We start from the raw sequence: 72,089 nt of genomic DNA on the forward strand, positions 1-72,089 counted from the left end.
ATACAAATGGCATCATCAATAAGCTTTATATAAATGACATTCACATAGTACTACCAGAACATCTGAACACTCCTCACAAGCTCTCATGGAATACTCTCCAACATGGACACCACTCTTGGCCATGAAACATGTTTTTAGAAAAGCATAAAAATCAAATAAAAAATGTTCTTAAACATGATAATTAAACTAGTACTATGGTCAAAATGTTTGTTTCCCTCCATAATATATAGGTTGAAATTTTAATCCTTGGTGTAATAGTAATGGGAAGTGGGCCTTTGGGAGTTGCTTAGGTCATGAGGATGGAGCGCTCATGAATGAGATTAGTGCTCTTACACAAGAGACTAAAGGTGACCAACTCTTAGTACTTCTCACCATGTGAAGACACAAGAAGTTACTGTCTATGAATCAGGAAGTGGGTGCTCCCCAGCCACCATATCACAACAGCTGGCACCATCATCTTGGACTTCCCAAGCTCCAGAATTGTGAGAAGTTAATTTGGTGTTTATAAATCACTAAGCCTCTTTTATTTTGCTATAGCAGCCCAAATGGAAAAAGACAACTAGAAATCACTAACAGAAAGGTAGCTAGAAAATCTCAAATATGTGAATATTCAGCAACATACTTCTAGACAACACATAGGTAAAATCTGAGATAAACTGCAAGTATCTGAAAATAAATGAACAAAATGAACATGAAAATACAATTTACCTAAATTTATAGGATGCAACAAATAGAGTGTTGAGGAAAAATTACAGGATTCAACATATATATTTTAGAAAGAATGTATATCTGACATCAATAACTTAAATTTCTGCCACAGGAAAGTAGAGAAAGAAGAGCAATATAAACCTAAAACAAGCAGAAGAAAACAAATTAAAAATTAGAGAAGTCAGTAAAATTGAAAAAAAGGAAAATAACAGAAAATCAACAAACCCAAAAGCTAGGTCATTTGAAAAAAAAAAAAAAAAAAAAAAAAAAAACAATGAGGAGTTGGATTGCTGAATTGTTAAGCATCTGACTTCAGCTCAGGTCATGATCTTAGGTCATGAGCCTGCATCAGCCTCTCTGTTGTCAGCACAGAGCCCACCTCAGAACCTCTGTCTGCTTCCTCTCTCTGCCCCTCCCCTGCTTTCTTTCTCTAAAATAAATAAACACTTAAAAAATCTTCTTAGAAAGAAAAGAACAATGAGATTAATAATTTCTTGCCATGCTAAGAAAAGAGAGAGGACACAAATTACTAAATCATGAAATGAAACCTCACTACTGATGTCATGGATGTTAAAGAAATAAAGAAAAACTATGAACAAGTCTATGCTCCAAAATTTGATAACTTAGATGAAATGGACCAATTTCTTGAAGATGAAAAACACCAAAATGCACACAATGATAAAAGGATAATTTGAATGGACCTATGTCTATTAGCCTGAATCAATTGAATCAATAATTAATTATCTTCCCCAACAGTAAACAGCAAACCCAGATGGTTTCATGGTGAATTCTACAAAACATTTAAAGGAAATATTATAACAATTCAAGAACAATATCTTAGTTAACTTTTCATTATTCTTTCTTTTTTTTTATGGTTAAGAATTTTTTTTTTTATTTTTTTTATTTTTTTTAATATATGAAATTTACTGTCAAATTGGTTTCCATACAACACCCAGTGCTCATCCCAAAAGGTGCCCTCCTCAATACCCATCACCCACCCTCCCCTCCCTCCCACCCTGCCCTCCCTCCCACCCCCCATCAACCCTCAGTTTGTTCTCAGTTTTTAACAGTCTCTTATGCTTTGGCTCTCTCCCACTCTAACCTCTTTTTTTTTTTTTTTTTTTCCTTCCCCTCCCCCATGGGTTTCTGTTATGTTTCTCAGGATCCACATAAGAGTGAAACCATATGGTATCTGTCTTTCTCTGTATGGCTTATTTCACTTAGCATCACACTCTCCAGTTCCATCCATGATCAAGTAATTTAATTCATTATTCTTTCTTAGAATTAAATTACTTGATTAAGCAGTGTATCATTTGACATTTATTTGTTTTTGGAAAATGTGTTTTAAAGAAACCATTTACCTCCAATAATATCATTAGCAACTTAGAATAACTTTTATATTTTCCTTTTGTAACAATTAATAGCACTGGTCAAAATGGTAACAGAAGCAATATTGCATCCACTTCTCCAAATGCAGGGGTAAACAAGGTGTGCAGCTGTAATCAAATCTTTTTTTACAGAAAATATCTAAATGTTCATGACAAGTTATTTTTACATTTTCTGTTGTTAAGCTATGATGGAACTAAGTTTTGACTTACTATAAGTTTTATTGTTATGATAGCACTTAATAAATTATTCCTAAGACCTAATTAGGATCAGATTTTAACTACTAGAGTTTAAAGCTGTAATTTTATTTCCTTGAAAAATTTTATCATCACGGTAACAGATTAGGGCCCACCATCCAGTGAAAAATCAGATTTATCACTAGGGTCAAGTTTGGAGACCATACCATGGCAAGAGTGGATGGAAATGGCAGAACTCTAAGAAAAAAAAATAGAAAGAAAGAAAGAAAGAAAGAAAGAAAGAAAGAAAGAAAGAAAGAAAGAAAGATTCAATAATGTAATCTATAATGCTTCAAACCATGGACCAATATTAATAATTATAACCATAATTACATTTTACTGGAATTAAGGGCAAACTATGTTCCTTTTGAGCAAAATTGCGTGAAGGGCTAAGCATTGTTGGTGAGTCTAAAATGAGTGGCAGCTCCTGGAACTAGCAGGACAATTGCTCCTAGGAGGAGAGGCATAGTATGCTTGTGTGTGTGAAGAATTTTTGTACCATTCTACCAAATATTTTGCTCCCAATTTACAGATTCTGTATCAATACAAATGTAATTACTTACTACAAATATATCATACAGAGATTTATCAAGATGTTAAGAAGGCCTTGAAGGGGCACCTGGGTGGCCTAGTCGGTTAAGCTTCTGACTCTTGATCGTGACTCAGGTCATGGTCTCGCAGTTTGTGGGTTCTAGGCCCTACTCGAGAACCTGCTTGGGTTCTGTCTCTCCCTCTCTTGGCCCTTCCCCACCCATGCTCTCTCTTTCTCAAAATAAATAAATAGTCTTAAAAAAATAAAGAAAATCTTGGAAACATTCTACTGATGGTAATGTACAATGTAACAAAAACAATCCTCATTCAATGAAAATCTTCTAAAGGGAATTTTCCTTGGATCATTCACACATCCCAAAGGATTTAATTATTGTACATTTATTAACTCCAATCACAAATTTCCACTGTATTGTAACTGCCTGCTTTAAGAATCCTTAATATAGGCAATAAGTGCATGTGATATGTTATTTTATACTGATGAGTTTTAGTTTCATTTATTGAAATTATACTATTTTAACATTGTCATTGATTCATCATGTGAAAATCATTTTATCCTGTATCTCTCATGTTTTCCAGGTTGTAAATCCAAACTATAGTCCTTACTCTTCTATCAGAGAAGAGTATTTTCTTCTAATATAACCACCAAATAATTATGTACTTTATAGACAATGTTTATATTAATGAGTTCTTTCTCTATCAATCTTTAGCAAGCACCTTTGGAAAAAGAAGAAACATTATTTAAACATTTACATTAAAAACCTTGAGATACCTAACTATCCAGGGGCCCCTGCTGGCTAAGTCAGTTAAGCTTCTTACCTTGGCTCAGGTCGTGATCTCACCACTCAGCTAGTGAGTTGAAGCCCCATCTCGGACTCTGTGCTGACAGCTCAGAGCCTGGAGCCTGCTTGGGATTCTGTGTGTCTGTCTTTCTCTGTCTCTCCCCCACTCATGCTCGCTCGCTCTCTCTCTCTCTCTCTCTCTCTCAGAAATAATAAACATTAATTTTTTTTAATCTGTCCATTTTCAATTTATATTTTTACTAATTAGTATTTATTTTATTAAAGGAAATTTGGCAAGATGTTTTCACTTATAACAATATGAATAGTTTATCTATATTGAAGTCTTTTCAGAATGCTTACTTTTGAAAATGACAGTTACAGGAAAGAAAAAAAAAATTTGTCTTAGAAAGCAGTACCAAATTTGGTGAATAGAGGGAAAAAGAGACATAGTGGGGTCACAAAAAATTAATTTGATTAGGATAAAAATATTCATTTTTCTAATTATATATTCTTAAATCCTACATAAGAATTTCATTCCAGCCCATTTATAAACAATTGTAGCAGTAAGTAAATTTTACTTTTCTTGAAATGGTTGAGATAAACATACAAATGTGTGCAGTAAAGGACAACAGAAATCCATAAAACTGATCAAAGTGTTTTCCCAAAATATAATACCTCTAGCACAGTTATTTGCAAATAGCATGAATCAGTAATAATTATTGGGTTAATCTGGGATTTGATTTTGTCTCTAAGCATAATACTAATTCTAGTTATTTAAATGAATACTTGACCAATTTTACTTACACGGCATCATAATAACAATGCGTATCATTAAATCTTAGATTAACTTTGTAATTACATTTAATTAAGACCTTAAACTATTTAGATATGCCCCACCTTTGTCAAACTTTGGCAGAAACCACAGTGGTAGGCAGGTAGGTGTGGTCAAGATGTTGGGATAGCTCAGGAATAAAAAAAGCAGCACTGATGCTGTGAAGGCTTTGGATCGATCATTGGACACGTACATGGTTGTTTCTTTAAGACAAATATCTCCAAGTGGACTTCCTAAATGCGAAGATATCCAATTTTTAATTTTGACAGAAAATGACGAATCTCCCTCCAGTGCTTTTTTTCCCTTACATCTCCAATACCATTTGTCACCAATATTTATCAACTTGAAAGATGGGAATGCACCCCTAATTTTAAGATTTTTTTCTGCTAAAGGAATGAGCACATGCCTACATGTTTATTGCTTATGTTTCTTATCTTTTGCCAATTTTCTATGCTTTTCTAAATTTCCTATTGAGTTTTAAAACCTTATTTGCATTAAGTAGCACAATGCACTAATATGGTAATAGCATTAAACCATACTTACTGTTTTTGTGTACTGAAATGTTTTTTTCAGATTTATAGGTTTTTCAAATTTTTGGTGGAAATATGCCAAACAGATACTTTAAATAACATAATTTACAATCTTTGCTTTTATGGAATTGCTTAAGTTGTATTTCCTAAAAAATGTCTTCTCTTGCACAAATATCCATATATTAAGCATAAAAGGCAAAATCCAAATTTATCCTTTAAGTTTATATTTATATTAATATAAACCATTAAATCCAAATTTCAGAGAAAGATGTAAAGCAGGAGGATTCTGAGCTCTTACTTCCTCTCATAAACACACCAAGGCTGCAAATGCATTTATTTGCAATATATACTATTATATTATGTGTATATATATATATATATATGCATAAATATGTTATACATTATATGTACAATGCCCAAAGTACATTCAAAAATGATCTCAAGACTAGCAGAACACCTTTCACACTGCTATGGAAATAAACAAAAAGCCATACAGGACAGGAGGGGCAGGCATGCAGTTAGTAACCAAACCCCTGATGGAATGACCCACAGAAGCGAGTGATATCACAGGCATAGAGATATTCTTTGAGGAGCAACGAGATCAGGTCTTGAAGTGGGCAACTTAGCCCTAAGAATCTGCCCAGGAAGACACCCCCCATAACATCTGGCTTTAAAAATCTGCAGAGCGTAACTCCAGGGGAGACACAGGGCTACAGGAAACTGAAACCCTTCTCTTAAAGGCTCATGAATGTCAAGATGCAGCATTAAATCATAAACCCATTAACTAACTGTAATATAAACTGTACCACTGTAATAGTTTTGTAGCCACTGCCTGTTGCTATTGTGATGAGCTCATGTGTTGCTAGTATCCATTTAAAACACCAGGTGATGCTAATCATCTCCACAGTACAATTTGTCTCTCCAATAACTGTGTATCACAGTAAAAAGAGACATCTCACAGTTCTTATATATTTTTCACTGAGTTTAGTACAATGCATAAAAGTTTACTAACACCATGGGACCCACATGAAATGTAACTAGTGATGTTGGAAATGCTCCCCAAAGCAGAAAGAGGTCATGACATTACAACAAAAGGTTGAAATGCTGGATGTGAACGATATATTGAGGTCTGCAGCTGTGGTTGCCCACCATTTCAGGATAAACGAATCCAGCATAGGGACCATTGTGAAAAAAAAAAAAAAAAAAAAAAGGAAATTTGTTAGGCTCTCCCTACAGCTACCCTAGCAGGCATAAAAACGTTGCTCTTTTTGCAAAATTTGCAAAAATACTTTTTATCTCCTGTTAAAAATGTAGCTTTTATGTGAGTACAGGATTGCTATAAGAAAGGTATATACAGACTCTAACTGGTTTTGGAGAAAAAGCCAAGTCATTACATGACAACGTAAAGCAAAAGGAAGGTGAAGCATCTAAAGATGGAGAACTTAATGCCAGCAAAGGATGGTTTGATAATTTTGTAAAGAGGCTTGGCCATGACAAAATAGATACTAGACGATGTAGCCAAATGGCTGCGATTATTCACAAGCTTTTGACTTCTTTGATGACATGGAAACACACTGAGAACAAAGCAAGAGGTGGAATGATGAGTATAATGTAGAAACCTTTTTAGAGAAATAAAAAATGAAACAGACAGAAATTACAATGTATTTCTGTCAAGTTATCTAGTGTGCCTGCTGCTCTGCCTCCCCTTTCCACTGCCTCCACCATCACTTTGATAGGCCAACCATCCCTCATCCTCCTCAGCTACTCAAGGTGACAACGTGGTTGAAGACCTTTAGGATGATCCCCTTCCACTTAATAATTATGCTTTACAGTTAATAAACTTGTGTGATTGTCTTCATGTCAAATCTAGTTACTGTATAAGAACTGGAAGAGACTTTTTTGGGTCATCACCACTTCAGTTTCCATTGTGTATGACATCATGTGCAAGACTTGTATGGAAGTGGGTAGCCTATCTTAGGCGTTAAGTGAGATAGTTAATATACAATTAATGTTAGTTTTCTTACTGTTTTTAACTTTGCTTTGAGAAGAATGACATTACCGTATAGTACACCTCTCTAAAGAAACTACATACCAGTCTTTCATATGTCAATGGTGTTTTTAATTAACAATGTTTCTAACACTGTATTGTGAGTATGACAATAACACTCTGTCATAAAAATTTTATAATTTTATATTTATTCATTAGTGTATATTTATAATTTATATTTATTCTTTAGTGTATAGGCAAGGCTACTGTCAAATAATCTAATTGATTGCCTTAGGCTACCATAGAACAATCATAGTGGAATTTCTTCATTATCAGTGCATGACTCATTATACCTACACATTTCTTTTTCATATTACCTTTCATTTTTTTATATATAGTGTTAATAATCTTGATAAGTTCTTTAGCGTTTTTATCCTGTGAGACATATTGACTTAGTGACAGATAATTCATCATATCAAGAGAGGATAGATACTTACATTATGAATATAGTACTGTAAATGTGCTTTCTTTATAATTTTATTAATATTTTCTTTGTCTAGCTTTACTGTAAAAATATACTATATAGTATATATAACATACAAAATATATTTTAATCAACTGGTTTTGTTATCAGTAATGCTCTGACCACTAGTAGGCTATCAGTAGTTAAGTTGTGGATGAGTCAAATTTCTATGTGGATTTTCTACTGCATGAGAAGTTGGTGTTCCTAACCTCCGTGTTGTTCAAGCGTTAAGTGTACAGCCAAAAATACTGTAGTAACTTTGTATGTTTACAGATAATAACTATGCGTATCATGGTGAACATTTCACAATATGTATCATTGCCAAATTATTCTGTTGTATACCTGAAACTAATAAAATATTGTAAGTGAATTATACTTCAATTAAACATAAAATTTTCAAGTATTATTCATCCTTCACTATGAAACAAAATACCATCTACATAGAAGTTTTTCTTAACTTTTTTTAATGTTTATATTTTGAGACAGAGAGAGAGAAAGAAAGAGAGAGAGAAAGAAAGAGAGAGAGAAAGAAAGAGAGAGAGAAAGAAAGAGAGAGAGAAAGAAAGAGAGAGAGAAAGAAAGAGAGAGAGAAAGAAAGAGAGAGAGAAAGAAAGAGAGAGAGAAAGAAAGAGAGAGAGAAAGAAAGAGAGAGAGAGCGCGCGCTAACGTGAGCGGGAGAGGGGCAGAGAGACACAGAATCTGAAGCAGGCTCCAGGCTCTGAGCTGTCAGCATTGAGCCAGACACGGGGCTTGAACCCACGGACACAAGATCATGACCTGAGCTGAAGCTGGACATTCAGCCGACTGAGCCACCCAGGCTCCCGTAAACCTACATGTTATTTTATAACATATTCTTATTTTTATACAAAACACTTTATATATTAACATCATACATGAAGTAAAAATACATTAAGTAATGTATAATACTGAAAATTAGTATTTGGTTTGATGACATATTTAGACACATGATAATTATTTAAAATTTAAAAATGCAATAGTCTTCTATTTAGAGAAACATACTGGACCTTCAGAGTCTTCAAATTTTATTCATCCCTACTGCTGAATATATGTGAAATACAGTATTCAACTAGTCCAACACTTTCATTTAACCATGAAGAAATTGGAAGAAATTGCATCCAAGGGAGCTTATTGGACATATCGAAGACCTCACAGATAACAGTGGAAGAATGAACAAGATTTAGGATCTGCTTATATTCTTTATGTCAGCTCATCACGATGTGTATTGTCATCTCCTTATAATAGCAATTGGTATGACTAGTAGGATGTCAAGGAAATGAACAATGAATTAAATAGATTTGAATTAAATGTTTTCATATTTTCCCCCCAAATGCCTCTTTAGAATCCCTGAGCAACACCTGTGATGCTATCCTGGAAATATATATGAATTTCATTTTGAAATAAAGAGATGAAGCTTCTATTTTACTATTAAACATGTTCTCTTGAATTGATCTACATATATCTAGAGATCCAGTAAAACTCAATACAATATTTTAAGATCTTTTAGAGGTAAAGAATTATGAAAATTAAAGATGCTGGAGTTTAAAAGAACTAATTCATAAAAAAGAAGACTTAGGCTTGTGAATATAGAGAGCATCAGGCCTACCTTCTCAAAGCTTTTAAATATTACACTTAATGCTACATGACTTCATGAAAATTTTACAAGGAAACTCATTCTAAAATCTGAGATTAAATGCACCCTTTTTATATTCACAGTTATTCATAGTTCATGGTTTATCAGTGTTATTATGGAAGTTTGTCCTAATAGGCATCCTTTTTATTGAAAACTATAAAAAACGAATCAACATAGAAAGGCATTTTAAGGCACAAACGTGTTTCTGTATGAAATGATCCTTAAAAAACAAACTCTGGAAGGAGAATATTTAAATTGGATTACAAAATAAATTGATTCATGCCTTCATATGTAAGACATAAATGCATCTAAATCTACAGTAAAGTTAATTAGATATTTCTATTTCTTATATAAAGTAGTTATATACAGTTATTATATAGGTTATAATGACTGATTTAATGCCTAAGAATGATTTTAAAGAGAAATGTATGTTGTATTTAGAAAATTTCAAGCCATCGCTCATTAAATGAGTTAAACATAATTGAAATATATTTAGACTTCTGGATTATTGGATTTGTTCTATTTTTGACCCATGATGGTTGTATAGGTATTTCCTTTAGGATGGTGAATCAAGTTGTATCATCATGATTTGTGTCATTTTCCCTATTTATGTTATAATACAATAAAATAATTTTGTGGTGACTTCCAAAAAAAAAAAAAAAAAAGAAATATATTTTGATTCATGTTGTCAAACCATATTCACAGCAAAACTGTGTAAAGAAAATATTTTCTTCATTTCAAGTCCTCTTTCTTCTTCCTCTCAAAGTCTAAGATTTACCAACCACTCTTCAATTTCAGCTCATATTATGTCTATACCCATTTACAAAGTCTGACAAAAAAATAGTTTGGAAAAATCAGCGTTTCTTTGGATATAAACAGTATTTCAATTTTCTAATTAGAAGTCATTACATTTCTGTTCTATAGCCTGTCCTCTGAATATAATGTAGTGTTCTTTTTTCACTTCTGTCAGATATAGGTATAAATATTCCTGATTTATAAATATAGAGAATCTGGGGGGGGGGGTGAGTGGGGCTTGGGAAGAAGCACATACTATCATTTCTATTTCACTCCTTCATTTTCCTTTACAAGAACTTTTTACCTATATGCTTCAGTGGAGATTTACACACATTATAAGCAGATTTAATTGATAAACATTCAAATTTGCTTACAGATTTTTAATAGAAATCAGTAAAAGAATGATCATTGTGCCTATTTGATTGAAGAGGGCCCAAATTTGAGAGACAATCAAGTTTAGTGCTCATAATTAAATAGCATAAAACTATTTTTTTTGAAGTGTAATAAAGCAAAAACTCAGTATAGTAAGAAAAAATAGTCTCAGAGGATCAACTGTAGTTTGTTCCTAAAGGGTCTCCCAATGCCAAGGACAGTTTTATTGAAAGAAGCCTGTTCTTAACTTTTTAATAACATGTTTACTGTAGTCTACAGTTTAATAAAAGTTTTTGGAGTTTCAAATCCTTTAAGCATGCTTAACGGTGTCTCAAGAACAAGGTGCACTGGTGGCTAAGATAACTTTTGATACAAAAATAACACTTCATAGATCTTTTTATTTAGTTATTGACCCACTCCACACCTGCACATTTTTTTGTTGCCACAAGGTTAAAAGCCCAAGCTATTCAATATATCCAACAATTGAAATTGGCAATTTTTGTACCTGCTGAAAAATTATTTATTTTGGAAATACTATTCTTAAACAAATTTCATAGATTGTATTTTCCTTAACTGTGCCCAAATTCATACATAATTTTTGTTAATATCATACTGGCAAAGCTTTTGCAGTGAAAATTCAAGCTCTCAAATTTTGCTTGATACTTATCCTGTACTCAAGTATCTTGCTTATGAAATATTATAGATAGTAACATTAATTTTTTAAAGTTTATTTATTTATTTTGAGAGAGAGGGAGAGAGAAGAGAGTATGAGTAGGGAAGGGGCAAAGAAAGGGAGAGAGAATCCAAGCAGGCTCCATGCGGTCAGCACAGAGCCCGATGTGGAGCTTGAACTCACTATGAGATCATGACCTGAGACTAAATCAAGAGCTGGATGCTTAACCAACTAAGCCACCCAGGCGCTCTGATAGTAACATACATTTTTAATAGTAGCATTTTTTTCTCATGTTTCAGTTTTGCTGCACATTTAATTGCTCATTTTCATTGGGAGTTGGGTTCAAGCCTATGATACTACAGCAGCAATTTATTAAGAACTGGCACTTTTAAGGTTCTGTATTGAAAGATTAACAGTGAATTATAGTACCGATTGAACATTAAACTACCATCTTGTGCAACAAATGTTACAGATAATCTGCTACCTGAAATATTGGTATTTTACGGCTTTGGAGATTACATTAATTACAGTCACTTTAATAATGCAATAATTAGAATGTTTTATGGTAGTCACTAAGGTCAGTTTATACAAGTAATTATTCACCTGCTACAAAGCTTTGTGAAGGCATTAAGTAAGCAAAAATATATACATATATGCTGTTTGTGTGGGGCTCTCACAAGTTGTGATGTTTAGGAAGTGTAATACTAGTGAATGGTGTTTCTGTGACAAAAAAAGCATTTGAAATAAAAATGGGTAATCTCTGGCATCACATTTAAGAAATAAGATATAATGCCTATACATTAAAGTCTGTATTAACTAATAGTATTTTACTATGTATTAATAAACTATGCTGACAGAAAAATTTTTCATCAAAAATTTCTGGAAAATAACCCATTTTTACTAACAAAAAGGGTAAGGTACTATAATATTTATCTCAATAACTTACCCATCAATTGTATAGAAAAATACCAGTATTAATTTTGGCATAATTCATGTATATTACATTTCTAATTTTATGTTTATCAAAAAACTAACATGGGATACATGAGAGCACTATATATTTAAAAAAGAAAGATACGTTGAATGAATATAATAAGCATTATAGATGGGAAATATAACATTAAAGAAGAAATATTGCTACTGATAGGTGTTACAAACATTTAAAGCTTGAGCTACAATCACTGTTAAGAAAATGATCCAGGTGTACAGTATTATAACAGTGAACAAACCTAAATTCTCAAAATATTTTCAATTGCCATGGTTCTACTATACTTTATGTAGTCTGACTACAGCTTTTGAGCCATTATCACTAGGAGTTCAAGAGAACATTTAGGTCTTAGAACCTCATCCATCAATTAACAAATTAGTAAGCACTTATGGTATGTCAGGACCTAGACAAAGCGTTTAAAATACACACAAGAAAACCACATATTTTCCACATAAACTTTTCTGTCCCCACTTTTTATTTCCTCGCTTTCAAGAATTCGGTCCCCACTTTCTACTTCCTCCCTATGTTTAATGTTTCAACATAGTATTCCATCATTAGAATATACTCCAGGTACTGGATGTTTAAATTACCCATTCCACTCACCAACAGAAACATGTGTATTGTTCTTAACTAGGCTGAAGAATCGGAAATAGAAAACCATTATCTAAACTTAGTTTTTCCTTGTAATTTACCTTCTCTGATAGTTCTAATGTATTGTAGGAAAGAATGACGGTATCCCCAGTTCATATAATTTTTTTTCAGAAATCACATTATGTTCCTCTTCAGGCCTCTTCTGTCCATCATGAACACTGACATGTTTACTGAATAATTTTTCTGCTCCAGGATTTTTTGGTAATATGTGTATCAAATTAGTCTTTCCTCAAATTATGCTAATACCAAATGTTTGTATCTTTGAAGACAAAGATTCCATGATAAAAGACCACACTGTTTAACACATAGAACATAGTACTAAAATATTCACAGTTCTAATAGCAAGGTATGTTGACAGAAAACAAATTACATATGATTGTTGTCATTTACTTGGAAAATTCAAATGGCTCCTTCTATTCTAAATGAAGTAACCTCAAAGTAACTACAATCAGTGCAAAATTAAGCAAAAGAATTGGTAGAAATAGGAAATGGAGGCTGTTCTTACATTCAGTAAGAACATAACTGACCAAGGAGGGTAACATGAATGTTGTGCAGAAAGCAAAGAGAAAAGATAAATAAAAGAAATACCTTGTCATAAAAGGCTGCAGACATTTTCTGAGAAGGTAAAAATCACTTTTATGGAAAGATTTCTGATTAAAATATGAATTGGTTGATTTAGGCTAAAAGTTCTACATACAAGTAATTTGTAGCACTATATTTAACTATTTGGTAACAGAATTTTTATTGAATGAAGTTGTAATTATTTTTTTCTCTTCATGTAGAGATGCCTAACTATAAAAATCTTACAATGGAAAAAAGATTTTTCATATGTGTGAATACTTTGATCACTTAAATTTTTTGTTTACTGAGTCAAAAGTTGTCCCTAAACTCATTCCAGTTAGCAACCTTTCCATTATATGGTTGTTTTCAGAGATGATTGTGGAGAATTTCAGATGAAAAGAGGAAACATTTTTCTATCAACACTGTAACAGTCTGATAAGTTAAAGGAAATAGGATCTTACTTTTAAAAGAAATGCTTTAAGGACACTATAATTATCATAACAGATTATCATACATACCTCAAGTTTAAAATGTTTGAATGACTTATTACTGCAAGATCTTTCATAGACGCAATAATTAGACAGGCCCATGGATGGAGGTCTTAAGGAGCATAGTATTAACTATAGACAGCTGCATTAAAACAAATGCTCATGTGTTGTTGGATATATCACATGGCTTATATCATCCAGTTCAAGTATTTTTTTTTTGATATAAACTTAACTGGCCTTTAGTTTCATATTTAACAGCTTATCATTACAGCTGTGTACTTTATACTTAAGAATATACCAAACACCTCTAACAGGCTTTTTGGCTTTCAGTCATTTTTCTCTAATCAATTCTACAGTTTTTCGTAAGCCTTCTTCCAGAAGTACAATTAGATCACATTAATCCCTAGCTCAGAACACAATCAATAATGCCCCATTGCCTACAGAATTAAACCCTTACACCTGAGGATCAGATCCCCTTATAATCTGGTCTCAACTTCAATTTCCAAAAGCATGCCCCATCTCTCTTTTGCTCCTGCTGTGTTCTCTAGCAGCATATTTAAATAGGAAATGTTCACATCTGATAAATGATAAATTGTTCAGCTTGGTAAAGCAGGGTTTTTTTTTCTTTTTCAACATGCATTTTGAAGAAAATTAATAATACTTCTCACTAGAAGGGAGTGGGTTTTGGAGGGGAGGTGAATACTAGGAATAATGGAGAGGACACCTGACAGCGATCCACATCTCCTTTTGGTCCATGCTCGCACAGTGTTTTTCTTTTCATGTATCCCTACTTCCACCTTTGTATAGTTTTTTATATTTATTTATAACACTAACTGCCAACCTTAGGTACGTGGTTATTTGCATATAAAATGTGTCTCTTTTATAGAGGAGAGAAAATGTGTTAACTTTTGGATCTGTTTCTTGAAATCTTCAATAGTTTCTCTCTACACGTGGGTGAGAGCTAGAGATTCATCGCCTGGCTTGACCAACTTAAAAACACAAGAATCTCTCCTCTCTATCAGACTTCGGGCTAGAAACTATCTTCCCATTGCTTAAAAACAAGAGTTTCCTCCCTGCTCAGGTAAAGCTATGATTAAACAATCATCCAAATGCAATCTCAACCTGAGGCCGCACACAACATCTGCATGCAATAACCACTTATCTTATTAAAGGAGCATGAAAACCTGAAAAGTAAGAAACTAATGTAACTGAAATGGTTGATATCCAGAGAAGTGGGCAGTACAAACATGAAACTACCCAAATCACCACATGAGTATGCTTTAAAGCCCAAAACACACAGGCATGCCATAGTAAACAACACTTTAAATAAATAAGCTGGGCCTTGTTTCAGGGTTAGAAACGGGTTTGGAAGCCACCACTCAATCTCTACAACAAGCAAAACAAAACAAAACAAAAAAACTGAAAAAACCAACAGCTCTTCTTGGATCCATAAGAGGAGGGAATACACAGGACAAACCGCTGTCTCCAAATTTGGATAGTCAGGTGAATAGAGGGAGTCACCACTTACCAGAATGAACATTCCTTTGCAGAAATTAGTGCCAGGGTAGCAAAACTTGAACTGTAGTTGATGATTTACTGGAGGCTCATTGTGGACATATCTGGGAGTTAAAAACTCCACAGGGATCCAGGTAGAGAGGGGCCACCACACTATTCACACTTCTTTGAGTTTTACCTCCAGGAGGTGGACTAGGTTTTCAGAGTAAACACCAGAGAAAAAATCTCTTTATGCTCTGACAGGGGTAGAAGAAGAGGAACCATTTTAAATACTCCAGAGCACCTGGTTCTTCTTAACAAGGCCTGCCCTCAGGAGAAACTATTTAACTAGAGCCTAAACTGTTGTGGTTTAATCAAACCCATATTGGCCTTTGGGAAACAAAATATCCAACTCCAGCCACACTTAGCCTTTCACTTGGGAAAAGGGAAATGCCCAACTGCAGCTCACTTTAACCATTCTGTTAAATTCCTCCAATTCAAAGGGGGAGATGAGAGAACTGGGAGGCATGTGTGAAGTTCACAGTCCAAAGGTACAGGCTCACTAAAATACTGAGTCCTAACTATAGGCCTATGGAATTCTTCCCATTCCCCCAACCAATTTACCCCAGATCACTAAAGGCCTATTTACAACACATGTTTTTACGTAGGACATCTTATCTGGATATCCAGGAAAACTTACAAGAAATACCGAAAGGCAGCAAACACAATTAGAGGAGACGGGGCAAGCATAAGAAGCAGACATGATAAGGATGTTGGAATTACCTGACTGGCAGTTGAAAACAATCTGATGAACATGCTAAGGGCTCCAACGGATAAAGTAGATGGCATTTAAGAAAAGATGGGCCATATTTCCTTTGCTGTGCAGAAGCTTTTTATCTTGATGAGGTCCCAAAAGTTCATTTTTGCTTTTGTTTTCCTTGCCTCTGGAGACATGCTAAGTAAGAAGTTGCTGTGGCTGAGGTCAAAGAGGTTGCTGCCTGTTTTCTCCTGTAGGGTTTTGATGGTTTCCTGTCTCACATTTCACCCATTTTGAATTTATTTTGGTATATGGTTCAAGAAAGTGGTCCAGGTTCATTCTTGTGCATGTCGCTGTCCAGTTCTCCCAGCACCACTTGTTGAAGAGACTCTCTCTTCTCCATTGGATACTCTTTCCTACTTAGTCAAAGATTAGTTGGCCACATATTTGTGGGTCCATTTCTCGGTTCTCTATTCTGTTACCATGATCCAGGTGTCTGTTTTTGTCCCAGTACCATACTGTCTTGATGATTACAGCTTTGTAATACAGCTTGACGTCCAGAATTGTGATGCCTCCAGCACTGGTTCTCTTTTTCAGTGTTACTTTGGCTATTTGGGGTCTTTTCTGGTTCCATACAATTTTAGGATTGTTTGTTCTAGCTCTGTGAAGAATGCTGGTGTTATTTTTATAGGGATTGCATTGAATGTGTAGATTGCTTTGGGTAGTATAGACATTTTAACATTTGTTCTTCCAATACATGATCATAGAATGTTTTTCCAGTTCTTTCTGTCTTCTTCAATTTCTTTCATAAGCTTAGATCTCTTACCTCTTTGGTTAAGTCTATCCCCACACATCGTATGGTGTTTGATGCAATTTTGGATGGGATTGATTCCTTTGTATCTCTGCTGCTTCATTAACGGTCTATAGAAATGCAACCAATTTCTGTATGTTGATTTTATATCCTGTGACTTTGATGAATTAATGTATCAGGTCTAGAAATTTTTTTGTTGGAATCTTTCAGATTTTCCACATAGAGTATTATATCATGCAAAGAGTAAAACAACAAAACTAAAAGAATGGGAAAAGTTATTTGCAAATTATATATCGGATAAAGTGTTAGACTCCAAAATGTATAAAGAACTTATCAAACTCAACACTCAAAAAATAAAAAATCCAGTGAAGAAATAGGCAAAAGACATGAATAGACACTTTACCAAAGAAGACATCCACATGCATAACGGGCACATGACTCATCACTCATTATTAGGGAAATACAAATTAAAGTCACAATGAGATATCACCTCACACTTGTCAAAATGGTAAAATTAAGAATTCAGGAAACAACAGATGTTGGCAAGGATGTGGAGAAAGGGGAACACTTTTCACAGCTGGTGGGAATGCAAACTGGTTTAGCCACTCTGGAAAACAGTATGGAGGTTATTCAAAAAAATTAAAAATAAAATTATCCTATGATCCAGCAATTACACTACTTGGTATTTATCCAAAGGATACAAAAATGCTAATTCAAAGGGGCACATGTCCCCCATTGTTTACAGCAGTGCTATCAACAATAGCCAAAATATGGAAAGAGGCCAAATTCCTCTACTGATGAATAGATAAAGAAGATGTGGTGTATATATATTATATTATATATATAACATATATAATACTACATATATTGCAACAATGTGGATGGAACTAGAATGTATTATGCTAAGCAAAATAAGTCAGAGAAAGATAAGTATATGATTTCACTCATATGTGGAATTTAAGAAACACAACAGATGAACATAGGGGAAGGGAAGGAAAAATAATATAAAAACAGAGAGGGAGGCAAACTATAAGAGACTCTTAAATACAGAGAACAAATTGAGTGTTGCTGGAGGGGATTTAGGTGGGGAGATAGGTTAAATGGGTGTTGGCATTAAGGAGGGCACTTGATGGGAGGAGCACTCAGTGTTATATGTAAGTGATGAATCACTGGGCTCTACTCCAGAAACCAATACTACACCGTATGTTAACTAAATTGCAGTAAATTAGATAAAGTAAAAAAAAGAAAAAGTTGGCCAATGTAAGCAGAAATAAGGAAATCTTTTGAAATAACCAAAAAGAAATCCCAGAGATCAAAAACTGTAACAGAAATGAAGAATGCCTACGACAAAGTTATTAGTGGACTAGATTTGGCTGGGGAAGTAATCTCTGAGCTAGGGGACATGTCAATCAATAGAAACCTCCACTATGGAAAAGCAAAAAGAACAAGACTGAAAGAAAAAAAAAAAGGCAGAACAGAACAGAATATCCAAGGACTGTGGGACAACTACAAAAGCTGTAACATACACATAATAAGAAAACTAAAAGGAAAAGAGAAGGGAACAGAAGAAATATTTTAAAAAATATTGACTGAGAATTTATCCAAATTAATGTCAGAGACCAAATCATAGATCCAAGAAGCTCAGAGAATACCAAATGGAATATATGCAAACAAAACAAAACAAAACAAAAACCCCACTATGTTGGCATATCATTATCAAATACAGAAATAAAAAAATAAACAAAAATTCCTGAGGAAGCCAGAGAGCAGAAAACATCTTACCTGTAGAGAAGCAGAAATAAGAATTGCATCTGACCTTTTTTTTTTTTTTCCAGAAACTGTTTATTTTCCATCTGTTTGCCTCTGTAGAAGAGCAGCTTAAGACCACTTAGTGGTTGTTCCTACCCAATCAGTGGCCTAAGTAGAGCGAGCTGCAGACGAGTCTTCAGTGGCAGGCTGAGTGCTCCAATATTCAGTAGGGAACTGCTGAAAGGCACAGAGGGCACCTGCACACCTTCAGACCAGTCTGCGACTTCAGGTTGAGTAGCGATTAGCTCAGGAGCTGGAGCAGTCCATTCACCCTGAAATTCCTCCTTGGTCACGGCCTTTTCAGCAGCAGTCTGCTCTTCCTTTTCAATCCCTTCAGGATCTCTGTAGAGAGATTAGGCATGACTTCCCCTGGGTGTTCACAGGAAATGGTGCCACATATGCGCAGAACTTCCCAGGCCAGCATCCACCACATTAGACCCACTGCGTGAGCAACTGTGTTGTTGAAAGGATGGCAATGTCCACACAGTGCAGAGGAGAGTCTGTATTACACAGAGCAATGGTAGGCAGGTTTATATAAGACACCAGGCTGGTGGTCAGCCCTGAGATCAGTAACCACCAGAAGCCTTGGCTCCCAGAAGGATACCTGGATCTGGTTAGTGAAGATGCCAGGAGTGAAGTGGTCAGCAATAGTGGTGGCTCCAGTAGCAGGAGCAAACTTGGGCACGGCTCGCTGGCCAGTATTCCTGGATGATAAGACATTGACATCAGCTGAGTTTTCTTTTTTTTTTTTTAATTTTTTTTTCTTATAAGGATTTTATTTACAACCATTTTGTTCCTTCTTGTTCAAGATCATCCTGAAACAGTATTTTCTTTTTTTTTTTAATATATGAAATTTATTGTCAAATTGGTTTCCATACAACACCCAGTGCTCATCCCAAAAGGTGCCCTCCTCAATACCCATCACCCACCCTCCCCTCCCTCCCACCACCCATCAACCCTCAGTTTGTTCTCAGTTTTTAACAGTCTCTTATGCTTTGGCTCTCTCCCACTCTAACCTCTTTTTTTTTTTTTCTTCCCCTCCCCCATGGGTTTCTGTTAAGTTTCTCAGGATCCACATAAGAGTGAAACCATATGGTATCTGTCTTTCTCTGTCAGCTGAGTTTTCAATGGCAACAATGGCACGAGCTACCAACTGAAGCTTCTCCCAGCTTCTCTTCAGATTTCTGATAGAGATACCATCACTTTTCCTTCTGTAGATGTACTGTTTTATTTAGAGGTCAAGTGGGTTCCTGCTACAAGAAATTTGAGGACATCCTCCTCCTTCATTTGCTGGACATCAAGGGCTTCAGACACTGTGAAAATTTCCCTTTAAGTTACGATGAAAATGCAAAACAACTGTATGGACCCCCCGACTGGAAAAGCAAGAACTGCATATGACTTCTTAAACCCTGTACAGGCCAGAAGAGAATGGGGTGAAAATATTTAAAGAGTAGACATAAAAAAACCAACAAGCTGGAATTCTGTACCCTGAATAATTATCCTTCAAAAATGAAGGAGAAATAGACTTTTTCAAACAAAAACTGAGGGAATCTCCTGCCAGTAGATAGTGTTGGGAGACATGTTAGAAATTTTTTAGAGAGAAGATAAATAATATAGGTCAGAAACTCAGATTAAGAGGAAGACTACTGAAGAAAGAATACCGAAGGTAAAATAAAAACTTTTTTTTAAATTTTTAATTGCTCTAACAGATAAGCTTGTTCAAAACAATAATAGCAACAATGTATTCAATTATGTAATCTTTTGTATATATCTTATGTGTATATATATATATATATATATATATATATATGCTTATGTATGGTTACTTGTAAGTGAGATAACTGAGCAAGTGGGAAGGTTAAATCAGGATTATTTGCTTGGTATAAGGTACTCACACTACCTATGAAGGTATTTTGTTTAGCTAAAGAAAAACAAACAAAAAGATCATGACCAGAGTTTGAAAACTTCATGAGTTGGTAATCCCCTTTGAGAGAGAGTTTAGAAGATGGGATGAAGTGGAGAATTTATACTCCACTAGTTAAAAATAACATTATAGGGGTGCCTGTGTGGCTCAGTTGGTTAAGCATATAGGGCACTGGCAAATATCTGAGATTAAAGTAAGAACACAGATATGGTTGGAGTAGGACCCTGAGATCTGGGATAAGAAGAATATCTGCATTGACATTTGGTACAATTTTCTGGCCTATAGTATTGAACACAGAAAAAATGGATGAATAAAAAAAATGTATCTGGAATTATAGAACCTTTAAGCCCATGGAGCTGAATCTAATATTCTTAAAGTGTATTGTAGAAAAATTAGATCAAATGCACGTCGATGTCATACCTGGAATCACACTACCATAATTATAAAATAGAGATTAGTGATCGATTTAGATTTTATTGATTCTGTGTTTTAAAATAGTCTTCCACTCAAGATGCTGAAAGTTAATCTTCATAGGGTTTATTGAAATTATTACTACAATGTCCTTGTAAGAGCCCTGCTCTGTGTAGAAACTCTAGAGTGATACATATTGAGAGACATTTGTTTTGACTATTAAAACTCTGTGTGACACATGCAGGAGTACTCACATGCACGAGTACACTAAATGACCTGGGATTTGAATGGAGTACAGGGCATGGAGCAGTTATGCTCCCCAGAGCCAATCACCTCTCTTGACTCTGAACTTTGCCAGATGACCTCTACTTTGGAAATGACGCAAAGTGCTCACTGAGACTGTATGCCAAAATCACTGCCATTGGTCAATGAATGGCTGCTCTCTCCAGGATACATAATGTTAGTCATGTTGCTTCTATGGGATCATTCAGGAAGGCATTCATATTGTGGAGAAATTCAAACTTGTAAGTTCACTTAAATTAGTTCTATTATATCAGGCCTCATGTACTTAAAATTTAAGAAAAATGACTTTATAACCTACATTAAGAGAAAATTACATCGTGAGGAGAAAGTGGATTTTGTTTAGCTTTTTACAATTTAGAATTGCAGACTATCTTATCATAATTTGCAGTATATTTCCTCTCACTTCTTCACTTTCCTTATGTAGCTACAGCTTAAACAATGGATTTTATTTTGAGGAATAAAAGTAATAAAATTGGAAATATTGGTTCACCTGGGTAACCTTATAACTGCTATAGGCCAAAGTATTGTGGTTGTCAATTTTAAATAATACCATGATTTTTTAAAAATGTTTGTTTATTTTTGCAAGTGTGAGCTTGAGCGGGGGAGGGGCAGGGAGCAGGACGGATGAGGATCCAAAACAGACTCCCGGCTGATGTGGGGCTTAAGCTCACGAAATGTGAAACTCTTGAACCATGAACTCACTAGCCATGTGATTATGACCTGAGCCAAAGTCAGATGCTCAACTGACTGGGCCACCTAGGTGCCCCAACTGATGCTATGATTTAACCCCTTAGGATAGGCAGTGTTAGAAAGAGTATCAGTCATCTGGGTTTGCTTTCTACCTCCACCACTTAAAATATCTGTGACTTTAAATAACTGCTTTGTAATCTCTGATTAGCAAGTATTTTTCTTTAAAACATCTATAAGAATGTCTACTTCCCATAAATTCTGTCAGCGTTTATTAAGATAATTATGTAAAAATACTCCTTTGCTTATAGTGGTGCTAAATGAATATGGCATATATACACAAATATTTTCTGCCTCGCTTTTCATGTAATGGGGCAGAGATCTATATAACTGGACATTCTAAGTTTATTGATTCTTAAATGAAACTATATGTAACCATAAAGGACAATCTATAAATAATATACAATTTATATGTATGATTTATCAGTGTGTTTTATATATGTATATACATGTAATGCATATAATACATAATATATGTGTGTGTTGTATATATAGGCATGTGTGTACATTTTGCAAGATGAATCATTAGAAGAAGGATTGTTTTGTTCCATGAATGATTTGGGGATCATTGAATATCTATATACAAAAAAAAGTATTTTATATACACTTCACAGCATATACAAAAATAAACTCAAAATGTTTTGTAATTCCAAACATTTTACAAAATGTTTTGTAAAATTTCTAGAAGAAAACATAGGAGAAGACCTTTGTAATCTATTAACTGACATCAATTTCTGCAACACCAAAAGCACAGTCCATAAAAAAAGAAGTTGACAAATTTGTTTTCATCAAAATTAAAATGTATGTTGTTCAAAAACAAAACAAAACAACAACAACAACAACAACAACAAAACCACCAAGGGAATGGAAAGACAAAACAGGGATTGGGAGAAAATATTTGTAAATTGTGTATATCCAAAATATCTCAAGTCTACTCAAAACTTAATAAGAAAACAACAACAAAAAATTAAAATTGGAAAAATACTTTAACATTTTATCAAATAACATATATAGATAGGAAATAAGCATGTGAAAAGATGCTACAGATCCTCAGTCATTTGGGAAGTACAAATTAAAACAATGAGAGAATACTATATATCTATTAGAATGGATACATTTAAACCATATCAAGTGCTGGAAAAGATATGAAGCAAGTCTTTTACATTTCTGGAAGGAATTCACAGTGGTAGACCACTTAGAAAAAATGTCAACTGCCTTAAAAAAATGAACTGTACACCTACCATGAACTATTTAGTCAAGAAAACTGAATGCATATAGAAATATTCATATAAATACTTCAAAGAACAAATACAACCTAACACCCAAAAAACTAAACCAATTTAAAAATGGGCAGAAGACCTGAACAGACATTTCTCCAAAGAAGACTTACAGATATCCAAAAGACACATGAAAAGATGCTCAAATAAATAAATAAATACTACAAATAAATACAAATACTACAAATACAAATACTACAAATACAAAATACTACAAATAAAAACACAAATAAAAACTACAATGATAATAGCACCTTGCACCTGTCAGTATGGCTAAAATCCACAACACAAGACATTAGACATCTTAGTGAAGATACAGTAAAAAAGAAACCTCTCTCTTGCATTGTTGGTGGAAATGCAAACTGGTGCAGCCACTGTGGAAAACAGTATGAAAAACATTCTTCAAATAGTTAAAAACAGAACCACCTTATGATCCAACAATTGCACTACTAGATATTTACCCAAAAAATACAAAATTCAAAGGGATACACACACCCCTATGTTTATAGCAGCATTATTTACAATAGCCAAGATATGGAAGCAGCCCAAGTGTCTACTGACAAATGAGTAAAGAAGACACACACACACGTGCACACACACACACACACACACACACATAATGGGGTATTATTCAGCCATAAAAAATGATTTCTTGTCATTTGCAACAACATGGATGGAGCTAGAGAGTATAATGCTAAGCAAAATAAGTCAACTAGAGAAAAACAAATACCATATGATCTCATTCATATGTAGAATTTTAGAAACAAAACAAACAAGCAAAGAGAGACAGAGAGAGAGAGAAAGAGAGAGAGAAACCCAAAAAACAGACGATTAGCTCTAGAACAAACTGATGGTTACCAGAAGAGGGGGTGGGTCAGAAGGTGAGTTAAATAGGTGATGGGGACTAAAGAGTACCATTATCATGTAGGAAAAAAATAATAAAATAAAAACAAGTAAATAAAGTATAAACTGACTATAAAAAAAGAAAATAAAATATTACCTAGAAATCAGGAAATAAACCTCGGTATATTCTGTTAGTTATTACTAGTTATATTGCAATGGATAATGCTTTGGTGTAACCAAATATTGCTTCATTAAGAGTGCATTTCTACTCTACAAACATTTGAATTCTCTTGTTTCTTCAAGCTTTATACCTCTCAAAACACCTCAACTATACAAATCTATGAGTGGTTGCTTTGGTACAACATCTTAATGTTGTGTTTAGCTATGAAGAGTTCAAATATAGATTTAAAATGAGTTATAAATATGACTTGGTTCATTTCATTGTTGTGTTAATAATTTGGGTGTTCTTAACAGTATATATGTATATTAAAGATTATAAAAGTCCAAATATTTCTTTTTAAAAAAAAATTTTTTTAACATTTATTTATTTTTTTGAGACAGAGAGAGACAAAGCATGAAGGGGGGAGGGTCAGAGAGAGGGAGATACAGAATCTGAAACAGGCTCCAGGCTCTGAGCTGTCAGCACAGAGCCCGACGCGGGGCTCGAACTCACGGACCGCGAGATCATGACCTGAGCCGAAGTCAGCGGCTTAACCGACTGAGCCAGCCAGGCGCCCCCAAATATTTCATAATATCATTGGAGAATGTAAATTTCTCCGTTACCTAACAAGATGGGTTATATAATACAACTTACTTTTGGGATAAATGCATGTTTTTAACCTCACCAGAAAAACACAAATCTGTATGTGGCTTTTATGAGTTACATGGAATGTACAGAAAACGTATCCCCCCCTTTTTTATGCTTCCTTTATAAAGTGACATAATGACTTAATTTGAGGATTTGAAAGGTACCTCCACCCCTCTCTTTAAGAAAATGAGTGAGTGATGGAATTAGAAGCTAACTGGAAAGGCTGTGCAGAAGTCGGAACCTGGTCTTTGTATTTCTGAGGTATGCATTCCAAAGAGGTAGCTTATCCCTCAACTAAGAAAGTGAACAGTCTCGACCACTGCAGGTCAGAAGTTTAAAGTGAAAGAAAAATGTCTGGAACTGGACTCATGCATATAACAAAATCTGAACCCAAAAGAAAGCCAATTGCATAGTTTGACAGTGACCCTGGAGGAGGCAAATCCAATTAATTGGGAAAAGGATTAGTTTGAAGAGACCCCCTCAAGTGGAGCTTGCCAGAAAGGATCTATCTCAGTAGCACATTTGAAGAACAGCCATCAAGTCAGGTGGATTATCAGTGCCCCTGTGCTAATCCCCAGTCAGAACATGAGACAGTTCATCTGCATTTTTTAGAAGCTGACTTCCAATTAAAAGCTGATTTGTAAAAACAATGCCTTGTGTACTCTTAAGCCCAAAATACCCTGAGAAACCAATAGTAAAAAAAAAAAAAAAAAAACGCAAAACAAAATACAAAGAATATTAGCTACAAGTTACTTTCACCAGCAGAAGGAGCTTATGTACCAATACTATGGGGATGGTCTAAAGCAAATTAATGCAGGCTCAGCTATAAAAAGAGCAGACGGAGCCCTCTGTTAAATAAAATTTAAATTCCAAAGATAACATTTCATAAGAAGGAGAAAGCAATGAAAGCATTCTTAAGCTAAAAATAAGATTTTTCATTTGTTTGAAGAAGAAAAAGAAATTCACAGTGGTTTAGTTTACCAAGAAATAGAATTATTAACCTTAGTCTTCTGCTTTTGAGATTGTCATTAATGCAATGAAGACATTACATTACCTTCCTTCGAAGGTACATAAATGGAAATCACATTTTGAATCCATCAAAAAGATATAAGGTTAATTGTTTGTACTTTGGGCTTCGCTTTTCACTTATAATATTTATTTAACAATTAAATGTACCAGACATTGTGTTAGATTTCATGAATTCACGAGTTAATAAGAGCTAGCCGTTCTCAATAAACTTATCTTAGAGGTTTAGGTGGGTGAAGGAAAGAACACTAACAAAATAATTAGCAGTAGGTACTGAAGAGATGTATCTGTAACTGTTAATATCATTTTAACTTTTTAGAATGAGAAGTTTTAAAATCATAGAATATGTGTTGCTTATGATATGGGTAATAAAATTTTATAATCCAATTTTTTTAAGTCATCTGTGTAATTTCCTTCTGATTCTTGATCCTATCAACTATACTCATCTTTTGTGAATAGCCTTTTGTGAAATACTAGGACCAGTCATGTCACTAGTCAAGGTCAGTGTAAGGAATATTAGATATATGACTGTATGACAAACCTTAATACAAGCACTAGTGATTTTTAAAGGTATTAATTTCTCAAATAATTATTTAGTATTATGAATTGAACAGCATTATTATTATAGAGATATAATAGTGAGAGAGTTGTTAAGTCCTTCCAATGGAAACTGATACTTTCCTGAAGAAGACACATAATAAATAAATGAATATACAAACAGGTAAACGGATACTATTATATGATACAGTAACAAATTATGTGAGGCAAAGTTAAGCTTTTGCTTAAAAGTCAAAATTAAAAGTAAGAAGTAAAGACTGATGGGAAGGAGGGGTATTGTGGATAGGTGGCAAAAAAACAAAAAACAAAAAACCAATCTGAGAAGTCTTCATTAAACAGAGAATTGGAGTGAGGAAGATACTGAGTGGAAGAATATCAAAAGCATCTAATTTGAACTGTCAGCCCAGAGCCTGACTCGGGGGCTTGAAATCATGAACCACAAGATAATAAATGACCTGAGCTGAAGTTGGATGCCTGACGGACTGAGCCACCCAGGCGCCCTGATAATTTGACTTTAAATTCACAAAAACAATTATGGTTCACTACATTTAAACTTGACTCATTAGACTCTAGGAATTACCTAAGTGCTTGAGAGAGTTCATTTGGTTATTCAGACAATTTAAGGACTTAAAAAGAACATGAATTATTAAAATTATAAATGCCGGTATCATTTAAACATGTTAAGTGACAAAATTATAAGTCTTTTCAATAGTGATAATTAAATTGTACTAGTTTATGAGATATCATATATGCTCAATCTGTTCTTTTTCCATATATTAAGTCAACAAATTAAATTAGCAATTTAAAAAATCAAATTGCTCCAAATGAGGTGGTTTTTTTGGTTTACAAAGATCACCACAAGTATACCATAGAACTTTGAGAATACATATTACTTTCTCAAGAAATATTTATTAAATAATCAATGAATAATTGGCTTTTCAGTACTTTTAGGATCATTTCCTTTATTAACCACTTTTTAGAATCATCTATGATATTTGTTAAACAATAAAGACTTGCAGAGTCTCCCCCACTTATAACTACTGATTGAGTAGGTATTGGTGTAGTCTAGAAATCTGTTTTTCACTAATGTCTCTTTTGACTCTCAGCAATAGGCAAAGTTGTACTACACTGCCCTAAAGCACATTTCTAATTTGCTTCCTATCCAGTCTAGGCAGTTTTTTGACTAAGTCCCATGTCTGATGCCATCAACCTTTCTGATACAAACTTTCTCTGCGTGGATGTGTATCAGTGCAACTTATGGCTCCTCTTTACTAGCTGGGATGCCTACCTGCCTCCAGATCACATCTATCCTGGGCTAAGAATCCTGGATAATGTGTTCTGATCCATCAGCAAGCTGCTTACTAATCTCATTTCATAATAATTCTTTTCACTTTATGACAGCCTGTTCATGTCAGAAATAGGCATGAAAATAGCAAATTTGGATGGCAACTCACAGTAGAGCTTGACTACTTTTATGTTCCTTTCAGAAAAGCAACTCAGTTATTATGAATGTTTATTTGAATATGTTAAGATTACACTAAGGTTCTTGAGTGACACTTTTCTTTCTTCCTTTCTTTTTTGACATTATCCTAAAAATGACTCCGTTTTTGCTATTTGTAATAAAATCAAATATGTTATTCAATTGCAAATGCAGAAAATAACCTTCCAGTTTGATCTATTCCTAGGATGTACTATTTGAACATTAATAATTCCTTTTATAATTCATGGATCCTTAGCTTGCTAAGAAATGATACTCTTTCCTGTGTAAAATCACGGTAAACATGCTCATTCAATAACTACCAACCATAGAGTTTACTCAGACAATGGAAGATTGGTTCTTAAAGTTATTGAAATCTATGCCATTTTCTACTGTCACTTTATATTCAAAATACTTCATCTGAATAAGAACTGCGATTATTGAGGACTGTCTCTTACATCCTATTGTCTGCCAGCAGAATTACTTGGGCTGAGTTGAATTTTTTCAGTCTACTGCATTTTTTCTAAAAAAAATAATGCATAAACCTATCATCTAAGTAAGGTACATGCGTTATCTAGTTCCCATTGGATAAAAAAGAAAAAAAACAAAAACAAAAACATTGCTACCCATGCAATCTTACAATGACAAAAACGTGGCAGCATACTATGTTACAAATCACCCTAAATTAAATTCACTCATATTTATCCTTATTTTCACTTTCTTTTTTTGTAAATTGAAAGCACAATTCAGTCTTTCTCATACTAAAAATAAGAATACCTTTTGTTAGTCATGTCATTTCTTAATTGCAGACAGAGAGATCAAGAAAGTGGTGTTTTGCAGGATCACTGTAGCTGCAAATTTGTAGCACAGTAATTGCCCAGCATGTGCTAACAAACTGTTCAGCTCATCCAGGCACACTCAGTCAAAGAGTGCAAGCAGGTAAAGAGAAGAAAGATAATCGATGGTAATCATTTCTGTATTTTTTCACTTTCCTTCAAATGCCATTGTCATCTCATTTATGTGAGAAAAACAAAAAGCAATTTAGAAAGTTACCAAAATTAAAAGGAGAAAAGTGCAATTTAGAGACAGGAAATATCCATGTGAATTGAAAGAAGGCTGGGTTCCTTCAACATTGAATGAGTACACTTTTGCAACAAAAAAAGGATAATAGTACGTTGTTGTTCTAGTGATAATAGCCATCATGAGGAAAATCCAGAAGTATTGCATGATGAACTGAATTATGCTGTGCATATCAACAGGAGATAAGTAGATAAATGAATTACTGATTATAGTGACATACAGTGTGGTCCACAGTATTTTAGATTTTGAACATAATCAATGAAAAATGAGTACCCCAGTACTCTAAATGTATAGTTAACTGTCAATAGTTCCTATACAAACATGGCTGATCATGATATTCATTAACTACCTGGTATACTTTTCTAGTGTGCAGATTTGTAGTGACCATTGTTATGGCAAGAAAAAAACGAGCTCTTAGTCTTTATCATTCCATATCTTTCCATATTCATTTGCATATATGTATATTTTCAGGCCTAGCCTCAATCTGAATAAAGACATGCATTTAAAGTGATTTAAAATTGACATTTCAATCAAAATGCCTGAAACATGTTCAGATTACAAAATTTGATTTTGTGATATATCACCTAGGCATAATAAGAAACTCAAATAGATGCACTAATATACTTCGATTTCAATACTTGGATGTCTTTCCTTGTTTGGGGTTAAATAAGTTTTAAGTAAGTGTCTGATTTAAAATATTTGCAGAAAGTATGATTATTCAGATTTTTCTTTCTTTGGTCCAGGGTTTTCTTGCTCATAATTCATGATGAATATCAAATCTTATATTTACATTTGGTGGGAGATTATCAAGTCACGTTTTACACCTACTAATGTTTACTTTATGGTGATAAGCTTAGAATCACTCTGCTGTTATGATAGTTCTTATTCCTAATTTCGGGTTTAATGGCAGGAGGAATGGGGGTAAAGAGCAACACATCTAAAGAAAATGACCCAATTTTTTCCCATTTTTTAAAAATATTTTTAAATTTAAATCCAAGTTAGTTAACAAACACTGTAATAATGACTTCAGGAATAGAATTTAATGATTCATCACTTACATTTAACACCCAGTGCTCATCCCAACAAGAGTCCTCTTCAATGCCCCTCTCCCATTTAGCCCATCCCCCAACTCAACACCCTGCCAGCAACCCTCAGTTTGTTCTATATATTTAAGAGTCTTTAATGGTTTGTCTCCCTCTCTGTTTTTTATCTTATTTTTCCTTCCCTTCCCTTCCCTTCATCTGTTCTGTTTCTTAAATTCCCCATTATGAGTGAAATCATATGACATTTGTCTTTCTCTGATTTATTTCGCTTAGCATAATACACTCTAGTTCCATGCACATTGTTGCAAATGGCAAGATTTCATTCTTTTTGATCACCAAGTAATATTCCAGTGTGTGTGTGTGTGTGTGTGTGTGTGTACACATCTTTTTTATAAATTCATCTGTCTATGGACATTTGGGCTCTTTCAATACTTTGGCTATTTTCAATAGTGCTGCTATAAACATTGGGGTGCATGTGCCCCTTTGAATCAGCACTCCTGTATTCTTTAGATAAATACCTACTAGTGCAATTGCTGGGTTGTAGGGTAGTTCTATTTTTAATTTTCTGAGGAATCTCCATACTGTTTTCCAGAGTTGCTGTACCACTTTGCATTCCCATCGACGGTATAAAAGGGTTCCTCTTTCTCCACATCTTTCCCAAAATCTGTTGTTTCCTGAGTTGTAGTTTTAGCAATTCTAACAGATGTGAGGTGGTACCTCATTGTGGTTTTGGTATGGATTTCCCTGATGATGAGTGATGTTAAGCATTTTTTCATGTGTCTGCTAGGCATCTGGATGTCTTCTTTGGAAAAGTGGTTATTCATGTTTTTTGCCCATTTCTTTACTGGGTTATTTGTGTTTTGGTTGTTGAGTTTGATAAATTCGTTATAGCTTTTTGATACTAACCTTTTATCCGATAAGTCATTTACAAATATCTTCTCCATTCTGTTGGATGCCTCTTAGTTTTGCTGATTGTTTCCTTCACTGTGCAGAAGCTGTTTATCTTGATGAGGTCTGAATAGTTCATTTTTTGCTTTTGTTTCCCTTGTCTCCAGAGACATATCAAATAAGAAGTTGCTGTGGCTGAGGTCAAAGAGGTTGTTGCCTGTTTTCTCCTCTAGGATTTTGATGGCTTCCTGTCTTATGTTTAAGTCTTTCATCCTTTTTGAGTTTATTTTTGTGTATGGTGTAAGAAAGTCTGACCCTGTTTTCAACTAACCTTAGGATTTACATCTCACTTGCTGCCTTTTATTTAATTTACAAAGTTATTTGCCTTCTCATACAAGCCCCATATTTAAGCCTATCAATCTGGAAAACGTCTACAAAAAGTTTTCAGATGTCCTGCTCACATATACAGTTATCACCAGGATTACTGGGTAACTAGTTTTCTAAAGGTAAAACTACTTTTTAGCAAACTTTTTCGTGATTGATTACAACTCATGAGTAATCATAATTCAGCATGTTTACCACTTAGATAATATAACCCACCATGAATCTGCAGCAAATTATGAGTCAATCAGGCAGGAATCTATTTTATATTGCTGAAATTATCACATGTGGTCTATTCTCTGTCCTTTTAGGTCAATTCTGCAGATGAGAGTTACAACTTATTTCCTTAAAGCTGTAAGAGTGCCTGTGTATCAGGCTGTCTTTAATTTTGTCCAAAACACTTGTATCATTTCTGTATATGCCCCCCTCCTATTGAAGTGAAATATAAGTCTTTACCTTTATAACTATCTCTTTCTGTTTCTAGCATCTTGCACTTTTAAGCTCTGGATTCTGTGGTGACAAGACTTATTTTTATTTTTAATAAAAGCTTTATTCCAGAATAGTTTTAGATTTACAGAAAAGTTAAAATAGTAGCATGCCCCACATGTACCCACAAGTGCCATATCCATCAAGCCCAGATTTTCCTATTATTAACATCTTACATTACTACGATATGTTTGTCACAATTAATAAATGTTGAAACATTATCAACAAAAGTTCATAATATTTCCAGATTTCCTTACTTTATACCTAATGTTCTTTTTTCTGTTCCAGAATCCCACCCAGGGAACATTACATTAATCTTCACGTAATCTTCATTAGGTTTCTCCTTCTGTAAAAGTTTATTAGACTTCCTTTGTTTTCAATAATCTTGAAAATTTTTTTCAGAGAGGTAAGAATAGATATTTATTCCATGAAAGAAAATATATTAAAATAGGAACAGAGAACTAGAAACCCTCTGAGAAAATAGAAATACGGTATCAAACCTTTTTTAATTTTTAAATTTTATTTAAATCCAAGTTAGTTAACATATAGTACAATAATAATTTCAGGGATGGAATTTAGTGATCATCACTTACCTATAACACCAGTGCTCATCGCAACAAGTGCCCCCCTTAGTACCCATTACCCATTTAGCCCAGGCCCATATATAACACCCCTCTAGCAACCCTCAATACTAGTCAGATAATTTATAGAACAGCCCTTAATTGGAATTTATCTAATATTCTTCTTTTGATAAGGTTGTGGTTATGGGCTTTTTGGGGGAAGAACACAGAGGAGGGCATTTTCACACATCCATATCTAGGGTATATAATATCAACATTACTCATCACTGTTGCTATTAATTTTGCTCATTTGGCTAAGGTAGTATTTGTCAGGATTCTTCACTGTAAAGTCAATCTTGTTTTGCTTTTCTCATACTGTACTCTTTGGAGGGAAGTGACTATGCAGAGCTCACTTACAGTGTAAGGACTTACGCTCCATCCCCTTGAAGAATATTTGGACATAAAACATTACACTCCTAAATAATACATGAGCCAAAGGATAAACTCAAAAGAAATTAAGAAATATTTTGAACTAAATTAAAGTGGAAACACAATTTACCAAAATTTCGGGGATAAAGCAAAAGCAGTGTGTAGAGAGAGGTTTATAGTATTGAACACATATTAGAAAAAAAAATCTAAAATTAATAATCTAAGTTTTTAGATCTAAAAATATTTTTCTAAAGGACTGGAAAAAGAAGAGCAAACTAAATCCCAGAAAACGGAAGAAAAAAATAAGAATTAGAATAGAAAATAAACTAGAAAACAGGAAAAATATGCAGAAATTAATGAAACCAAAAGCTGTTTAAAAAAAATCAATAAAAGCAATAAGCCTTAGCCAGGAAACTAAGAAAAAAAAAAAGAGAGAAAGAAAGGACACAAACTACTAACATTAGAAATGAAAGAGGAGACATCACTACAAATCCAATGAACATTAAAAGTATAATACAGGCATGTTATGAACAATTCTATATCCACAAATTTGAGAACCTAGATGAAATGAATTATCAACTCCTTGAAAGACAAAAGCTGCCACAACTCATAGGAGAAGAAATAGACAATCCTAATAGGCTTATGTAGATTAAAGAAACTGGAAGAGTTTGGGTATCATGATGATATTTTAGATACCAAAGATGCAACCCATGAAAAAAAAATAATTGATAAGCTGGACTTAATTAAAATTACAAACTTCTGGGGCATCTGGGTGACTCAGTCGGTTGAGCGTCAGACTCTTGGTTGTAGCTCAAGTCATGATCCCAGGGTCTTGGGATAGAGCCCTGTGTTGGGCTCTGTGCTGAGCCTGGAGCCTGCTTAAGATTCTCTCTCCCTCTTCCTCTGCCCCTCTCCCCATTACTTACTCTCTCACTCTTTCTCTCTCTCTCTCTCTGTTTCTCTCTCTCTCTCTCTCTCTCTCCCTCTCTCTCTCTCAAATAAACAAAACAAAATAAAACAAGAAAACCCACTTTTGCTCTGCAAAAGACCCTGACAGAGAATGAAAAGATAAGCTACAGACTGGGAGAAAATATTTGCAAAAGACATATACAATAAAAAAAAAAAAAGAAAATCCTGCCATCCAAAATATACAAAGAATAAGAAAACAAACAAACCAATTTAAAAATATTTCCAAAAGCTGGGGTGCCTGGGTGGCTCAGTCGGTTAAGCATCCGACTTCGGCTCAGGTCATGATCTCACGGTCAGTGAGTTCGAGCCCCGAGTCGGGCTCTGTGCTGACAGCTCAGAGCCTGGAGCCCGTTTCGGATTCTGTGTCTCCCTCTCTCTCTGCCCCTCCCCTGTTCATGCTCTGTCTCTCTCTGTCTTAAAAATAAATAAACGTTAAAAAAATTTAAAAAATATGTATTTCCAAAAGCCAGAACACTGGGTGCCTGGGTGGCTCTGTCGGTTAAGTGTCCAACTATTGGTTTCAGGTCAGGTCATGATCTCACAGTTTGTGAGTTCAAGCCCACATCAGGCTCTGTGCTGACAGTGCAGGGCTTGCTTGGGATTCTCTCTCTTCCTCTCTCTCTCTCCCCTTACCCCACTCACTGTCTCTGCCTTTCTCTCAAAAATAAAGAAATAAACTAAAAAAAAATTTTTATAAATGCCCAAAAGCCAGAACAGACACATTACCAAAGAGGACATATAGATGGCAAATTAACATATTAAAAGATGCTCAATATCATTTTGTCAATAGGCAAATGCAAATTAAAACAACATTGAAATGCTACTTATTAGAATGGGCAAAATCCAGAACACTCACAACTCCAAATGGTAACAAGAATGTGGTAAAGATGTAGAGTAATAGGAACTCTCCTTCATTATCAGTGGGAATGGAAATGGCATAGATATGGCACTTTGGCACTTTGGAAGATGGCTTGGTGGTTTCTTACAAAACTAGCCATACTCTTACCATATGATCCAGCAATTATATTCCTTGGTGTTTATCAAAGGAGTTCAAAGCTAATGTCCATCCAAAACCTGCACTAAGATATATAGCAGTGTTATATATAATGCCAAAACTTGGAATCACTGAAGATGTCCTTCAGTAGGTGAATGGATACATAAACTGTGGTACCTCCAGACAATGGAATATTATTCAATGCTAAAAAGAGATGAGCTATCAAGACAGGAAAAGACATAAGAGAAACTTAAATGCATATTACAAAGTGAAACAAGCCAATCTGAAAGGACTACATATTGTGGTGATTTTAACAATATGGCACGCTAGAAAAGGCAAAATTGGAAATCAGAAACTATTAGTGGGGTGGCAATCAATAGGTGTAACAATTTTTAGGGCATCAAAAATACCTTGTATGATACTATGATGATGGATACATGACATTATACATTTTTGCAAATCTACAGAAGAGAAAACCCCAAGAGTGGACCCTAATGTAAACTTTGGATGATTATGATGTGTTAATGTAGGTTTATCAGTTATAACAAATGTACCACTCTAGCGGAAGATGTTGACAATGAAGGAGGCAATGCACGTGTTGGGGCCAGGGTATGTAGGAAATCTCTGTATTTTCCTCTCAATTTTTCTGTAAAACTAAAACTGCTTTAAAAAATAGTCTAAAAAATTTTCCATTAGGGTCTTCAAAGCTTTTGCTGAGACTTTTCAATCATTTGTTTGTTTCAAATGTTTTGTAATTGCTTCTTGAAGCATTTTATCATTATGAGTTAAAATCCTTGTCAGATAATTCTATAATCTGTGCCATTTCAATTTTGGCATATGCCGCCTTTTTTTTATTCACCTTGAGCTTTTCCTGATTTTTTGCAACAGAGAAAAGGAGGCGACACCAATTATTTACTTCCAAATGGGATTGTAAGTCTAGCTTTCCCACTCAGCTTCTGTTGATACCTAGTGGGGAGGTTTTCCTGCTTTCTCAGGGCATGAGTGGGAGTAATGGCTACCCAATAAGGTCTTCATTTACAGCACATTGGCTGAGAAGGTGATTCCTACTTGGGTCTGTGGGAGTGCTTTCCTTATAATAGGAAATGATCAAAGTCCTGACTCTCCCCTAGGTCCCTCTGATGCCATCTCAACATAGATGGAAAGGGAGCTTCATCTCTGGGTAGGAGTGGAAATTCAGGCTTTCTGTATGGTCACTGATAGGGGTGGGTAGGTTGTGGCTCAGTACCGCAGGACAGTGATGAAGGTACCTACTCAATATCGTGTCTTGTTTGACACCTCATCAGCAGGGGTTGGTGTGGAATTAGGTCTCCTGATTACAAGCTGGTGCAACTGAAGTCTAGACAGCTGTCAGTGGTAGAGATTTGACAGCATTTTTTCTGTGGTTTTTCTTTCCTGTGGAGTAGTATGGTCATTGTTTAAAAGATTGCTGTCTTGCCAGCTGTCCCTTTTCTGGTCTGTTGTCTTAAGGGAGTAAGTTTTTTAAGGCCTTTTTTGGTCTGTATCTGTTGGTGTTTCCAGGTTGCCAGCCTCTCCAGGCTTTGTCTGTATATATAAAGCAAAAAGAAAACCGGGGAAATTCACCTTTCATTGAGCCCTGAGGGCCCAAGCTTGTTTGCATTCTTGCTACCTTTCAGAGTATTATTTTTGTAACATTTATGTTTAGATGATCAATTTCCCACTGGGAGGGTGGAACAGGAAGAAGTACATATATTCTACCTCTTTGGAGTTCTAGGCTTATTGAAGCTTTTTATATATGAAAATGGTATGATTAGGCTTACACTTTAAAGAGAAGAATCTTCTGTGGGGACATAGTTACAAGGTACAGAAACACAAGGCAAGAAATGATGTAAAGAAGAACGGAGACACTGGCTGTACCATTAGAAGAGGGAACACAAATACAAAAATAAAGAAACGAAGAGGCTAAGATTGTAGTTGTTTGTGATGAGTTGTTTGATAGAAAACATCACCCAGTAAACGTTTAAAATGTATAATATTCATGATACCTCTAGAAACTTATTCCCCATACATTAAACACTCTATGGTTCTGAAGACTTTTTTTTCATTTACAGAACTCTAATTGATATTTTAATATATAAAGAAAGAACGACATTCTGAAACATGGGGAATTATAAGGAAAAATATGCTTTAATCAAGGGCAAGAAAGTGCATGGTAGAGCAGAATAACATATTTATAGTAGCTACATTCCTTACTACATACAATGACTTACTGGAGAGTAAGGTTATATAATAAGAAACATCAGAAATTTTATAATCCTATGTTTGAATACTAGAAAACACTAAAAACAAGATTCTAGTGAAAATGATTCTTCAAATTAACACTTTAAATGGTAAAAATAACTCCTTCTATTAAGAATAAAATATATCAAAAAGAAAAGAATCAGATTAAAAATTAAATTTTTAAAGCAAATCATTAAAGACTGGTAGTAAATATGTTAAGCTTATATATGCATATATTGGGAATATGTATGTGCATACACTCACACATATATGCACACACATACACATGTATACATACAAACACACAAATGCAAACTAGTTTTAAAATATCAGAACCCTTCATCTTTATTTTTTAAATATGTTTGTAATACAGGTTTTGATTTTTAAAAGGATAGCAATGGTTTCACATCTGGAAAAAAATAAATTCATTAGGAAATCTGAAGTTAAAATGACTTCAATGAATACAAAATCTCAAAACTATGTGTTCAATATTGCTGATGAAACTTCACAACCTGACTTTTATTATATATTTAGCACTTTGACAAGTTTTTTCAGGTCCTAAATATCCTTATAAATTTTACGAACAAAATTTAATACAGCAGTCATGTAAAGCCAAGCGATTGTGTATCTATCTTTCTTCTCAGAAACACTATCATTTTGACTTTATAAGATGCTCATCATGATAATATAATGATATAAATAGCTAATATTTACTGACACTTAACCCTGAAGCAGGCATTATAATAAATGCTTTATGTGCAATCTCATTATAGTTAATAGATTCATCTGGGTAGTTGTTCAAAATTATACCAAGTAAGGAGCAAGAGCAATATTCAAACTCAAAACTCCTCTATAGGATGTGTACTTAATCCCCATTACATTATCCTGAATTTGTATGTAATTACATTTTCTTTTACAATGAAAGCTGGTGCAGCCACTCTGGAAAACAGTATGGAGGTTCCTCAAAAAACTAAAAATAGAACTACCCTATGACCCAGCAATTGCACTACTAGGCATTTATCCATGGGATACAGGTGTGCTGTTTCGAAGGGACACATGCACCCCCATGTTTATAGCAGCACTACCAACAATAGCCAAAGTATGGGAATACCCCAAATGTCCACTGATGGATGAATGGATAAAGAAGATGTGGTATATATATATATATATATATATATATATATATATATATACACAATGGAGTATTAATCAGCAGTCAAAAAGAATGAAATCTTACCATTTGCAACTACATGGATGGAACTGGAGGGTATTATGCTAAGTGAAATTAGTCAGTCAGAGAAAGACAAAAATCATATGACTTCACTCATATGAGGACTTTAAGAGACAAAACAGATGAACATAAGGGAAGGGAAACAAAAATAATATAAAAACAGGGAGGGGGACAAAACAGAAAAGACTCATATATATGGAGAACAAACTGAGGGTTACTGGAGGGGTTGTGGGAGGGGGATGGGCTAAATGGGTAAGGGGCATTAAGGAATCTACTCCTGAAATCATTGTTTCACTATATGCTAACTAATTTGGATGTAATTTTTTTTTTAAATAAAAAAATTAAATTAAAATCTTTGTGGGTAAGGGGAGAGTAAACAAAATATGTTACCCCAAATAATTGTACCAATGTGAAATTTTTGACATCTAAAAAAGATAAAATTACCATAAGCGTAAGGAAAAAATCCTTTAGCTTGCAATTGAAAAAAATAATACTTTAGCTAATAGTTGGACAAAAAGTAATCTGTTGTTCCAGATATAAACAACATACCATTTATCTTTAGAAGGCCAAGGAAAATTTACAAATACCTCAACCATAATATATTTACTAAGATCTATTAGTATCTTTATAGATTTTGCTGAGCCTGTGGAGGACATCAGTTACTACCCTATTTTTACCACCCCTTTAAGCCACTCACAGAGATTACATTCTAAAAAGATTAAGGGGCACATGGGTGGTCCAGTGGGTTAAGTGTCTAACTCTTGATTTCAGCTCAGGTTATGATCTCATGGTTGTGAGATCCAGCCCCACATCAGGCTCTGCACTGAGGAGGGAGCCTGCTTGGGATTTTCTCTCTCCTTCTCTCTCTGCCCCTCCCTACTCACACTCTCTCAAAATAAATAAACATTAAAAAAAAACCCAGAAAATAAAAAAAATAAAAATATTGAAAGACTCTCTAATACAACATAACAATTCTTATTTTTAAAACTAGTAGTTAGCATATAGTAGGTTTTTCAGTCCTCAATTTTGATTACTTGAATAGCACACCGTCAGGCTCAGCCTCATGTGTAGCACCTGCAGGTTTGCTCAGTTGACTTTGAACTGTGGATCCCGGAACATACAACTGAGATTTATCATAGATAAAGGATGTTTACCAATAGAGAATGAAATGATCAAGCTTTTTCCACAAGGAAGGATAAAACAAGTTGTACTTTTAACAGTTTTCATATATAACCTCAAATCCTGTTTATCCTTTTACCTGTAGCTGATTTCACAATCAATTTTAATTCTAAAGGTCAAATGAAGAATAAAAAGGAGAATATATTTTATATTTTGAACATCAATTCTGAAAAGCAACTCTGCACCAGCTTTCAAAACTTTGCTTAAGAATTAGTTGAGTAGAGGGGCGCCTGGGTGGCACAGTCGGTTAAGCGTCCGACTCAGCCAGGTCACGATCTCGCGGTCCGTGAGTTCGAGCCCCGCGTCAGGCTCTGGGCTGATGGCTCAGAGCCTGGAGCCTGATTCCGATTCTGTGTCTCCCTCTCTCTCTGCCCCTCCCCCGTTCATGCTCTGTCTCTCTCTGTCCCAAAAATAAATAAAAACCATTGAAAAAAAAAATTAAAAAAAAAAAAAAAAAAAAAAAAAAGAATTAGTTGAGTAGCATTCTGACAGCTACCAAGCCACTCTCATGGACAGTGGTCTCTGCAGCCCATCAGGCTGGTAAGAGTCACCAGGTGCTAGGTCGGGCAGGCACACAGGGATCATGCATGCAGGTGTGCATAGGGCTCATGGACATATCAGCTGCTGCATCAACTGCAACATAAAAGGCCCCACATGGAGGGCTATGTAATCACCCTGATGGAATCTGAGCAAGTGGCTTGGAGGCTGTGCTGAGCCTACAGCATCCTAGATGTCTGAGTTGATGACCACTTGGTCCATATGCATGATTTGCAACTATTAAAAAAGTGTATATACTGTATTTCAAAAATAAAAAAAAATTATTTGAGTAAAATAAACACCTATATTCTGAAATAATATTTCCCAGAATGGGCAGTACACTTTTAAGCATTATTTCATGTGTATTGACTTCCTATTTGGCAGTCAATAAATTGACAAAGAGAAAGATGTTAAATACAACTTACTCAAGTAGTCCCAAATATGTGTATTGAGCAAAAGTACTTAAAACTGTATAAATTCCAGTTCTTTGCAAAGTCATTCAACACACACACACACACACACACACACACACACACACACCCCTAGACTGCTACACTTGAAGCAGTACCTGACTAACACTGAAAACAAATAATTTTCTACATAGTACACTTTTGTGGATTTTGACAGCAGACAAGGAAAATAAATGTTTCATCCCCAAACCCTCCGGCTTTAAGTCAATGTTGTACCTTCTTGTTTTCCCCCACCTTTAATGCTTTCTAACATCCCAGAGGTGAAAGATGAAGGGTTATCTGTAACCTCAGGTCCTATCACTTTGAAGTGGAGTGATTGCAAACTCTCAAAATCAGGAAAATTGAACATTTTAAATGTGAGCTTTCAGCTTCATTCCTGAGTTTTTGATCCTATACAGTTAACTTTGTATGATATTGGGGATAAGTAAGCTACTAATGTCACTGGAGGTGTAATGATGTTAAGCAGACATCACATCACAGTCACAGATGTCAGGATAAAATTAGCTTATTCTATCAGAAGACATTAAACCTCAATTTTCATAAATAGAATACATGGATGACACTGATTAAAGCAAAACAATAATTACAGTTAAAGGAAAGAAAACTATAGCTTCACAGAGTCACAGCCAATGTTTTTCTAAGAATTTTAGATGGAATCAAAGCCAATCCTAAAAATAATTGACTAAGCCTGCATAAAGATTGTTCTTTAGGCAAATTAATAAACAATGACTAAATCTTAGTAATGATAGTCCTGAAGCAAAATGCACATATATATGTATAATTTCCCATTATAGAGTATAGAATATATTAAAGGGAGACAAAAAGAACCATGATTGTCCATGAATGTATTTAGATAGTTGGATTCAAAGAATTCTTTTTAATCATTACCTAGTAGATTATATTTGGAAAGAAAAAGTTAGTCTCACTTAAAGATATATTCCTCAATTAGATTCTGTGGTAAGGAGAATGCTAGATGACCCTGAAGGTTCAAATGCACCAGTATACATGTCTCTACAAACTCTCCCTCTGACTATTGGAAGAACTCCTGAATATGATGTGATATAAAGCTAGGTATTTTACATGACAAAATATTTTCAGATGTAATTAAATCCCTTAATCAGTTGTGTTTGACTTAATTAAAGGGGAGGTTACCATAAGAGGACTTGATCTAATCAGGTAAAAGAAAGACTAGAGCCTTCATGGAGGTCAGATATGTTCTCCCGCTGGCTGCTTTGAAAACATGAACCAAAAAGTCAAAGTGTCAAGGCAGAGCAAAGGGCAAAGAACTGAACCTAGTGTTAGTCTCCAACAGCTAGCAAGAAAAGGGGACCTAAGGGGGACTTGGGTGGCTCAGTCAGTTGAGTGTCTGACTTTGGTTCAGGTCTTCATCTCACAGCTTGTGAGTTCAAGTTCCCTCTGTACTTACATCTCAGAGCCTGGAGCCTGTTTCGGATTCTGTGTCTCCATCTCTCTCTGCCCCTCTCCTGCTGGCACTCTGTCTTTCTTTCTCTCAAAAATAAATAAACATTAAAAAAGAAAAAAAAAGAAGGAAAATGGGACCTTAATCATATGGCCGCAAGGAACTGAACTCTACTAAAAACCATAGGCTTTGGAAGAGGGCCTCAAGCAGCAGAAAGGAACACAACATGGAAACCATTTTGATTTCTTCCTTGTGAGAGACCCTGAGAGGAGAATCCAATGAAGACATGCCCAGATCCCTGACACATGGAAACTGTGAGACCATACATGTATGTTGTTTTACGTGGTTTAGTTTTTGGTAACTTGTTACATAGTCATAGAAAGTGACTCTTAACCTCAGAGTAAATTCTAGTTCCTACCAAGAGAACCAACATAAGCTTTATCTATTTTTATTATAATCACATATTGCTTAATTCAAGTCAAATCACATTTTTCCAAAAAAAAAATTATATATTTTTTGTCAAGAATATATTTCACACACAAATACCCCATATATTCCTCAGGGACTATATTTTCTTCATTTAGACATAGGTATAATTTGAAAGAATTAAGTTCTAGTTTTTACTCTCAAGCAGGCCCAAACTATTCATATTTCACTGATTAAAGTATGTTTAATTGTGGAACCTTAAATTAACACTCAGAATTAAAACCATAAATGCCTTATGATGCATGTGGCTGCAAAACTTATAGAGCATATTGATCCAATACATAGAGTTGCAGAAATATGTAATCATGTACAAGTATAGCTATTTGAGGAAGAAATTAATTGCTGAGGTAAGTTTTAGTTTGCTGTGTTTTGTAATGACACACAAAATAAGTAGTATTTTTAGTAAAAAGCAAAATATATTGTTATCTTTAATATTCATCACATTTGCTTGTAAAGGTTATTTGGCCAACAGTCATGAATGTACCAACTATTCACAAAGCATTCTCCAATGTGCTCCCAGGGATGCCTAGATTGCTATCTGCTCACAGAGGACTTAGACTTAAGACTCTTAGTTGATGCTAATGTTTTCCCTTCTCAGAAATAGTTAACTCCTGATTCAAAATGTTTATCAGTAAGGATAGATAATTAGAATAATTCTATAACATGGATTTTTATCTGTTTTTACATTGTGGGAAATCATAACACTTCAAGCAAAGTAACCATTCTTCATATGCTGTCACTCTGTATGACTAGAAAAGGGTATGATGGACTATTCCCGACCCCCTGCTAATAAATCTTCCCAAATAACTTTAACAACTTATTAAATGATTGCAATGGGTAAGCCTGCTGTGCAGTATCTTGCATTTCTTATAGAACACCTAAAAGATTTTAACCCTAAATGCAAAGGCTAAAGCTTAGCAACTTACTCTGAGGTCACAGCCAATGGAAGCCAAGCAGAGATGCTAACCATCTATCTCATTCCGGAGCCACTTTTCTTTCCCAATTCAAATGACTCTCCATCTTGTCTATATCTATCCTATCACTAGCCACCAAATAAATTGGTTTCCCCTCCTTGACTTCCTCAAAGAGCATCCTAAGCTTCATTGCTCTGAATCACCCAATTCTGAAGCCACAGTAAACAAGGAGAAAAAACAAGATGGAGAATATTAAAAAGGATCATGTTCTTCCTTTTATAGGCTTCCATTCTGAGGCTGGTAAAATGACTGAATACAGAGGCAACTTAGAGTTTGTATTCGTCTATGGGACTAAACAATCTTATTTCTGAATCACTGAAATTAAAGGGGATTTTTGGACGGTTGATATAATATGCAGTAAAATCACCATCCTGCTAGAATTTTCATCTGGGTCAGGGAAATTTACACTGAATGAATAAAATTTAAGGGGGGAGTGGAAGATAAGTTGTGCTTGCTCCCAGCTAAAGTTGGAGCATTTTCTTACCCCTATTTGCTTTAATACTGCTCTCATTCAAATAGATTTAGCTTTTATAATTAACTATTTTGGTGACAGAAAAATCAATGCAAACTGGCTTACAACAATGGAATATACTGACTCATAAGCACAAACCCCAGTGATGGCACTGGCTTGTGCTATCTTTCTACATTCTTCAATGGGTTAACTTCATTCTGTGGCCGTGCATATTGGCAAGATATGTGGATACAATAGACAGCTCCTTGTTAAAGTCCAGTGGAAAGGAGATCTTTTCTGAAGTGATCTGAAAAGCCTGGAGAGTCAGTCTGATCAGAGTAGCTTGGATTATGTGCTCACCCTAATTGAATTATGTGGCCAGGAATTGTTACCCAAGGATGGGTGTAGGCTTGGTTCATAGGCCCCTTACTTATTGCTAGAGTGAAGCCTGTTTCAGGCCACATAGACTGGGATTAGGGGAAGGATAGAACTGCAAATAAGAGCCAGGGCTGTCACAAGAAGAAAGAGTGGATATTGGGCAAGCAAGTAACCATCTACTGAGAATATTCTTTGTAAAAGTTCTATTCCAGGAGGATTTATTTATTTCTGAATATTCCAAGCATTGTACCAGATTTTAAGAACCAGATCCATTTAATTTAAGCCTTTTTTTCCACAAACTGCAGTCTTCATACTTTTATACATTAGCTTTTTACATCTCTGACTTTTATCCCCATCTGCAGGTGTTCAGCCCTGAGTTAAAATAAGAATCGTTCAGAGCCTGTGTTCCAGAAGCTTGATAACAGTCTTTCTCTCTTGTCCCATTGTCAAAGATGGGTTCAAGTGCTGCTCAAAATGTTTAAGAAGAAGATGAAATGTCTAAATCAGCCAAATGAATAGCCAAGTGTGATTTTCAGTCTGTAGCTTTTACTTGATGCTAAGTTATTGAAATTTTCTCAGAAAGACTCCAGAACTACAATTTTTCTAGAATTTCTTTGTCAGAACCCTTGTTGAGTTTGAAAAGCTGCACTGCAATGATGAAGCCATATAATGGACTTCAATTCCATAGCCATTTGCTCCCACTTGCACATTTAAATGTGTAGCAGAAATCCAAATGTTTAGCTTAATTGCCCTACTATGAAATACAGAGATTTATGAAAAGATGCTAACAGCCTGTCCCTGTGCCATCATTGAAAAGGCTCACTGGGTATTCAATAATAGGAAAGAAAAAAAGCATAAGTATAAAGAGGCAAAAATTACATTTAAATCAACATGGCAAAAGGTTTCCATGGTACAAAGAAAAATTAAATCAAACAGTGGGGTTCTTTTCAATTGAGGCCTTTAAGGAAACGGGCAAGATGTAATGTTCTTTATTTGTCAGACAAGTGACACAGTTAATCAGTGCTAATTGCCCAGGATTGGACTCTCAGTTATGTCAGTTAATTAAAGTACATTCTCATATGTACTGACCAAACCCCTGTATGTGGTGGGTAGACAGAGAAATGAAAGGCATAGATAGTGGGTCCCTCTGTCACTTGGAAAAAGAAATCAATACTGATTGAGTTGTAGCAGAATTGAGCTATTTTGTCTGCAGTCTTTTTATCTGCAAGGCCCCCTGGCCATCAGTGTGGGAAAACATTCATGGAACGAATGCATTTAGCAGGAGTAATCATCATCATCGTGAAGTGCTTATCAGAAATGAAGACAAAATGCAATTAGGCTAGATTTACAGTTGGACCAATAATTACCACTCAGATGTTTCAGCTGAATGGAAAATACATGATTCCAAACCATGACATTTGTGTTCGATGGCTTTCTCCTCCTTTCTCTTGTGATCTCTAACCCTCCTCCATTTTCTTTTCTTCTTTATTTTTTCACTTATAAAATATGTCAGTCATGATGTAGCACAGCTGAATAATTGTCATAGAGTCAAATGCTTGCAGGTGGTTAATGGAAACAGAAAATTAAATGAACAGCAGTAAAGAAACTCATACAAAATTAAAGAACTCTATTGCAAATTTAAAGGGTCATTTGGTTTCATCAAAAATCAAATAATATGAATATGTTATCCTCTGCATGAAAGAGACTATGTTAAATTGTTTTGAGAGCTGAAAAATGAGCAATCAATGGTGTGCTAATGAAATTTGTGAAAAAATCATGCACTATTGAAATATGCTGTAAATTGTCATTTAGTCCCTGCAGATGAAGGCCTACTTTGAGGGATCAATTTTTTTTTCTTGAACTTATTGTTTACCTAAATTATTGAATTGAAGATATGACTTAAAAGAAGACTGTTACTAAAAAGAAATGAGAGTAGGATTAAACTAAGCAGACCTTTATATCTTTCTTAGATGCACAAAAACAAAACAAAACAAAACAAAAAATAAAATAAATCCACCAAACTAGTTACTCCTTCAAAAATGTCTTGTCTGAGACCTTTTCTCCTTATGTGACAGAAACCCAGCAATTCATAACACATTCACGATATGTCCAAAGAACTGAATCAATGGCCCCATTGACCTGCAAGGACTTAAGATGGTTTAGATCAACTAAACTCTCATCTGCCTGGCAGTTTTGAAATATATAATTGATAAAACTTTTGTGAAAAGAAAAGCTGTCTTTCTGGTGAAGAATTAGATATGATGTTGTATGGTGTCATTTAGAAGTGGATTTCAGTTACAGATTCTTCAAGAATAGATTTCAAGATTACAAAGCATTACATTCTTTATTCACTCCTTTTTATTTTTCATTATGCTCTTCATTCTCTGGGAAACCCAGAAGTCAATATGAAATGTCTTTTGTCCATCATAGAAATGATTTTCTTCTTTGCTGGTTGCTCATATCAAAGGGAAAGAAAAATGAAGACATATAATTGAGACTTCATTGAAAATAACTCAGACATTTGTGACATTGCCTTGAATGGCTATCTCGTAGCTGAATATTTTTAACGACTAACAAAATCTTAGAGGGTGTTTGAAAGTGAATCAGTTTTTCACATAAAAAAAACAAGACTTAAAAATAAATATTCTTAAAAGAACAGCTTTAGAAAGGTTGAAATAAAGCATGTTTTTTAAACAATATAAATCCTTTAAGATGATTCATAGCCTTTTCAAATGCAAAACAAAATGTATCTTATCTTGTGCTAATAAGAAATAATATAAACACACAGTTATTTTCTTTTTCAATTATCCTTGTTGATTTAAACCATTAAAAGTATCTTTGATAGTTTTTTTCCCCTCTGTCAAACTTATGAGTTGTCAGTGGATTATATATATAAAAGTGATGCACAGGTGAAAATATTGATTCAACCTTTGTTCTGAATGAGTATCAAATACTTTTATTTTAATAATACCTAGCAAAGGTAAAGTTTAGTTGCTTGTTATTTCATGTAAAGTAAGATAAAAACCAAAATACCTCAACGAATCTGACTAGTTTGCATGAAAAATATAATGAAATGCCCAATTTTTTGAGTTAAAGCATTTTTTCTTTATATTTTTCAAACATTACTTCAATTTTAAAATTGTTCTGCCCTTTTTCTTTTTTTTAAATGTTTTATTTATTTATTTATTTATTTATTTATTTATTTTGAGACAGAGACAGAGTGCAAGTGGAGGAGGGGCAGAGAGAGAGAGAGGGAGACACAGAATCAGAAGCAGGCTCCAGGCTCTGAGCTGTCAGCGCAGAGTTCGATATGGAGCTCCTAGCCATGAACCAAACCGTGAGATTATGACCTGAGCTGAAGTCAGATGCTTAACTTGACTGAGCCACCCAGGCACCCCTGAAAGTTTTCTGCCCTTTTTCTAACTGAAGCCCTTTAAAGCCCCCATGTTTATATAACAGTAATATTGTTGTCATTTAAATCCAGCCATCTAAATACTAAATGTAGAAACATTACAATTTTCAAAATGGTACTCTTTGAAGACTCACTACTACGAAAAAATGATAGATGAAATTCATAGCAGGGACATTGCCATTATTCCCACTTAACATCATCACTTTTCTGCTGTCACAGACTAGAAGTCTGGAGTTCTCTCTTGTCCAGCAAGAGACCAGACACAGAATTGAATACAAGAGAGGCTATGTCCAGGTGGAGACAAGAGCTCCGAACAGGGGTTTCTTCTCTGTATTTATTGAGCTCACAAGATATTACCCACATGATGAATGTGAAGAAAATAAGATCTTACACAGATGAACATGGAGAAAACAATCAGACTGTAATCATTAACTTGTGTGTGTAGGAAGCAAATGGTCTGAGGGGCATGTGGTGTTTGTGATCAAGGTACGTTGGCACCAGACAGAAAGTAATTTCCTGTAGGTGATATAACCAGTTACTCGTGATCCCATTAAAATATCTGGCTAGCTAACCTCAGGCGCTTTGCTTCCTGGTGGCAGCTTTCGGCCCTAAGCTTTTTTCTAATCCATTTATGTAAGTGGAACCATTTTCCCACATTCTGCCTTTCTTTTAAATTAAAATTTTAACTTTTTTTTTTACCTTTCAAATAAAATGTAGGAAATTTTTATGCCAGAGGCAAACATCTTTATTTTCATGTATTACATTGAAATTTTTATATATATCCCAGCCCCACTAAAGACCTGTATTCAAGATTTCTGTTCAGTACAAAGTACATTTCATACAGATAGAATACAGTGTATAGATGAGTCTGAAACATTATATATCTTGATAAATACATTCCCTTTTGATAATTCTATTCCGTTAAATTAATACGTATCAAGGCTAGAAGTTTGAGTGGAAAATATAAAACATCTATACTAGTATTAAGAGTGCCTGAGTTCAGGATGTCACTAGAGGCTAGGAAAGATGTTTTCTCAGCAGTCTGAGGTTCTGTGGATGAGACTAGTCTAACAAATATGAAATAAATACAAAAATAAGTTTAAGTTCATTGTAATTTTCTAGAGCTGTCAAGGTAAAAAAAAATTAAGGAAAACCAGAGTGGAAAGTGTTAACCCTGCTCAGGTCTACCTTCAGAAATAGGGCGCTCATTATCCCAGCAACCAAGAATGTTTGCCACTGACAGCCCAGAGCTGAGTTCCTCTCCTGGAACTACACCTCACCTACTGCTACTGCCTTGAAAACTTGCTTGCCTTCACTTCATTCTGCATCTGGTGATTTATGTCAGTACAAAGGTTGCACCCTTGCCTCAATTCCACACATGTCTAAAAGGCCACTCTTTTCAACGCTCCCCATGGGATCAGATAAAACCATTGTTATTACCTCCTTAATTTGTGCAGTACTGCTTCCCTTATATCATCGTCATTGTGGGTTTCTTCAGAGCAAGCCTCAAGAAACTTTTGCACACAGATCTTCATCTCGGAATTGGGTTTCCAGTAACACAAAGAGAGAGAGAGACCTTCATTTGTCCTTGAGTGACAGGAAGTATTTGGCTAATTAGAGAGATGAAGGGAAAGCATCATAGCCTGGTGTGGTATGGAACACACAAACTGTGGTGAAAAGTGCAAATGACTCACTATGATCCTAAGATGGTGAAGAGCCCCTGGTCTGACGATCTGAGAGATTTTCAGGGAATTACTTAAAATGAGAAGGGAGAAGATAGGTGTTGGTAGAATGTGAAAGATATTAAACGTCATGTAAAGGATTTGGATTTTATTGAGTAGATGTTTGCAAGTCACTCTAAGACTAGAGTTAAAGTGCAATGCTTAAGGAAGCTTGGTTAAGGCAGGATATGCAGGATGGAATAGAATCAGGAATGGCAGCACAAGTCCATGTTTTAGAGAGTAAAAGCCTGCAGAGGGACAACAGAAAGAATAAACAAATTTCTCTTTCCACTTTCTGTCTCTGTCTCTGTCTCTGTCTCTGTCTCTCTCTCTCTCTCTCTGTGTGTGTGTGTGTGTGTGTGTGTTGTGTTGAAAAAGAGAAAAAAAAAATCTGACATATACTTTCTAAGGAAACCCTGGAAGGAATGAATAGGTCTTTTGATGAATCCTTTTACGAACTGTTACTTCCAAATCTACCATCAGAGAGAAATAACCTGGTATATTTTTCCTTCCATTATGTATTTCCTATTTCTATTTTGTAGAGATACTCATGAAAACTAAAACAAACATGTGAAGAAAGCCAGAAGAAGAAGGGGGATAATCAAAGGATCTGGATAATGGTACATAAACTAAATAATTGCCTTCTGGCATAACTGAAAATTGTTTTTCTTTAACTCAGCCTGCACTCTGTGTTCAAATCATCTCCCTAGGATACAAGGTGAATGATAAAAGACCTGAAGGAAATAGTCAAATTTCCTAAAATTTAATTACATTTTTGTCAACCTTGGATAAGGCACTAGGTGCTCATCACACACCTTATTGTCCAGGACCGTTTTCGATATTGTTCTTTCCCTTTCAGAGCACTTTGAATTTGTCTTTGAACATGACAACATCTATCATCCTTCAGTGAATTAGCAAGTGTATCAGTAGGTTATCATTAATATCCAAGTAAAGATCCTAAATGCAAATTCCTGGCAGTCTTATCATTACTCTCAAGTACTCATGCTATTTCTATTATTTATTTCTAATTTTTTCACAATTAGGAAGATGTCCAAATTAGATTATCTTGCAATATCCTCTCATACACAGATGAAGAAACAATTAAGAAGGTAAATATTATTTCAGATAACAACTATTACACTTGTTCCTTAGAAAAAACTGAGGCTACCCTAACAGATTCATAGAGCATTTTGCTGACTCTAGCCTAGGAGCCCTTGGAATAAAAAAAAATACTATATTGCTATGGGCTCCTCTAAATTTCTGTCTTCCTAAGAAAGGAGTTATCCAAATTTATTGGTTTAAAGACTTCAGTATAATAGCATTTGAATCTAAATGGTTCCCCTTCATTTTGATTTTACATTCTTAAATAATCAAATATAGGCCCAACATCTAAATTCCTCCAAGTAATAGTGAGGAAAAGGAGGCTAGAATAGTATACCTACTTTAAACTTCAACCACACATTAAATTTCCATCAAATTAACTTACTAGTTCTAAATGTGAATCAAAGTCTCCTATTTTCTAGAAATTCCTCCTTGCCTGATTATGGAAAGTTGAGTTCTGACAAAAATCCTTTATTTAAAAAATTCAAAAGGACATGATTTTTTTTCACAGGTCATTGACTCTTATAAACATTGCCAAATAGCAGTGATGTTTTGCCATGTCTAGCAAAACATAGGCATTTAATACTGAACAATAATGTACTTTGTTGTTCTTTCTGCCTAGTTTTTTAAGAGTGTGCTTTGACTTGATTTTGTAATGAAGCAGAGGGAATTGTATCTATGTTTTTCTCTTCTGTTTCTATTTTGTCATAATTGTCCAAATTATTGTGAATAAAATGACAATAGGACATCTTATAACATCTTGAAATTATTCATATGATTCTGGTATTGCTCTGGCCACACTAAAGCTGAAACTGCATTTTGGCATACATTGCTAATTGAAGATTCAAGTTTGACTATCAGAATGCAAGGTGGGCAACCAGTGCCTGAAAATCTCTGGAATCCTACAGAACTCTCTCAATACCAGTCCCTGCATCACCACTATTGATGTAGACAGAGGTTATACAGGAAGGGCGAAGGGAATTAGCAAACTTTTTAAAGTGCCAACTTTTTAAACTTGCCAACAAAGTGAGGGGAAAGAGTTCTTGGAATCTAAGTCAAAGGAAACGAGGTTTATCAAATGGAATAGGTGACAGTGATTTTCTTCAATCTACATCATTTTGATTGTGCTACTGAATGTCACAGATAGCTTAGCAAGAAAACAGTAGTAACATTTCCAGAAGTATTTTTGTTTCACGTAATTAAGGACTTGTATACTCAAAAAGTAATTAAATAATGGAACAAAATTATATGGAGCTGTGGACATTTAATAATATAATGAAGGGTTAGGGACCCAAACTGTTTGCTTACTTAGGTGATTACAGCAGATGATTTACATTGAGAATCAATCAGTGTTTTTCAGGTGTTTCAAAATTATTCCAATCAAAGTGTCATCTGCTTAATTTTGCAAACAAACTTTTTATCTTATTTTTTTCTACTTGTGATTGGACTAAAATGTTCAAGCCTACTGAAAGTTAAGTGAATAACTTCATAATTGGCTAATTTTTACTTGGGAATTAAAATGCAGACAAAATACAGGTCCAACAATTGTTTGGGGGCATTTTAGGCTATGGCAATTTAATGATGGGAATAAATAATAACAGCAATGAAAATTATCATTCACAGGGAAATTTCTATGTTCAAGGCACAGTTTGAATCATATTTTTACATTGTATCAACTCATTCACTCATTTAATATAATCTCAAGTAGCCCTACATGTCTTGGATCTTTTTAGCCATGCCTCAATTTCCCTTCTTACAGACATTTTCTTGAGTTATGCAATAAAGTTATGGAAATATTCTATAAATTTCTTATTTAATTCTAACCATGACTTTGTGGAAGAGATTCTGTACTTGACATTTATAGCAAACAGAAAGTTCTATCTTTGGCTGTTCATGATTCAGCGGATACTTGCCAAATGGAGTTATGGCAAATTACAGATTTTGAGTATGATAGCAAGTTTAGCATTAAGGTAGTTTGTAGTTTAGAAGTTTTATGTTCTAAATCTTGGAACATACGACCTTCGATCACTAATAATAGCTCTGGGAAGATGTAATTCAAGACAAGTGAGTTTCCCTGAACTTTTAGGGAAAGGATTTCAAAAGATAGCAGAGACTCTGGGTGGTGAGTGATGCCTCAATGTCAGAAAACACATCCCATTAGCTTGCAAATGAAAGCAAAGGACAATTCTGTAGGAAAGAGTGCCAGAGAAAAATATCTAACACTTCTGCCAACGTCATGTATGGACAGGTTGGTAGGCACCTGAAACCAGAGCAACACGACTTTCAAGTTGTCTTTCCGTAGGGAGCCCCTGGTCACTAACTGTAGCCTTGCTGCCATCTCAACAGCACTAGTTCTACTTCCCTGCCATCTCAATTCAAACAAGTAATAAATGGCTCTCCAGATACAGAAAGTATTTCTAGGGCAACCCCATCTTAAGGCAGCTGCAATTATTAGCAGCCATCAAAATATGTCACAGTTTGGATTTAGAAATCTAAAATATTAGTGACGGAACATAATTACCATGAATCTCAAAAACCAGTATTTGCTTGATCTCCTAAGAGAGAAAAATGTTGTCCATAAACACGAACCTGTGGATATATTTAATTTAACTTACAAACTCTTAAAACCTATCTCTTTATGGCTAAGGCAACCTATTGTGTACCACAAAATTTCCTTCACAAAAATACAGCTGCCAAAGTGTCAGGGCTTAAAGTCATCGTGTGGTGTGGTGGTTTCCCCAATTCAAGTTGGGAGATATCTTTAGTTAAAATTGTTTCTTGAAATAAGTCCTCAACACAAAGGATTGTTCATATCAATTCTTTTTGAAGATTTCTTTGACTAGTGTTATTTGTTTCATCATACTGGCAAATTGTAGGCAGATCTATGAGTTTTCCAATACCAAGTCTACTGAAACTTCAGATTTAAATTTCTTTACACACTAGTATTGCAATATGTTTAAAAATAAGCCCTAAAAATGCCTTAAGGGTACCTAAATATTATTTACTCAGAATATAGTAGATGATAGAAATAATTTTAGGCTACATTCCAGGGAAATCTTCTTCACTATCTGTCATTAAGGAGCTTGAATCCATTGAAGAAGAGTCTAATAGTTCTTTAGAAGGGCTATCCACTGAAGATGCAATAGAGAATATGTTTTAAAGGGACAAAAAAATTTCTGTAGTGTTGGATGTTTTTACAGACCTAGTGTAAAGTTTTACAAGCCTTTATGTTTTTCATAGTTTTTTATGAATAAGAAACTGACCAGCATTTGAGACAGAGGGGAAAACAACTTTTCATCTTAAATTAACTGCTTGTTAAAGTGAAAACTAGTATAATATATTTACTATGTAAGCTCAAGGAGTACAAAAATGTCTTGAATTATTTTATTATAAACAAAGACATATTATCAACATTCTTGTCCTACATACTAGAAGAAATGCTACACTGAAAAGATTTATCTTACCACTTTCAACTGACATCTGACTGCCTGAAATTGGTCATGCATGTGTCATTTTTACGGAATCCAAGGAACTTGCAAATTGTAAAGAAATATAAAATGAACTTTAAAAAATCCCATATTGTAGCATGAATCTACATCCATGCAAAATTCTATTGACTGATAACTATACAAAATATAACCTAAATCTATGAATTTGTTTATCTAAGGAATAGAAAACATAATTATTAAATAGTCCTATAACTAATTACTGTGAAATAATACAGTGGGTATCTATTGTTTTCTACTGCTCAGCCAATTATTATCTTCCACACTAGCATCCAGATTTCCGGTTATAGAACCACCCCTTCTTCTCGATCAGTAATTCTCTGTATGTGAGGTTGACCCTAACTTGTCCTTCTATGAGTGGGCATGAGTATCATATCACCCTGGCCATAAAGACTGCCTCGGGGATGGGCAGATTACTTAAATTCAGTTTACCAAATGAAAAGAGCAATTGGCTCTATACATTTTACTATAAATTTCAGAATGAAAAAAATCTCCTTTTGCACTGGGATCATCAAGCTGGAGCTCTGGCAACTATTTGACTATCAATTTCGAGAAAACTACCTGAGAATAAAAACAAACAGAGGGAAGTGCAGCTAAGATAAAAAAGGAATGGATTTCTGATGATTTTGACTTAGTATCTTTTTGCCGGAGCCAGTTTCTACTGGGTTTCTGTAATGTAAAATTACAGAGTCCTGACCCACATAATTACACTCATAATTAGAGAGATAAAATAATCTTAATGTATTAATAAAAAAAATCAGCAAACTCTTCAGATATGTGAATCTGTGGTCTTAAGGCATGATACACATGGCTGACTGACTCACTCTATCCTTTCCAACCCATTTGCAGATGAGTCACTTTCTCAATCTCAATCTGCTTACGAATTCTAATGGGAATCTTGTTAAAATGCAGATGGTGAGTCAATAGGTTTGGGATAAGACTTGAGACTCTGCATTTCCAATTAGTTCCCAGATGATTAGAGACCACTGTAGTGGAAGGAACTTGAAGAAATAAAAAGTCACTGCATGCTAGAAGTTGGAAATCCAAAGAATACACTCCTCAGCTTTCTTTAGCTTGGATTTGGATTGTGGCTCCATTCCTACTAAGCAGACATACAGCAGGAGATTTAGAGGAAATTTATGGGGTGGAGAATGTTCCTATTCTTCAGCTGATGCTCGTGTTGGGAAGGTCTACCATGGCATGAGATATTCTTTTTGCTGATAAAGATTATGGCTAAAGTAGTGTGGGCCTGGATGTAATAGTTTTGGAAGTAGCTTTCTGGTCCTCAGGTAACAACCAGGGCCATGTGGTTCACAAGCTAGCAGTTACAGCAGCAAGTTCCTGGTTCTTTAGGTTTCTAACCATAGTGCGGCTCCCTCAGGAGCAAGTTCTGGTTGTGTTTTTTCTAGGAGGCAGAGACTAGAGTCTTCTCAAGTCCTTACCTAACCTGGAAACCAGTAATTCACCATGTTCAATCCCTTTCACTAAAAACTAACAAAAATATTTTTTATATGCTGAAGTTAAAAAGTATAAATTAGGGGCACCTGGGTGGCTCAGTCTGGTTAAGCCTCTGACTTTGGCTAAGGTCTTGATCTCATGATTCCTGAGTTCAAACACTGCATCAGCCTCTGTGCTGACAGCTCAGAGCCTGGAGCCTGCTGCAGATTCTGTGTCTCCCTGTCTCTCTGCCCCTCTCCCACTCCCACTCTGTCTCTCTCTCTCTCTCAAAAATAAATAACAATAAAAAATGTAATATTTTTTAAAGTACAAATTAAATACCTTCTTAGGGTATAAAAAAAAGGGGAAAAATGTATGATGAAATGGAAGGATAAAAGGAATACGTCTAATAGCAAAGCAGTGACATGACCTCCTGAGGAAACTGAGCATTCTCCTTCTTGTGAGCTTTCTATATCTTACCAAAGAGTTTGTCTGGGCCACATCACATGAGGCAACATGATGGCAGCATGGCTAGAGTGGTTATATGGTGTTCAAAAATCTGGATGCTTTTACGGGTTTAACAGTGACAAATGTCTGTGAGGAGTAGGAAGGTGGCACAAGTGATGGAAACATATTGGGTACATTTTAAATAGGTAGAGACCATGTAATCTTTTGCAAGTATGGATATCAATCCAGGCAGATCGAACAATTAGTGTTCAAAATATTACAAACTAACAGTATCCTGATTTTTAAATATATATAATTACTGTTTTATCAAATGCTATGTTGGCTAAATAGCATATATTTCCTAGGATATATTCACAATCATTTAGAAACTTCATTGCTATTCCTTTCAATTATTATTTCACGAACTTGAGGCTTAGTATATTTCTGTATATGTCATGTAAATAAAGATTGGTGTACAGTAAGAAATCAATAAAGCATTTCTGTTACTATTCTTAGCTGTCTTTGTACTTCATAGAAATATGGAAAACCATGAAAATAAGAAGCACATGACTTACAATTAGTTAGGTTATATAAATGTGCAGCATTAGTTTAGACAAAAATTCTGTTTTATAAGAAAATTAACTGTCAATAACACTTAAAGCAGGTTACAGAACTACACAAAATAGGTGTGTATTAACTTTGATATATGGAGCAAAGACTCAAAACTCTCCTCTGATGAGTAGAAAGTAAGTTCTATATTTTTAATTGATTTATTTTCACTCTCACATGATCAACAGCAAGTCATAAATAATATACCCCCATATAAACTATGGGTCTATACTGTATACTCAGTAGAGGATACACATTTCAGGAATTAAAAGCTCATCTATCTGCAGGCTTCTGGTTATGGAATGAATAAGTCACAGGAATAAAAGGCACAGCATAAGGAATATAGTAAATGATACTGTACCAGGACACATGGTAGCTGCACTTACAGGGAGCATAGCATAAAATATGAATTTGTTGAATCACTATATTGTACACCTGAAACTAATGTAACATTGTATATCAACCATACTCAGATTATTAAAAAATTAATTAATTAACTAATTAATTAAAAATTTATCTATGAATGATGCACCTACTTGACTCATTATAGATTAATTACTGATAAAAAGTTAGTTCATCACGTGCTTCCTTTAATTAGATTATAAAATTCATGGCAAAGATGAGACTAATCTAAGCCCCCAAAAATGGAATATGCATTAATCAGTGAGATTAAGGATTGGGAGACTGGATTTAAAATATTTTTTCAAAATGAGTCATTTAAGTTTTATTTCAATAACATCAATCATATAAATTTTAAAAACTAAAATAGAGACAGCATATATGGATTTGAATGCCCATCTCCAATCTTAAAATAAAAATCAACTTGGATTTTAATGAATTTTTTGACAAAAACAGGGATTTTGTTTTATTTTCCTCTTATGTTTACTTCAGCTTCTCCCTAATAAATGATGTAGAATTCAACTAGCTCATCATTCCTTAACAAATATGATATTTTTAAATTTGATGCCTTTTAAATCCTTTTTAATAATTTGACTATTACTTTTTGAGATGTATTATACCAAAGTTTGGGTATTTATTTTGTAATGAATTATATATATGTACTTACATACTTGCATATATACACTCTATGAACATGTACATTCTATATATCACATATATAACACTTTTGAGCCTTAAAATGTTAGCTGCCACAGTAAACTTCTTTTATTTATGTATTTATTAATTAAGAAATACAACTTATTTTCCAAAAAGATCTGAAATTTGTATATATATGCTTTTGTTGTTTCAATCTACAGGCACTACAGTGTTTGAACAGAGAATAGAAAATTATTTACCATAGAAATAACTATACCAAGGATCTGGAATACATTGTACAGCACAGTGGAATGTGAAGTGAAATTTGCTTTGAAGGATGATTACTGTTCTGTTTCAAACGGGGGGGCGGGGGGGAAGACACAGAGAAAACTACTTCTTCTACAGTACAGAAGCAATAAACAGTACAGAAGCAAAGAGCAGGGATTTACGCAGCAAATTAAGAAAACCTAGGTGTTTGATGGAACTGGAACACAAGTTATACAAGAGTGTGTGAGGGGTTTTAGAGATGGTACAAAAGTCAGACCTCAAAATTCAAGGAGTATATGAGAGATGAGGAAAACAGAGCAAAACCTTGGTACTGGGAGTATGAGTGTGTGAATGTGGGGAATAGATGCCTGGGTGGGAAGTGTCCAGGGTTAAGGATAGTATTTGGTTTGTTTATTTTAATGTCACTGTCTGCATGTGTATTTGTCTGCTGATAAGAATGCACTATTAAGTGAGACTGGAAAGTGGAGAAAGAAGACACTATGACAAGACTTCATGGCAATAAAATAAGAGGACCTACCCATAAGTGGTTAAGAAATGCATGCAATACAGTGTTATATGCTTTTCATATGCACCTCTGAAGGCTAAAATCTGTATAGAATGTAAATAGGAATGCACTGTATATAGAAGAGAGAATATGTGCAATATAAACCATTGCTATATGTCTGTTACACAAATGAAAGAATATATTTAAACATGAAGAAAACGTATATTAATATGATCAATTCACATACATAGGGCATGTGAGTCTCTTGTGAATCTCTGCTCAGCTAATAGTGATGTTATAGATTGATTACTCTGTGGAGGTATGGACATCATGGTATATATAGGCCTTGGGAAATAGAACTCTCTTTCTGTGAAAAACTGCCATTAGATCAAGGGTATCAGTGGGAATTCTGTGCATTTTTGGAAGTACAGAATTTCATGGTTGCAATCTGTCATATTCTATGAAAGAAGATAAGTGCCCTTTAAAAGATTTTGACAAATCATCAAGTGTTATTAAAACAATAAATCACCAACCCATAGTCTTTGAACATTTCTTTTAACTCTATACTCTGGCTATTCCCTTTCTCGTAACTTTCTTGGCTATTTATCTTCATGGTGCACCAAAGACCCATATCAGAATCATGTACGCATTGCCATGTGATGACTGTATCCACCAAATACTTCACTGTCACTGCAATATTCTCAATGGAAATTCAAGTTTGGCCTTTCTGTTGACTAAAAGAATACTTTTACTGTAGCAAATATATTCAGAGGTGATTAGAAAAACCTTTTAAAGCAATGTACACTATTTTGAAAGAGAATAATGCCCATAATTCATTAAAGCACATTTAAATGTTTATAGAACACAATTGGAACATAAAGTAGGTATTCTAACACAAAACTGTGACTTGCTTAGACTATGAATTTCTTTCAAAATTCCTAAAATAAAGTGCTTTGTAGCCCTAAACCATGATTTTAGTCAAAATAATTGCTGGTTCTAGCTTCTGGAAAATTTAATTTAATGTATAAGGTCTTGTTCTATTTTTCTCTTCATAACTTCATTTGATGAAGTATAGTGTTTTGTTTTTTTGTTTTTGGTTTGTTTGTTTGTTTGTTTGTTTTTGCTTTGAGCCCCTTTTGCTCTCCTGTCAATTTTAAGTTCATTTTCCCTAAGCTTCCTCTTCTTCAAGAACTATATTGTGCACAATTACTCTTCAAAATAGACAGGGTCAACTATTGTTTCACTTGTTATCATGCGTTATGAATGCTGATAACTGACTTCTCTCACTGTTGCCACCAAACTATATGCCTAAGGAAATCTCACTCCTACAATGGATTGTGAAAGACTTGTAGCTCAAAACTCATAGCTACACTTGCTTTAGAAGTGAATGTTTTTATAGGAATGAATTAACTCTTATATTCTTAAAACCAATAGCAGATATACACAAAAAGATATACGTGGCTTAGATGTAACAAGGCAATATTAAACAATTGTTGACATGGTTGCCAAGAGATAGATAGATAGATGATAGATAGAGAGTAGAATAAGGTGAATAATAACAACACTATGCTTGAAACTATTTGGAACAATCCACTCTAGTCCTGGACACCTTGATTTATAAGGATTTAAGAGAGCATTGACAAACATTGGTTTACTTTTTAAAAATAATTAGAATGGTGATTTGGAGCCATATCATGTGAGATACGTTTCAAAGGAATTAGGATATTTAGCTTGCATTGAACTAGATGCAAGAAGAACGAATCTTTAAGTATTTGAAACGATGTTATTAGAAAAAACGATTGAAGATACCTTGTATATTGCCAAGGATTAGATTTAGAAATGAAAGAGTAGAAGAGTTACAAAGATATTTTAAACTCCATTTAAGGAAGTATATTCTAACCATCAGAATTTTACCTAGATATAATTTCACATATATGATCTTATCTATCTGTACATCTATCCATCTATATAATTATCAGCTAATAAATGACAGGTACTCTTCTAGACCCTAAAAGTAAATCAATAAATAAAACAAAATGTCCTTCTTTTCTTAGAGTGCATAGAAAAATTCAGAAATTCAGTGGTAATAGTATGAAATTACGAGTTCTAAGAAAGAACAAATATATCCAAAAATGGAAAATCATCATTCCATATATTCAAACAGACTAAAAAAGCCCTCTGGATATTATTTTCTATATGCACTGAATTGCTGGTTATTAACCCAGCTTCATCACTGCCAACTTTTAAGGACTCTTTTCAGTTACAGATGTGTTGGGATCTGTATCCACCGTGATTTTCTTCCTTTTATGGTCCTAGCTTAAAGTCTTTCAGGAAGAAGCCATTATTTTCCAGAGATAATGACGGCCACACTTGTGGGACAACCAAAGGCATTCGCTTGCTTCTTCGGGTTAAGCCCTCGTGAATAACTTGCTTTGCCGCTGCGGACTGATACTTTTTGTCAAAGATTCTCAGCTTTGAGATTTCACTAACAAGCTGATATTCTCATTGATAATATTTTCATAACCTCACTCCTCCAGCAATAACCTCACTCCTCTTTCAATAACTGCATAAACATGTATTCAAAAATATTAAAATCTTCAGCATTTTTAATTAATACAAAATTTTCTCTATTCCTAAATTAACACTGACTGATATATATGTGGCTACCAGAAATTATTTCAGGGGGAAAAATATTCAAAAATGACAATCTAAAATTGGCTCTCTATTCTGATTTATCTGAAGTCAATAAAGTCCTCTTTAACACTGGAATGAGATATTCATGAACCCATATTCAGTTCCCAGATATAAGCCAATTCCAGACCCAGATCTTCATGAGAGAGGCAAGGACCACTTCAGCAAGGAGCTTGAAATGCTGCCACAATTACATAATATAACACTTCTCCCAGTCTTTCTCAAGGGAACCTGAACCCATTTACCAGAGTGAATTTGGAGGGGAGTGGGTGGGGAATGGGGAGAGAGGAAAAATCAAAAACTTTTCATGGACTACTTGGCACTATCTCTGAACTGAAGTTAATTCCTTGGGACCAGAAACACTCCTCTGGCTTACCAGTAAAAACAAGGGCTATTAGTAGTGAGATGATAGAGATTTTGTCGTGGTCCATTGCACAATGTACCTGGTGGGTCACATAACTTACTCTGTGGGTTTTTTTTTTTTTTTTTGCCAGTTCTCAGATATACAATATGAACAGATAAATTCCACACTGTCAGAATTCCCACATTAGTCCCATGATAAATGAAGTGTGGACTATCAGGATGGAAAAGGTTAAGCACAAGTCCCTGGGACTCCTTCTTCTTACCAAAAGAATAAACCAAAAGTTATATACCACATCCTGGAAGACTGCAGAGATTAATATCATAATCATATACCTGAAAGATGCAGTGGTGGATATTACATTTACATTCCCAAACTCCTGTTTGGCCTGTGCAAAAGAAAAACTCATCTTGGAGAATTAAAGTGGGTTTCCAGAAACTTCCTACAATTGCAGCTGAATTCCAGATGTGGTTACTTAATAGGAGCAAATTAATACCTCTAGTAATGTTTTATATGTTTCTATTAATCTTGAGAGTGCTGTTTTTTTTTTATCTTAGAGCAGAAGTACCTTTGCTCCCTACCTCTATCATCACCTAGTCCTTACAGACCTTGATTATCTTTCCATTACTCAAGATCTCATTCTGATCCTATATGGTATGACCTCATCTGTATTGATGACCTCATGCTCATTGGATTTGGTGATCAAGAAAAATAAAATACCTTAGAAACCCCATTAATATTTATGTTTGCCAGAGAATGGTCAATATAGTCTAGTCTCCCAAGGTTTAAGGGACTATCATCACCTCAGTGAAGTTTATAAGTCTAGTGGTTTGCACCATGTTGAGATATATATGACAGTGAAAGACAATTATGTTGCAATTTGTACCCTCTAACATTAAAAACGGGAAGTGAGTCTTTTCAGATCCTAAAATCAACTTGTCCCACACATACTACATTTGAGTATGTCACTTTATTCATTAACTGATCAACCTATATAGAGAAATAAGTGTCATGAACGAAAGTCCATATTGCCACAGAAGGTCCTTTATTCATTGGTCATATAATTGTGCATACCCAATAGTGTTTAAAATGTTTATGTCTAATAGAGATGATGTACAAGATTTCTACATTCTCCATTCTCCATTCTCCACTGTATTTCTACATTCTCCAAACTGTATGCTCCTTAAGAGATCTGGAAAATAGCCATGCTCTCTTTACAATACAGCTCCTCCTCCTCACCTTCCTTCTTCTTTCTTCTTTCTTCTTCTTCTTCTTCTTCTTCTTCTTCTTCTTCTTCTTCTTCTCCTTCAACTTCAACTTCAACTTCAACTTCATCTTCTTCTTTTAACTTTTATTTATTTATTTATTTATTTATTTTTGATAACAGCCTATAAAAGACAATGAATCCTTTACTAACTTACATCAAGATATGATGCATCCTAAGATATTCTTTACCTTGTCTAACCTACGAAACCATAAAGTTGGACATACAAAAAAGTACTTATGTGCAAATAATCAACATGGCTTTAGAACAGATTCTATAGTCACAAGTAATTTGCATGAGACATAGCTCAAATTTCACTCATACCACTCCTACTTCCACACCCCTACCCATAGCCACATGGGCAATTGCCTATGTCCAATAGACTTGGAAAAACAATACTTGGAGCTGTTTTCAGACAATTCCACATGACATTTTGACACCATTCAAGAGATGATGGCTCAGGAAGTGTAACTTCTCAGTAGGAAAGGAATATATTCCCAGTGAAAATGATTTAAAATAGTGCATCTGGTTATTCACTTTGCTTGGAGGAGGAATGATCAGGGATATGGATCTATCCTAATTCAAGAGCAGTTAATAATGGTTTGATTGATTTTTCAGGGACTTGAAGGAGCATAATTGGAAAAGTGGAGATCTGGGTTAAAAATATGTGTAGGTTCCCTTAGAAGATATAGTATAATTATATCCACATCTCATGTAAACATTCACCAAAGAAAATCCACCATAGAGGAAACTTTCAATAATCACATGGACAAAAATTACATTTTATGTGGATGTCATTCAGTCTCTCCCTCTAACATCCAGTTATTGAATAATGAGCTTATGGATTGCAGCAAAGGTGAATGTTATATGCAATCATACCGGTATGCTTTTATTCTCACCACATATATTTCAGCTGCAACTATTATTCAGTTTAAAAAACAAACACACAAACAAACAAACTGCCAACAGTAGAAATCAGTGCTAAACTTTTTATATGGCAAAATTTTCCAAGGAACAGTAGTCAGCCTCCTTGGGGAATGGAGCCATAGAAAGAGTTTAGCCAGTAATCATATGGCTAGACTATAGGGACTACAGTTTTCTTTTAATTTGAATTTGATAAAAAAGTACTAAAAGACACCCCAGAATGTGCCCTATGCACACACAGATAGAACCAATATTTTGGGTACATGATTGAAGATCCAATAGAGGCAGATCTTACTGATTCGGACCCTTCTGGGTACCCCACTAGGTAAATAATGTTGATGCTGAGGGGTGCCTGGGTGGCTCAGTCTGTTGAGCATTGACTCTTGTTTTTAGGTCAGGTTATGCTTCCAGGGTCGTGGGATCCAGCCCTGCATTGGGCTCTGTGCTGAGCATGGAGCCTGCTTAAGATCCTTTCTCTGTCTCAATCTCAATCTCTCTCTCTCTCTCTCTCTCTCTCTCTCTCTCTCTCTCTCTCTCCTTCTGCCCCTCTCACCTGCTTGTGTGCTCTTTCCCTTCCTCCCTCTCTCTCTAAGAACAAAACAAAAACAAAAAAATGCAGATGTTGGAACCAATGAGATGATTGAACAAATGGTGATAAAAGGAAAATATAAGTCCAAACACAATCACACATTGCAGAATCTAATCAGTAATAGCCATGACTATTTTCTTACTTCTTTGACAAGAATGTATTTGTATATAATCAACTGATATTTCCCTTCCCCATTGCCCTCCTACCTAATATCAAAGTGGATTAATAGTGGCTACATTATAATCCAGTTTACATTAAAATGTTAAGGGAGACTGTGATTAAACTAGAAAAATGATTTAGAACTCAGAAATCATAAAGGTGCATTTTGGGGCAAAGAAGATTGGTCTATGGTTGTACTAAGGATAGTTACAGAAAATTAGGAATAACACTGCTTAGTCTTAAAAGATTAGATAGAATTTAAAGGGAAGATATATGGATGCTAAATTGGCAAAGGGTGGACTATGCTGGTTTGTATGGCTTAAGTAACATCTCTTCTGTATCACAAGAGGAGGAGACAGAACAATATATTCCAGAATCCCCTTCTATTTGTGGTTTCCAGGTTCAAGCTGGTAATAAGAAGCACTCTCATAGGTGCCTGGACTAATATATTTGATAAATAAACACTTGAATAGGTTTGCAAGCCTTTTAATAATTCATGCATATCATAAAATACACACTGTTTATGGTGTTTTAGATTTCCATAAAAGCTATTTTTGTAAGCTCTCTGATGTAGTCCCTTATCTCCAACTATTTTTACATCTATCTTGTTGAGGTATGTATATCTAGTTTGTTGCTTCTTACTGCTACATAGTAATCTATAGTATATATCTACCATATATTGCTTTCCTTTTCCTCTATAGATGAGACTTAGATACATTCCAACTCACTGTTATCACAAAGAATTCCATAATAAATATCCTTACACAACTTACCTGGAGAAAAATATAAATATATTTCTTTAGGACATTTACAAAAAATACTGTGTCGTATGGCATTGCTCAAAGTCCATTTCACCTTCCTTGTCTTAAACTTCACCATAGAGTCTAGAAGCCACAGACTACGTGTCCCAGAATCCCATGCAGTTAGAGTTTTAAATATGTATTAAGTTCTGACAGTTGCAATCACTCATTTGTATGGTATGACAAAGTCAGAAGGTAACTTCCTGCCTCTTTTGTCTGTTTTCTACTGATACACTGTACAAGTCATTTCAGTTTGTGCTTCTACTTTATTAATGAAGGAAAGTAGTAAGCTACACATTATCATGCATTCTTCTCTTCTAAATTTTTCCCCTTCTTGTAATGTAAAAGTGGATCATTTTTTTTTACAGTGTGAAAAGATTTTGTATAGTAAGTTTGGAATCCATGTGGACATTTCTAAGAGTCCTGTAGTGTAACACTACCTTGAAAAAAACAGGATCTGTCAGATTATAGATTTAAAAATTTCATTATTTTCATTTGTGTAATAGTGGATTAATCACTTGGAGAAAGATTTACATTAAACAAGCTCTCTGAAACTAATACATTAAAATCAGAATGCCAATGCATTAAAGTAGGGAATATAATAGGATACTTGGGTTCATAATCACTCCCTGTAGGCAAAATTGTATGAGAAGTCAAACTAAAATCAGAATATTGCTTCCTACTAGATAATCATAACAAGGGTTGGAGGTAGATTGTAAAATCTTTATGATTAATGTCCTCAAGCAATGAACATTGGATGCATTCATCTCCTTTATAATGACAGATCTGCTCTACAGCCTAGAGACATTTTCGTTAGTCTGGTCACAGTCTATCCTGGTTAGGGATGGATACATAACGGCCAATTTGGTCTGATTAGATTGCTTGACTTTTATAAATCATGTGCAAATCATCTACCTTAAATAACACATTCTATCTTCTGAAAGAATAGCTTTCATATGTATACAAATATATAAAAATTTTTTAAAGTCATGATTCAAACAAAACCCTTATGACTCTAAAGATTCTAACAGATACACTTTCCTAATGGATATTGGATGTTCATTCCTATTATATGCTTGTAGGTGTGCCAGCAAATTCTCCATGTTTAAATAAGATTTGTTTAATGACTGAACTTACAGTTCCTTTTTTTTAACCAGATTACTGACTTTATCACTAACATATTGATATAGGCCAGTTCCATTCTTTAAGAGTAATTTTAACTTTAGATGTCTGGATAATTTCTAGCAGCTCCATGTCCCATATCAAAATGAGATTTTACTTTGGTAATATACAAAGCAATAATATTAAAATAAATGGTGTGCAGCATTATTAAAAATAAAATTTACTAGCACTTTATGGTTTTAAGACTAATTATGCATGTATAAAATGACTTGAAGTTACTTATATTTACATAGTAAAATTAGCTCAGGTAATATAATATTATATTATTTTAATGTATCTCTTCTAACATTTAATATCATTTATATAAATTATTTTTCAAAAATTCCAAAATAGATGCTTAACTCATAACTTTGAATGGAACACAACTGTAGATAAAGTTAGACCTTAAAAGTCCTTAAGAATTAAAGAGGTAATGATGTTCCATTTTCCTCCCCCATCTATTACTAATTACAAAACTTTATTACATGTATGCTGAAATTAAGATCACACTTCCTTGTATATTTATATTTGGAACAATGTAGATAATTTCTCAAAGTTGAATTTCTTTTTTGCATTCCTATGCTTTATTGATGTCATAAATATGAATTTAATATCTTAAAAGGTAATCTTATGAGAGGGATTATTTGATTGAGTGCTTCTTAATTTATGGGGAAAAAGTTGACTATATTAAATATTTCCACATGTTTGGATTCTGTGATAACTTTCTTATGAAAAATTGTTATATGCTCTCTTTCTTTCCATGTCCCTTTGTGGTTGCAGATTTTGTGTGTGTGTGTGTGTGTGTGTGTGTGTGTGTGTGTGTGCATGTGTGTGTGTGTGTGTGTTAGTTTCTTCCTCCTTTATTTATTAAGAAGTTTCAATTTGCCTCTGTTTTATAATCTCATTCTTGAGTACTCTCCGTAAAGTATGTATCAAAGACTTTTAAATATCTCATTTTCCTGATATAAGTTTTGTTAGGCTTTCTGGAAGCAGCATTTTTAGTCCAATATCTTTTAAAATATTTGATCTTTCACAGATAATGTATATCATCTACTGGATATTGTAGACCAACTGATCAATTAAAATTAAATGATAGCATACTAGACAGAGAAGCACAGATTCCATCTTTAGAATTTGCATGCTACTAGTATTAGGTGGGGAAAAATTCTTATATATTATCTAACACTAGAATATTACCTACATTCACATAATTCAGTCAGGATAATCATTTACATGTTTTTACATGTCTTGCATAAATTTATTCTAGGAAGAAGTCTAACATTTCTTAAGAAGTTGATGGTGAGTTCCATTTGTCTGCAGAAAAAGAAGAAAGTTTACTTGCCAAAAAACAAGATAAAAAATTACCTTGGCCTTAGAAATTCACAGTAGCAAAAATATCAAGTGAAATGAATCAAGTGATAGGTTATACTTCTGACTTCATTACCTATTATTCCTCCCCTTCTGTAACCAATTACCAAAACTAGACCCCTCAGAATGAATTTATTAGCATTAGCAACAATAGTCCTAGTGCTTATATTGAGTTACAATGAAATGATATGGCCTCTAGGAAAATAATGTTTTTAGGTATTTAATGATTCATTATTTAATGTTATTATATAATTGAACATTTTTTCTTCAATAAGTAATCATGTTTTAGTTCATTTGCTCACCATGGAAAATGCCCTTTTTAATTAATAAATTTTAAAAGTGGTTTTCAGAGTCTCTTATCTTTCTCATTCTGTCTTCCATCTATGCATTTATTGAAAAGAGGTAAGATATGTATAATGCAAATTAATTTCACACCACACTAGAGCTGTTAAGCCAGGTATTCAAATTCTTTTCCAATTCAAATGCATTCTAAAGCTTAACGTTATTACTGGTCATGAGTAATTTAATTTACTTAATTTAATCAAACTATATTTAATTCAGTTACACGAAGACTTTCTAGGAGACTTTGAAAATGCTTATGACGATAATATCCTTGGATTTAAGAAAAATATTGTGTTGCAAATATGCTTCATTATATTGTAGAATCACTGAAGGATAATAGTTCTTGAATCCTGAATAAAATTCTCTAAAAGATGATGATTAAAAACAAATGAGACAACAAACAATGAAGGGTAAAATTAACATATAAAATATGATTTTAGATTGAACAAGAAAACCTGGATGACACTTAAAGCTCACTGCAAAACAATATCAATAGAGCACAAGACACGCATTTTTTTTCCCTCAAAGGAATAAATTAAAAGTCAAGAAAAAAATCTAAAACAAAAACTTAAGGAAGTCAATGTCTGCCTGCTTTCTTCTAATTTCTTCTCTATGAATTATGCATGGTGGAAACAATACCATGTGAAAGTTTCTATTAGGTTCCACCATGTAGTGTGTTTTTTTTTTACCACACATTATTATCAAAGCTTATCCATATGCATGGAGACAAAAATTTATAATGGCTTTTCATTCTTAACTAAAGCTTACACATTGAATTTCTCAGAGGCAGGGAACACTGGGGCCACTTATGAATAGCACGTTGTGCGGTGGCTATGGGGGCCAAAGCATAGAGTGCAGGCAGCCCATTCCCCAGACACTGAGCTGCTTGGTTCCACTCCATCTACTAAAGGCATTTTATACCCAAAAGCTTTGGGGGCTCCCTCTTGATGAGCTCACAGAGTGAACAATCAAAGCCTTCACTATGTGTTTTAAAAGCAGAATCTCCTTTCCCAAACTTTCCCATGTCCCCATTCACTTCCTGTTCTTGTTGATTTGGTGATTTTTTTCCCACCCCTTGCACAATTATTTAGTGTCTGCCTTGCTTTTTCCTGTATTAACTTTTGTCCTTCATAGACCACACCAGGCATTCTTCTTCTGTTTTCTGTTTCTCAAGCATCCTACTCTCACCAAGTTGTATTTTTCACCTTATTTCTTTTGCTTTCCTTACTCTATGTCTTCTCATTCCTTTTTATCCTTTTAATAAAGTTCTTTTATTTTCAAAATATATTCAACAAAATATACTTTGTGCTCACCGTGTCTTTAAAAAAAATGCTAAAAATTATTTTCCTCAAAACCACAGAGATCCCTGTCTTTCTCAGGTCTTGGACACAGAGGGGTGGATTTAGAAACCTCATGAACTAGAGAAGTGAAATAGCAGAGAAAAAAAGTGCTTAGCAGAAAAAAGAATAGATGCTAGGTGAAAATAGGACAATTCTGGGCAATATTCCAGAGGTAATGATAGGTAGGTGCTGTGACTGTGAGGAAACTGGTACAAAAAAAGAAACTGTGAGAAAACTGGTACTGTTTCAGGGAAACAAAGAACAAATTTATTTAGATATTTTCACACGAAGACTGAAATTATTAAACTAAAGATATGTCTAAGGAATGAGAAGTTAATACATAAGAAAGAAGAAAATGTTAGCATCCAAAATTCTCCAGTAATAAAAAATTAGGGTAAGAGGAAAATAACTTAATTATGGAAATACATCTCTGAACAGTTTCAAAGGAGCAATCGACTATAGAATCTATTCTACTATACTACCTAAAATCACTCTCTAATCATAAAAAAGGCTTTGGATTATTCAAACCTTTGTAACTCACAGGCAAAGAGAAAACAGAGATTGATTCTCCCGTCTTGAAAAGGATACTGTGATTCTCTGACACTTAAAGGAAGCAAGATCATTGACACCATCACAGAATATATAGGTTATTGACACCTCTGTACAAAAGCAGAGTAACCACTCAGAAACACCTTTTATTCTACAGATACAATTCATTTATTGGAGAAAAACAAATAAAAATTTCTTGAGCTACTCATAAAGGCCCATAATCAGGGAGATGCAATGGTCACCACAGAAAACTAAAATTTTCATAGCCTCAAATGTGAAAGTTTCTTTGTGGTCTGTCAATTCTACCCATTTGACCTACTGTCTATCCTTATGCCAGTACTACAAAGTCTTCATTACTATCTCTTTGTAGTAAGTTTTGAAATTGAGAAGTGTTAGCTGACCAAATGGTTCCTTTGTCTTCAGGACTAGGTTTTAGCTATTCTGGGCCCCTACCATTTTATGTAAATTTTAGGATAATTTTTTTAATTTCAAAAAACAAACAAAAATACAAACAGGCAGCTGAAAGTTTTCCAATTAAGTAGGATACTCACTATAGGTTTTTAACAGAGGACATTTTTCAGTTTGAGGAAGTTCCCTTATATTCCTAGTCTGTTACTTTTTCTTTTTATCATAAATGGATGCTGTTGTTCTCCAAATGCTTTTTCTCCATCTAAAGACATGATCATGAATTTTTTTCTCCTTTATTTTGTTAATATGGTCTATCATACTGATTGATTTATAGATGCAAAGCTTGCATGCCTGGGATAGATTCTTCTTGTTTATGGTGCATATTTATTATGTATTTCTAGACTTGATCTTTTGGTATGATTTAAAATAGTTTGCACCTATATTCCAAAGTGATATTGGTCTGAAGTTTTCTTTCCTTGTAATGTCTTTGGCTTTTATAGCAGGATAATATTTGCCTAGTAGAATGATTTAAGATGTGTTTCTTCATCTTCTATTTTTTGGAAGAGTTTCTGAAAGGTTGGTATTGATTATCATGCAAACAGCAAATGGAATTTAACACTGAACTTATTTGGACTTGGACTCTTTGTGGAAAGGTTTTTGATTACTAATTCAATCTTTCTACTTGATATAGATCTATTCAGATTTTCTATATCTTCTCAAAACAGGTACAGTTTGTTTCTGTAAATTTATCAATTTCATCTAAGTTATTTAATTCATTGTTCTTATTATTGATGTATAGTCTTTTTATCTTAATATGAGCTTGAAACTAATGTCTCCTCTTACATTCCTGATTTGAGTAATTTGATTATTCTTTTCTTTTTCTGTTTTTTTATTGGGTAGTGTAGCTAAAGGTTTGTCCACTAATCAATTATATTAAAGAACCAATTTTTGCTTTTGTTAATTTTCTCTATTGCTTTATTACTCCCTATTTCATTAATTTCTGCTCTGTTCTTTATTATTTCTAAAAGAACTGAACCCAATTTGATATTGTGGAACCAATTCCAAATTTGGGGGGGAGGGGTTTCACCATACCAAGAAGCAACTCAATTCTGACACTATTCACCTGGAGACAGCATCAGATTCCACAGGTTAAGAGTTGAGTCCTAAAGCCTGCCCACTCTCCACTTCAGATGCCAGTTTATCATCTATACTTTGATCAAGTGGCTATAGATGGGAGGTTCCAGGGAACCCCTTCTTGAGTTGGACTCAGAGAAACAATTTAATTATTAGGTCACTGGTTTATTATAAAAGGATATAACTCAGGAATAGCCAGATGGAAGAGATGCATAGAGCAAGGTAAAAGGGCACAAAGCTTCTGTGTTCCTCTGAGCATGTCACTCTCCCCAAATTCTCATTCTCTGCCATTTCATCCTTTCTCTTCCCAAACTATATGTTTCCATGAGCCAGGGCTGATCTAGCAAATACCACTTCCCTGACACCAACTAAAAAGGTATTCTGAGACCCAATTCTCAATGTGGTGGTGGTTGGGCTCCCCACACCAACAAACAATACTCCAAAAGCCAGTTGAGTGTCATACACACAATTCAACTCAATTCTAATACTATCTACCCAGAGATAGCATCAGATACCACAGATTATGGGTTCAATTCTGCAAAACTTCCAACACACCTCCCAATTCAGATGTCAACTGCAAGTCCAGGTTATTATCCTTATTTCTGACTGACTATAAATCAGAGGTTCCAACAACCTCCTTCTTGTGTTCAATTAATTTGCTAGAGCAGCTCACAGTATTCAGAGAAATATTTTACTTACTACATTTCTGGTTTAATTATAAAAAGATATAGCTCAGAAACAGCCAGATGGAAGAGATACATAGGGCATAGTATGGGGAAAGGGTAGA

The 72,089-nt window shown here is 34.5% G+C and overlaps 1 pseudogene; it reads right to left on the reverse strand.

Moving 5' to 3' along the window:
- Positions 1-18,652: 18,652 nt before the first annotated feature.
- On the reverse strand, positions 18,653-49,119 carry LOC132680149 (small ribosomal subunit protein uS2 pseudogene; annotated as a pseudogene).
- Between the last annotated feature and the right edge of the window lie 22,970 nt (positions 49,120-72,089).

This window comes from Panthera onca, chromosome A1 (genome assembly GCF_046562875.1).
Source record: "Panthera onca isolate mPanOnc1 chromosome A1, mPanOnc1 haplotype 2, whole genome shotgun sequence".
NCBI lineage: Eukaryota > Metazoa > Chordata > Mammalia > Carnivora > Felidae > Panthera > Panthera onca.